The sequence below is a fragment of the Somniosus microcephalus genome, chromosome 16, assembly GCF_052327205.1.
Source record: "Somniosus microcephalus isolate GS21.2 chromosome 16, FLI_Smic_1.0, whole genome shotgun sequence".
NCBI classification, from domain to species: Eukaryota; Metazoa; Chordata; class Chondrichthyes; order Squaliformes; family Somniosidae; genus Somniosus; species Somniosus microcephalus.
Window position 1 is genome coordinate 83,222,305 of NC_141002.1, and position 72,089 is coordinate 83,294,393.

The 72,089-nt window shown below is 42.6% G+C and overlaps 1 protein-coding gene across 5 annotated transcripts; it reads right to left on the reverse strand.

Annotated features, from left to right (window-relative positions):
* Nucleotides 1-14,258: 14,258 nt before the first annotated feature.
* cpsf6 (cleavage and polyadenylation specific factor 6) lies at nucleotides 14,259-51,668 on the reverse strand. 5 transcript variants are annotated; one of them, XM_086009371.1, is made up of 10 exons: nucleotides 51,524-51,668; nucleotides 46,082-46,300; nucleotides 44,987-45,090; nucleotides 44,453-44,598; nucleotides 43,082-43,252; nucleotides 41,647-42,169; nucleotides 38,859-38,974; nucleotides 37,978-38,131; nucleotides 28,022-28,221; nucleotides 14,259-16,632 (listed from the first exon to the last, which is right to left on the reverse strand). In XM_086009371.1, the coding sequence occupies exons 1-9, from the start codon at nucleotides 51,581-51,583 to the stop codon at nucleotides 28,026-28,028; spliced, it is 1,689 nt and encodes a 562-aa protein (XP_085865497.1). In that variant the 5' UTR covers nucleotides 51,584-51,668; the 3' UTR covers nucleotides 14,259-16,632; nucleotides 28,022-28,025. The 5 variants fall into 5 exon arrangements, with proteins under 5 accessions (XP_085865497.1, XP_085865501.1, XP_085865500.1 ...); XM_086009375.1 differs by lacking the exon at nucleotides 51,524-51,668 and adding an exon at nucleotides 51,401-51,517; XM_086009372.1 differs by lacking the exon at nucleotides 14,259-16,632 and adding an exon at nucleotides 25,654-27,926.
* Nucleotides 51,669-72,089: the final 20,421 nt, after the last annotated feature.

Genomic DNA, 72,089 nt, shown 5'->3' on the forward strand with positions numbered 1-72,089 from the left:
AGGGGTGATGGGTGTGCAGGGCTTGGTTGGTGTTACGATGGGGGCAGCAGAGTTTTGGATGAAATATTTAAAGTGAAATATTTCAATATTCAATGGCCATAAAATTAATCCTGCATAAGCATCTGAATGCTTAATGCAGTCATGTGTGTTTCCTTTATTCATTATTTTAAGAGAGCACTTAACCTGTTTAAATGGTTTAACATTTGTTAAGTAGTGGGCAGTGGAATTTTATTCGATTCTTATGCACTTTTACGCTCATTATCATACAGTGCTGTTTCAAAGCCAGTATTTCTTAATTTAATTAACCATTTGAGCACTAGATGCATTGCAATCCACTTTATTTTTTATAAAAGTCACAAAATATTGAAACATAATTGTATTTTTATCAAATGACACTAGAATTGTGATTATATTGGACCAAATAATTCACAGGTTGCATTTTGTGGTAAATTTCCCTGCAGTACACACCCCTACCTTGGTATACCGATGAATTGTGATACAACCTAGGGCATTACTTTGGAGTGAACAAGAAATGTAAAAAAAGTGATTTGAAGGAACTTAACATTGGTGGTGGCCACTGCTGTGTACACCTTTCTGGGGTTCCCGAGATTGAATTCAATCACTGCCATTATTTGAAGGGAGCCCCATGTTTTCCTCCCCTAGGAAAATAGTATCTTTCAGAAATATACCTCCAGTGAGAAGTTGATGTGTGGAACAAGATAAATAACCAAAGACTTTTCAAGGCAGAGTATTTTTTTAAAAAGTAGTAAAGTAAAATGCCAGTGGATTAATTTTTTCCATTTGGTGTTGCTCCTTTTCCAGTACTCAAAGGAGTCCCTGTAACTTAAGTTGCATAAAATGTATTGAAGTTATTTACAAAATACACCTATTTGTTCTAATTCATCTGTTTCTTGCACAAAACATTTAGGAGAAATCATCAGTGACACTCTTGATATCCTGCAGCAACTTACATGGTTGGTGAACTATAAATCCAAAATTATCTACCCCATTGATGTGTAACAATAGTATCCTGATCTGCAGAGTACACAATTTCATTACTCACAGCAAACCAGTAATAGTCAAGTCATATTTATATACACACAAATACTTGATCAGAAACAGAAGGCATGAAACCCCTTTATTGATGCAAATCACTTCCAAGTTGATTATCCCATAGGCATGTCCCATCTGACCCAGTGATAACTCTCCTGATATTCCCACACTTCTGCTGGGAGCTGCTAAGGGGAAAACTACTCAGTGATGCAGGTCAAGATTCAGTTGAGTGGAATTTCAAGCCCATGCTCCATGGTTCACCACTATAATTCAATGGCTGATTATTTTGGGTCTCATTTACAGTTGCTACATGGATTGCATGATGTTACCTTTCTTTAAAATGTATAACAATTTTTTAATGCCGGTACAAGTCATATACTTTCTTGAGCAGCTTGTGATGCCCGTTGCTGAATGCATCTTCAGCACAACATATACAATTCAGTCAGCTGGAAACCCTCTGATAATCTTGTATTGAAGACCACGATGAACTTAGAACAGCAGCATGTTCAAAGTGGACTAGTTCCCAAACTAACAACCTGTAGTTTTAATGCACGAATGCTATGCCACTGTGGTTATTTGCTATTTTCTTGCAAAGTAATCTGAACAAAATGCCATATGACTGTCATAAATCTCATCATCGAGAAACTACCTATGAAATAACACTGGACGGCCAGCTGGTGGCGCCGTCCAAGGAGTATAAATACTCAGGCATTGGCCCCAAGCTTGCCAGGGACATTTTGTAAAGACAAGGAGTTAGTGGATACAACTAGACCTCCATGTTTTGAAATAAGTTGATTAAAGCCTTGCTTTATGCTCAAACCAAGTGCACAGTGAGTTTTATTACGTCAATGACGGTGCACCATGTACTAATGATGCACTAATACATTTTAAATGGAGTGGTCTTTATTGGAATAAGGAGTCTTCACCATCCTATTGGCTTCCCCAGAAATTTTCTGCAGAAAACCATGCACCACACTTCTGCATTTACCACCATTGCATTGAGTGGAGAAAGCATCACTACCTGTTACATGCAAAATTTATCTATATAGAAAAATCTGTAAAAAAAAGTTGGTTATAAACAGTATGTGAAGATACTTCATTTCAAAAAAACTACAGTACAGCACACTACTGTAATGGAATGTCAAGGCTTCTCATTTGCAAAGTACACCTGGAAGTGTGAATTTATCCGGTCCTCTAAAAAAGATTGCAAGGAAAGGGCAAAGGAAAAGGCAGGGCATGCCAAATGTTTAATTAGGTGCAAATGCTCACAGCAGTTTTACTGCAAAGTTTGCACTGCCACAAAACAACTTTGCAATGCATATGTACTACTTTCAGAAGTTATATAACTGCCATTTTGGTTTTGCACAAGTTACACTCTAATGATCCAATATTTATTTTCAAATAGAGCAGACTCCCTTCTGCTGCTTGATGTCCACTTGTACTACTCTAAAGGAGTAGTACCTGCAGTGAAAATGTGGTAAAGATGTTTTGGACTTGCTTCTGGCTCAGTGGTTGAATGCACCAGCCTTTGAGCCATAGAAAGCCCAGATACAATTCCTAGTTGGTGCTCAGGTCTGAACTGCAGATTTTAGGGACTCGGTTAAAATTACCATCTCAGGCATAAGAAAAGCAATGAACACACAGACTAACTTGGCATTTAAATAACTGGATGCATTAAGGTAGCTCTTCACTCACTTGTTAAGTAGAAGTGACAGCAACCAGAATGGCATGGGGTGTATGCAAAGTAGTTTCAGTTTATGTGCCTCTTCACCAGTCGTCTCGACTCAAATCTAATTGGGGGGGGGGGGGGGGGGGGGAGAAATTAGCAAGTCCATGTAAAGTCTTCAGTGCACACAGATCTTGTGCGTTGATTTAAAAAAAAAGCTACAAAAAATTTTTTCTTCGTCAACAGAATGTACATTAAGTTACATTTTGCAATACTGCAGCTTTATAGTTTGTTTTTGAGTTTGGATAACAGTGGTATGTGGTGTGTTATCATTCTATGCCTTAGACTGAGACTCTTCAGCCTAGGTATGTGGAAACCTGAAATAAAGAATCACCCCATCTGTTCTTTATGTATTGCTCTTTCTTCTGCATTTATACTATTATTCATTGCTTCAATCATCCTAATTTACACTAAATTTGAACTTAAAAGCATGAAACAATCTTCAATACTTACAGAAGCAGCAACTCTGAAGCTTGTGTACTACCCCTTTATACACAGCTGTGTTGTAGCAGTTAACTGCAATTAAATTTATATAACAAAAATTAACAGTGCCACAACTCATCACACTTTATCTTCTCCCATTCAGTGGTTAAAGCAAATGAACTCAGTTGAAACCTATAAACGGAGTTACAAAAGCAGATTCATATATAACCATGATAATATCCTACAAACCCATCAGCATTTTACAAAAGAAATAAAAATGGGTTGCAACTGTGCATCAAACCATTTTTGCAGGATAAATTAAAGCTATTTTAACTATACTGATGTATCTGCAGCAATTGCCAAAAATGAAATGACTTACACATCTATCAAGCACTGTACTTTTGCTTTAGCAAAAGACCAATGTGGCCAGGATTTTGACCCAGTGACTGTTGGGACGAAGATATATGTCGATGGCAGCTGGGGAATTTAAATTCAGTTAATTCAATAAATCAGGAATAAAAAAATAAATCAGTAATGGTTGCCATGTAACTACCCAATTGTTGTAAAAACCCCGTTTAACTAATGTCTTTAGGGAAGGAAATCTGCCGTCCTTATCTGGTCTGGCCTATGTGACTCCAGACCCACAGCAATGTGATTTACTTTTAACCGCCCTCTGAAATGGCCTAGCAAGCCACTCAGTTGTACCAAACTGTTACAACAAAGTACAAGAATAATAAAACTGGACCATCCGACGTTGCGTCAACCTAGGCATCGGATTCGGACATGACAAAGGCACACCCAGTCTAGTTGGCTTTGCCAAGTCCTCCTCCACAACATCTGGGGACTTGCCAAAATTGGGAGAGCTGTCCCACAGAGTAGTCAAGCAACAGCCTGACAGTCAAACTCTCAGAACCATACCTTTCAAGCCAACGTCCCAGACTCCTCCATCACCATCCTTGGGTATGTCCTGTCCCATCAACAGATCTGATATCTCAGAGGGTTGTAGGGCTGGAGGAGGTTAGAGAGATAGAGAGGGGCAAGGCATAGAGGGGTTTGAAAACAAGGATGAGAATTTTAAAATTGAGGCCTTAACTGAGAGCCAACGTAGGTCAGCGAGCACAGGGGTGATGGGTCAATAGGACTTGGTACGAGTTAGGATACAGGCAGCACAGTGGTATACAGTCAGGAAGGCATGGCCCTGGGAGTCCTCAACATTGACTGAGCACCATGCAGTCTCACAGATTCAGGTCAAACATGGGCAAGGAAACCTCCTGCTGATTACCACATAACACCCTCCTCAGCTGATGAATCAGTACTGCTGCTCTTGGAAGAACTACCGAGGGCAGCAAGGGCACAGAATTTACTTTGGTGGGGGGACTTCAATGACCATCATCTAGACTGGCTCAGTAGCACCACTATGGACAGAACTCTGAAGGGCATAGCTGCCAGAATGAGCTTGTGGCAGGTGGTGAAAGAACCATCAGCAGGGAAAAACCTACTTGACCTTGTCCTCACCAACCTGTCGCAGGTTGCATCTGTCCATGAAAGTATTGGTAGGAGTGACCACCGCATAGTCCTTGTAGATACCAAGTCCCGTCTTCAAACTGAGGACACTCCATCGTGTTGTGTGGCACTACCACCATGCTGAATGTGATAAGATTCAGAACAGATCTAGCAGCTCAAAACTGGGCACCCATGAGGCACTGTAGGCCATCAGCAGCAGCAGAATTAGAACATAAGATGTAGGAGCATGAGTAGGCCATTTGGCCCCTCAAGCCTGCTCAGCCATTCAATATCATAGCTGATCTGATCTTGGCCTCAATTCCACTTCCCTGCCCGCTCCCCATAACCCTCGACTCCCTTATCGTTCAATAATCTATCTCCTGACCCAGCCTCCACAGCTCTCTGGGGAAGAGAATTCCAAAGATTCACAACCCTCAGAAGAAATTCCTCATTCTGATTTAAAAGGGTGCACTCTTATTCTGAAATTATGCCCCCTAGTTTTAGTTTCCCCCACTAGGGGAAACATCCTCTCTGCATCTATCTTGTCAAGCCCCTTCAGAATCTTATGTTTCAATAAGATCAACACTCATTCTTCTAAACTCCAATGAGTATAGGCTCAACCTTTCTGCACAAGATAACCCCTTCATCTCCAGAATCAACCTCATGAACCTCCTCTGAACTGCCTCCAATGCAAGTATATCCTTCCTTAAATGAGACCAAAACTCACCAACGCCCTGTACAGTTGTAACAGGACTTCCCTACTTTTATACTCCATTCCCTTTGCAATAAAGGCCAACATTCCATTTGCCATCCTAATTACTTGCTGTACCTGCATGCTAACTTTGTGATTCAATGTACAAGGACCCCCAGGTCCCTCTAACTCAGCAAATTATTTAAATGGGAGATTACAAAATGCTTATTTTTCCTACCAAAGTGGGTAACCTCGCATTTTCCCCACATTAAACTCCCACCTGCCAGATTTCTGCCCACTCAGCCCATCTATATCTTTTGGAGATTCTTTGCATCCTCCACATAATTTGCTTTCCCATCTATCTTTGTATCAGCAAATTTGGCTACATTACACTCAGTCCCTTCACCCAAGTCCTTAATATAGATAGATTGTAAATAGTTGAAGCCCCAGCACAGATCCCTGCAGCACCCCACTAGTTAACAGCTTGCCAACCTGAAAATGACCCACTTATTCTGTTTTCTGTTAGTTAGCCAATCCTCTATCCATGTTATTACCCCTAACCCTGTGAACTCTTATCTTGTGTAGTAACCTTACTTATCGAATGCCTTCTGGAAATCCAAATACACATCTACTGGTTCCCCTTTATCCATCCTGCTCGTTACATTGTATACTGCCACAATCTGTAACCTCATGTCCTGGCATATATCCCTCACTACCATCAAGCCAAGGGACCAACCCCTGGTCCAATGAGGAGTGTAGAAGAGCATACCAGGAGCAGCACCAGGTGTACCTAAAAATGAGGTGCCAACCCAGTGAAGCTACAACAGAACTACATACATGCTAAACAGCAGAAGCAGCATGCTATAGCCAGAGACAAGTGATCCCACAAGCAACGGATCAGATCAAAGCTCTGCAGTCCTGCCATATCCAGTCATGAATGGTGGTGAACAATTAACTAACAGGAGGGGACGGCTCCATAAAGATCCCCATCCTCAATAATGGTAGAGCCCAGTATAAGAGTGCAAAAGATAAGGCTGAAGCGTGTGCAACCATCTTCAGCCTGAAGTGCAGTGGATGATGCATCTCAGCCTACTCCCGAGGTCACTCCCCACCATCACAGAAGCCAGTCTTCAGCCAATTTGATTCATTCTATGTGATAAAGAAACAGCTGAGCGCACTGGATATAGCAAAAGCTATGGATCCCGACAACATCCAGGCTGTAGTGCTGAAGACTCGTGTTGCAGAACGAGCCGCACTTCTAGCCAAGCTATTCCTGTACAGCTACATACACTGGCAATTTTCCACTTTGTTGAGTAGATGCCAGAGTATGTCCGGTCCACAAAAAACAGGACAAATCCAATCCAGCCAATTACCACCCCATCAGTCTACTCAATCATCAGCAAAAAGTCATGGAAGGTGTTATCGACAGTGCTAAGTGGCACTTACCAATAACCTGCTCACTGATGCTCAGTTTGAGTTCTGCCTGGACCACTCGGCTCCAGCCCGCATTACAGCCTTGGTCCAAACATGGACGAAGGAGCTGAATTCCAGAGATGAGGAGAGTGACTGCTCAAGGTCAAGGCAGCATTTGACCGAGTGTGGCATCAAGGAGCCCTAGTAAAATTGAAGTCAATGGGAATTGGGGGGGGGGGGGGGAAACTCTCAATTGGCTGGTGTCATACCTAGCACAAATGAAGAGGTTTGTGGTTGTTGGATGCCAATCATCTCAGCCCCAGGACATCACTGCAGGAGTTCCCCACGGCAGTGTCCTCCGCCCAACCATCTTCAGCAATGACCCGCCATCATAAGGTCAGAAGTGGGGATGTTTGCTGCTGATTGCAGTGTTCAGTTCCATTTGCAATTCCAGATAATAAAGCAGTCCATACCTGCATACACCAAGAACTGGACAGCATTCAGGCTTGGGCTGATAAGTGGCAAGTAACATTCATGCCACACAAGTGCCAAGCAATGACTATTTCCAACGAGAGAGTCTAACCACCACCCCATGACAATCAATCACATTACAATCACCAAATCCCCATTAACATCCTAGGGGGCACCATTTGACCATAAACTTAAACTGGACCAGCCACAAATACTGCGACTGCAAGTCAGAAGCTGGGTATTCTGCAGCAAGCGACTCACCTCCTGACTCCCCAAAGACTTTCCATCATCTACAAGGCACAAGTCGTGAATGTGATGGAATACTCTCCACTTGCCTGGATGAGTGCAGCGCCAACAACACTCGAAGCTCAACACCATCCAGGACAAAGCAGCCCGCTTAATTGGTACCCCATCCACCACCTTAAACATTTACTCCAACACCGGCGTACTGTGGCTGCAGTGTGTAGCATCTACAAGATGCACTGCTGCAACTTGCCAACGATTTTTTGACAGCACCTCCCAAACCCACGACTTCTACCAGCTAGAAGGATGAGCGCAGCAGGCACATGGGAACACCACCATCGCTAAGTTCCCCTCCAAGTCACACCATCCTGACTTTGAAATATATTGCTGTTCCTTCATTGTTGCTGGGTCAAAATCCTGGAACCCCTTTCCCAACAGCACAGAGTACCTTCATCACAGATTGCAGCGGTTCAAGAAGGCCATTACCTTTGCAAGGGCAATTAGGAATGGGCAATATATGCTGGCCTTGCTAGCGACGTCCAAAATCCCATGCAAGAATTAAAAAAATACTGCAGCCACAGTACGCTGGTGGTAGAAGTTTAAGCAGAGGGATTCGGTGCTGACCAAATGGGCTTTGTCCTGAGGTTCTTGAATGTTGCTGCTTCTGCATTCGTTCAGGCAAGTGGTGAATATTCCATCACACTCTGGCTAGTGCCTTGTAGGTGTTGGAAGAGTTTTTGAGGCAAGCCACTCACCACTGACTACCCAGCCTCTGACCTGCTCTAGTAGCAACAGCAATGCTGGTCAGTGGGGACACCGAGGATTGGCGGAGGTAACGCCCTTGAATGTCATGGGAAGGTGGTTAGACTCATTGTTGATGGAGATGGTCAGAATAGACTAATGAATAAGGTCAAAGAATGCAGTCATGGGACAAGTAGCAGAATAGATTGGTAGCTGGCTTCAAGACAGAAAGCATAGAGTGGGAGTAAAGGGTAGATATTCACAGTGGCAGGTGGGTAGTGGTGTTCCACAAGGATCAGTGCTGGGACCACTGCTGTTCACAATTTACATTGACAATTTAGACTTTGGAATCAAAAGCACAATTTCTAAATTTGCAGATGATACCAAATTGGGGAGGGGGAAATAGTCAATACAGAGGAGGACTGCAACAAATTACTGGAGGATATTAATAAACTTGTAGAATGGGCAAATGAAGTTCAACACAGATAAATGTGAGGTATTACATTTTGGTAGGAATAGGGAGGTCACATCACTTGGAGGGTGTAAGTCGAAGTGGGGTAGAGGAACAAAGGGATCTCAGAGTACAAATACACAAATCACTAAGTTGCGCCACAGGTTAACAAGACCATTAAAAAAGCAAACCAAGCACTAGGGTTTATTTCTAGAGGGATAGAATTGAAAAGTAGTGGTGAAGTTATGCTAAACCTGTATCAAACCTTGGTTCAACCACAGTTAAAGACTACTGCGTGCAGTTCTGGTCACCCTATTACAAAAAGGATATAGAGGCACTGGAGAAGGGGTAGAGAAGATTTACAAGGACGATACCAGAAATACAAGGGTATTCATATCAGGAAAGGATAAAACAGGCTGGATCTCTTCTCTTGAAAAAAGGCTGAGGGGTGATCCAATAGAGGTCTTTTAAAATTATGAAAGGTTTTGATAAGAGTGGATAGAGAATGTTTCCACTTGTGGGGAAGAGCATAACTGGAGGCCACCAATATAAGAGTCACCAAGAAATCCAATAGAGAATTCAGAAGAAACTGGTTTACCCAGAGTGGCGAGACTGTGGAACTTGCTACCACAGAGTGGTTGAAGCAAATAGTATAGATGCATTTAAGGGGAGGCTGGACAAGCATATGAGGGAGAAGGGAAGAGAGGGTTACGCTGATAAATTTAGATGAATAAAGATAAAAGGCTCAAGTGGAGTATAAACTCCAGCATGGACTGGTTGGGCCAAATGGCCTGTTTCTGTGCCATATATTGTATGTAATTGCCTGGGCCCTTGTGCAACGTAAATGTTACTTGCCACTGATGAGCCAAAGCCTGGATGTTGTCCAGGTCTTGCTGCATGTGGGAGGGACACCATCAAAAATTACACCCATCTTCTTGCACATTGCATAGCATCAGTTATAGCCACCAACTGAATTTCAGGATAGTGATGAGCCTATCATCACTGGCTGCTCCAAGGAAACAGCACTGACCACTCCCAGTTGCTGTGGTGCCAGAGATAGCAATTTTCAGAATATTGGCAGAGAGTCAGTAAAACAGGATTAGCCCTGATCTCATGTAGCACTTTAGAGAGTTACTTCGCATGCCTGTTGCCAAGGACTTTGAGGCAGATGACCAGGTACTAAACAGTGAGGTACTGACTTCCAGCTAGAGACTCCAGTCCTAATACAATGCATTGAGAGAATTGGGTAAGCTTGGCAATCAGGAAGTTGAGAGACAGGGCCTGAAAAGATCATTTTATTTGGCAGTTTAAATATTTGATATTTGTAGATTCAGTGTTCAGCATCGAGTGGATTGCTTTGTCATTTAATTACAATGGTTTGGGTTCCATATTTGGTGATGGCAAAATTCAATAGTCCTGTTGGCTGCTGCACCACAGAAAAATCAAAAACTGCTCTATACAGGGGGTGGGAATTCCTGACCTTACAAAACGAATCGCTTTTATGGCTACACCAGTCTGCTAAGTGCAGAACTGGTGGCGAGGTTCGGAGGGCTTGCAGCTTCAGCTTAGAGCACCACTATCCAATGTGCTAATAGTTTTGTCATTTTTACCAAGCTCACCGTTTGATTGACTTAAGTAGCTGAATCGGGTGACAGGGAAAAGCTCAGCTTTGATCTCCATGGACTGTAATGGGTTAGATCGAACTGGCAATATTAGCCTAAAACAGCAAATGCTGGAAATACTCCGGTCAGGCAACATCTGTGGGGAAACAAAAGGTAACGTTTCACGGCAATGACCTTTCGTTGGTCATCAACCTGAAACATTAACTCTCTTTCTCTCACCACAGATGCAGCCTGACCTGCCGAGTATTTCCAGCATTTGCTATTTTTTATTTCAAATTTCCAGCATCTGCAGTATTTTACTTTTGTTATTATAATTGTCCTCACTGGTCCTGTGTTATATGAGGGAGAAATTGTCCAATGTTCCCACACCTGATCACTTTCCAGTGACACCTACTGGTTGTATGCAGGCATTGGACAATAGGGGCTGTGATCACCCCAGTTATATATCCTGTTCATGTCTTGGTTCCTCAGGAAAAATAGCCAGTTGAGCAAGGCACTAGATGGAATCTAGTGGTGTGAAACCATATCACATCAGGACTCAACTCTGGGGGGGGGGGGGGGGGGGGGGGAAACGAAATGGCCCAGAAGTTCCTGAAAAGGTTTGGTATAGTAATCTATGGCAGAAGCCATTATTTTAGCGCAGAGTTGCGGCGTGACTTACATCACACAATAATGTCCCGAGGACTTTGCAATTTTCAGTCGTATTCCAACCAATTATTTCTTGCATGTTGAGCATATCTTGAGAACATAATAGGAATAGGACATACGGCCCTTCAAGCCTACACCATTCAATAAAATCATAGCTGATCTATCTCAACTCCACCTTCCCCATATCCCTGGATTACCTTATTATCCAAAAATCTATCGCTCTCAGTCTTGAATTCCAAGGATTCACAACCCAGAGTGAAGACATTTCTCATCTCATCTCCGTACTAAATGGCCGACCCCTTATTCAAAGACTGCAAACCCCTTAGTTCGAGACTTTCCAGGCAGGGGAAAGCGTCCTCCCAGCATCTACCCGGTCAAGCCCCTTGAGAATTTTATACATTTCAATGAGAGCACCTCATTTCACTAAACTCGAGAGAATATAGGCCTAGTCTACTCAAACGCCCCTCACCCCTGGAATCATTTTAGTAAACCTACGTTGCACTCCCTTTAAGACAAGTATATCCTTCCTTTAGGTAAAGAGACCAAAACTGAACACAGTACAGCCATATATAATTGCAGCAAGACTTCTTTACCCTTATACTCTAAATCCCTTTGTAATAAAAGCTAACATACCATTTGCTTTCCTAATTGCTCGCTGTACCTGCAGGTTAGCTTTGTGATGTGTGTACAAGGTCACCCAGGTCCTTCTGAATACCAACATTTACCAGTCTCGCTATTTAAAAATATTCTACTTTTCCCCTACCAAAGTGGGTAACTTCACATATCATATCTGCCATGTTCTTGCCCACTTACTGTCTACATCTTTTGCAGCCCCCTTGCGTCGTCCTCACAGCTTACTTTCCCACCTTTGTATCAACAACAAACTTGGATGAGGGGACTGAGTGCAATGTATCCAAGTCATTGATATTGATCATAAATAGCTGAGGCACAAGCACTGATCCTTGTGGTACCCCACTAGGTAGCCTGGCAACCCAAAAATGACCTCTTTATTCCTACTCTTTTGTCTGTTAACCAATCCTCAATCTATGCATCTATCCTCTAGACTTAGCCATTAATAAACATTGGCTATGCTGCTTCAGATTTGCTATGTTCGCTGTGATGTATTCAAATTATAAATGCAGCAAATTTGAGTAAGTTCTCAACAGTAGGATCGGCAGTGTCTGTCGCCAATACCACCACTTGCAGGAAATTCTGGGCCATGAAACCTGTGATTTGTGCTCCCAAAAGGAAAAACTGTCAAAATTCCATCCCTCCTTTCTACAAGTGGAATTCCTTTCAATTGAAGAAATGAGCAACATCTAATGGAAAAAGTACTGCTAAAGGGATTTGACAACTATCCTATTCAAATGGTGGGTCTAAACCAAACCCGAACAGTCTGCCAAACCTGCGATGAAGGCTTGTTAAAGAACTATCTTGAATGAAAGCAACTTGGGTGTACAGGAGCTGATGGGACCCAATTTTATAAAAATCAAAACGACAATTCAAAGAGCACACTTTCCAGGTGTTTTATATAAAAGCCAGGGTGGATTGTTTCCTGATTGCTTACTAGTTGTTGGACTCGCAAAAAGCTGAAAATACCAGATCCTGAAACATTTGACAATATGATAAATTATAGGGGGATTTCTTCTCTGGAATAAAGTGGAGTTTATACACCACTGGACAAAATTCTTCCATTTGCCACCATAAATCTTCACATTCAAGCTATTCCTTGAAGCTATCAGTGGCTCTATTAGGCCACCCCTCAAGAAGTTATCAGAAGGGAGCCCCGAGGGAGTTATTGCATTAAATCCAGCCAGTGTGATCAAAACGAACTCCACATTGGAACTCGATGGACTTGAGCCAGAAAACCAGAGAATTAAATCTTTCTTGGCAAATGTGATGGGGATCTTTAGAACAGTACTTTTCTCCTGCTTGAATCTTTATGGTGCAATGCAAAAAAAGCCACACTAAATCATCCACCTAATTGTCTGACATCAACCAAGCTGATTCCCCAACACTTTGAAATCTAGAGAACTTCAGTAGCTTATTCTTCTATATAGCCATGGTTAACCCCAAACAATGAAGATTAAATTGATTGCAAATGGAAGGTCCATGCATGCAGTGGGTATGTTCTGAGGGCATGAGAACTCGTATATGCTGAGATAACCCACTGAATTAAGTATAGATCAGTGCCATATCTACATCACTTCAAGGAGTCCTACCTGCTGCTGATTAAATCACAGTAGTATTGTTGGGCTATTATTGATGTGTACTCAAATTTTGAAATGGCTCAGATCTTGGCTCTGCATATGTTGCAGGGAGGATCTGCCACTTGGCATCTAGAGTTATGCAGTCACTAAAGTTAATGGAGCAGAGCAACTGCAGGCAGTGCTTTTTGCAATCACGAGTGAAAATGTACCATGGAGTCTAGTCTGAACCTTCAATTTGTGTATCTGTCCTTCAGGAATTAGTACGGTGACATGAAGGCACAGCTGTTTTGTTCCCCACACCTACACAACTCAGTCTTGAGGTCTTTAGCAGTGCAAATTTGTTGTCTGGGAAAACTCTACCAAATCACCTAAACTATCAATAAACAGGGTATAAAAATATTGATCCAGTATCTAAATGTAATTTTCCTCCGAGGACTGAGTTTTAACACTAGCAGAAAGGAAACTCCCAATGAGGAGTTATATCTTGGTCAAAGCCCAACTTAAATTATAGATCAGAGAAATGTTTCAGGTTTAGTCTAAACCAGAATATATATTTTCTTTATTTAAAAACTATTTAGCCTCAAAACTTACTCCATTTACATGATCCAACTCAATGTAACACCATACAAGATCCAATATTCAATTAAAACTAGAGTTCAACTTTGATACATTTATACATTATTCAATTGCATGATACCACTTAAATAAAAAAAACACTGAATTTTATATAAAACCCTTTATTTAAAAAAAAAACTGCAATTTAAAAATGTTTAACAAAAGTGCTTTAGTCAATAATTTAAAAGCAGTTAAGTAAAATATCCACATTTAAGTTTTAGAAAATGATTTTACTTACCTGAGTTTTGTTTTTAATACTTGTTTTAAGAATAATTTTTGGTAAATTTCCAACATTACTTAATTGTAAATCTCATACCTGTAGAACGGAAAACCTTATTTGTGCAGTCTGGCTTCTTGGTAAACATAGCTTGCAAGTGTTCGAAAAGTTAACATTCATACAACTATCTTATTGTAAGCAAAATTCATCCTTTAAAAAAAGACAATGTCCAACCTTATAAGCAAGTCATTTTACTCCTTTTGAAACGAATGAGGTAATTTCATGTTAAATATGATCTATTTCCAAAGGCTAGCAATATACTTCAAATATTTACTGGTTCAGATAAAAAGCAACCCAGCAAAACAAAAATATAAAAACAAAAAAATACACAGGTATGGTAGACACGATCATTTTTAAAGACACTACTGACTTGTAGAAAACAAAAGGTTTGCACATTATAATTACACAAGACAGTGAACCATCTGTTAAATTATACGGGCTCCAAAAGTACATCAACTGCCCCCCCAAACCCCTAAAAAGGGGAGAACATGTCTGGAACGTTTGTATTGTGAGAAAGTTAAGGGTAGGAATCACTACTTGCAAACAATGCTGATATGTTTAATGTAGGGAGGAACCAAAAATAACTTGGATACTCAAACATTCTCAAACTAAGCCAGCAAGAGAAAGTATGACCAGTCTATTTTTTTTAATTTTTTTTAAAAACACATCTACTGTCACTGTCAAACAGAAAGGGTAAATTTAAATGTCCCACTTCTGGTGCTGAATTTTGCCTGTTGGAGACAGTCTGAACAACAAACTTCTCCATAGATGCCATCAACACAGCTCCATATTAGCAAAAGGAGGCACACTATTGGATAGGATAAAAATCTCCCAGCTAATTTTTCATCTGAGTTAAAGCACTCTATCATAAAGACACTATCTAGTGCCCTAGGGAGAACGGAGGAAATCAACCCAAAGAAGGTAACTGAGTCTCAAGCTCAGTGAACACAAGAACTCAAAACCAGGGCCTCTAAATGGGAGTCAAATACTACCACTAGAGCAACCAGTCACCCATCGAATTGTCATTTTTATTGCATCACTGTAGAAACTCAGAACATACCATTTTGCAACCGACAGATGTGCTTTAGACTGATCACACCTCAGCTCCAAAGCACTTTCTTCAAACAGCTTAAACATTTTTGTATTTGGCCAGGTGTTGAGTTTCACACATGTAACATGACTTTTCTGTGCAAAAATAGTGCTAACATACAGAGTTGAAACTGTGCTATCCTTGTTTTGATCTGGATTTGTACAAAAACATTGAAACCATCAAAAGTTAATCTACACAAACTGCCCTTATGACCTTATATACTTTTAGACACACCTTTTCAGCTAATTTTCAGAAACAAGGGCTACAGAAAAATACTGCACATTAACTGCATCTTCTGCTGAAAGCTGGCAATCTATTCATGAAAAGTAAAAAGCAGTGTGTAGAGGTTTTGGTGGTTTTCAAATTCAAACTCTTAAGACAAAATGAACACAGATACAGAGCTTTCAGTTTCAAATACCACAAGAAAAAAAACTTAAGAACATGGGTTTCTACTTCTAACTATATTCAGATTGTCTTGTACGGTGTTCAATCAGTTTAAAAAGTCTAAGTATTTGGCAGTCCCAAATAAATAGCCTGCATTAAAATACAATGCAACTGCTTTAACATTTTTTGAAGTAAACCATTCCTCTCCTCAACTGAAGTAGCAGAGGCATATAAAATCAATTAAAATAGGACATTAAAAAATTCCTTTCACTAAAACCAGAGTTTCATGTCCAAGACACTATGTTTTGACATACAAAACAGGAAAAAAGTCTCTCTACAGAAGTAGTGTTTGTCACAGATTATATTGCTGAGATTTATGTCCAAGACGTGAAATGAACGTTAAAAATGTCCTCCACCAACCACATCTGGATTTCGTCATTAAGATGCGTCTGTATTAAAACTGGGAGGTTGACTAACACGAGTTCCAAACCAACTGGGGCAAATTATACAAGATGTTGGAATTTATCAAATTAATACACCACAACATACAGCCATCAAAAGGATTCAACATCAAGAAACTGAATCTGAGAACTTGCATAATCTACACAACCGTAGGCTCCATTTAACAGTTTATTACAACACTAATAGTACATCTATTTTGATAAACTGAAACTGAGCTGCTTACAGTCATTATTTGAACATTAACAATTTTGTAACAATTTTGGTAACAAGATGAAAGAACTATAAAAACAGTGAAGCTAACGACTTAATTGTTTACACGTCATGTACGTCTAACGCTTAGAATACGAAGAGTTGCCAAAGCTTTTAGTAACTTTTAAGTCACACAGGTTGTGTCCAAATAAAATGGTTAATCAAGCAACATAAAAAAAATATAGAGCAATCAGTTACCATTACAGTGGATTTGCTTTATTCGTTACTGTTGCTCCATTTAACCACGTAGCCTGAGAATTCCTGTTCAACCATGAAATTCCAACAGATGGATAAAGGGCAGTCTTTTCTGTGAAGAGCCTTTGTTGTTTCTTTTATCTGGAGACGTTTCTCTTCAGACAGCTGTAATGTGTCAAAATTCATGATGTAGATTTTGTTCTTCCCCGACTACGTTTGTACATACTTTACACCATCATACTGAATTTACTGAGGTACATATTGTAAATCATGCATTTGTGTATTAATATTGGTAACTTGAACAGCATTTTTTCATTAGTATTTAAACAAATACTACAGATCAAAGAAATCAGAGTTCAAATTTTCAATTTCAGTACAGTTGTAAACTTATCCAAATATTGTTCCACACATTCTAAAAAGCCCACAATATGCATTTTCAAGACCAATATTATGCTACACATCAGTAAATTAACTGATTAACACAAGTCAAAAGCATTTTTCAGTCATATTTAGAAGTAAACCATATTTTAAAAAAATGAAACGGCCAGTTTTAAAACTACCACTCTGACTCATTAGAAAACATTTCAAACATTTCAAACTGAGCCCGATTGTGACCTTGCATCAACTGACTCAGTAAAATGGTAACTACTTGCCCACTAGTTCAAAGATGCGTTGGGAGTTTTAAATGTTTTAGTTTATTTCAAAATTGTTAGTGAGGTAACAGCCACATTTTACTGAGTGCAAAGCTATAATGTATTACTTGACAAACTAAAGTATACGTTAAGACATTCTGTTGGTTATAGAGCCCTTACTGTGAAGGTTTGCACCCAACACTACAAAATAGAGGTAGTTAAGAAGAGGAAATCAGAAGTTATGCAACAGCAGATTTAAAAACTTAAAACCTAGGGGGATACCTGTTACAGGTCAAAGGTCACAAGTGGGCTCATTTATTTGGACATACTCCCTTTCAAACAGGAAACACATTTTCAATAAGGACACAAATTGATAAATGGCACTTGTTGGAAAATAAATCAATATATTGCACCTTACAAAAAAAAGACATGGATTGGGTTCTTGTATAATATCCAGACATGCAGATATACATTGCTCCAGGTTAAAGCTCTTAAACATTATCTTCTATTTAAGTTATGTCATCTAAATTATTTCAATCTGAATAAAACCATTAAAACAATTTAACAACATTTTGTAACAGCCACAAGTTTCCCCAGGTCATGGATTTCTCAAACATATTTACAGCAACTACCGTCAGCACCATTAGTTAAATTAGCCATTTCTACTGTGAAATCATTACTTAATAGCAGAAATAGAGTAAAGGAGATCTGATTGTGTTAACTACTCTTGGAACCCAGCAGCTGGCAGCATCCACGGTGTAAAACAGTTTACTGCACACCAGGTTTTCCCTCAAGTCATCCAGAAGCTACACATTAATGCATCAGGCTAGGTCCCTTAATAAAATCCCTTGGGTGGCCTTAAGGAAGCAGCAGCAGTTTTTCTACTATATTCAAACAGCATTCCGGGCCGTTTGTGTATTTTAATGCTTCATTGGCCTATGAATGATACAGTCCGTTCAATTTTCAAGGCCATACAAATTAGAATTTTATCAAGAGAACCAATCCAGTTTTGCAGGAATCTAGAACGTTGCAATGCCACATCTGTTAACACACTAGATTTTCAGTAATCATCTGAACCATATAACACTCAATAATGTTGAACCTATATTTCACGTCATCTCCATGAGACAGCATTTCCCCTAGGCCGCACCACAACCGCGCCCCCGCCAATAAAAGGTTGCTTAAATTGCACCAGCATGGATTAACTTTGAAAGGCATACCATTGTGTAACTTCAAATTTTATGCTCAAATCTAAATTAAAACATTGTTTAGCCATAAATCTAATAATTAACACTACAGTTGAAACTAGATACTGTATTATAATTCTGTAAAAAATTTTTTTTTTTTGGGGGGGTTTTGATGAAATCACACAATTACTTCAAAATCCAGTGCACAACAGTAATACCATTACAGGTTAAAAACTGAATTGTGGGACACTCGTGAGGTGCAAGCATTCATTAGCCACTTAGTCATCCAGTGTCACCAGTATTTAAAAAGGTATGAAGCAGTGGTAAAATACAACCAATCTAAAAATAAATTTAATACTGCAATGTTAATTCTCAATATAACTTTTCAAACAAAGTCGATTTATGATCAGTGATATGCTAATACTACTGAAGACAACAGCCACATCTAAAAAGTAAATACTGTACCTTCACTGTTGACAACAGTATGCAGATTACTATGATTGATCCTAAACTAAAGCATGATTGAAGTTGCCACTGCTGTTTGCAGATTCAAAGGATATTGAAACACCTGCCTCGGCAGTGAGCAATTGAAGTGAAGCACACATCTAAAATGGAGAACAGGTGACCATAATCCAATAGTCAGTCAGTCCAGTGCTGTGCCCTAGTTACCATCCCAATGTTGACAACAAATCTACCTTAAAAAGCATCACTTACAAAATTGGTCAGAAGTTAAGGAATAGCCACATTCAATAAATCCAATATGCTTTTGTCTTTCTACCCAGTCAACTTAGACAACACCATTCCCCATCTACAGGAACAAAAGGAAACCTGCTCTAGGACTCTACAAGTCCAAAGGACTCAAAGCAGCACAGGTGACTTGGCCCTCCAATGGTTAAGCAATTGGGAGTGAATCATCGTCTTGAGCGACCCCATAACTGATTCAGTGTTGGGTTAAAGGTTGTTAATTTAATAAATCACTGCTGTAATAAAACTTCAATATTTCTTGATTCTCCATACTAAAATTGAAACATTGTGGATGGTTAGTGGATCCAACACAGATGACTAATGTTTACCAAATTTGTGTTACAATGCATAATAATTAAGTGGGCCATAACATTAAATCATTACTTGAGGGATTTGTAATACACGATAATAAACATGATCAAAAGAAAATGTTGATACAGATAATGAATACATTGGTGATCTAAAGTACAGAGCTTTTGTAGAAATCAAAAATTACAATTAGACATCTCTAAATGCTAGGCCAAATTAATAAAAGGGATATTAATCATACTATTTTAGTATGTTCACAATTTTGCAAACAGTTATTTCACAAATAGTTTAGTGCAATACAAATATCAATTCAGTTCAATAGAAATGGCTAAAATTATACAGCTTTTAACATAAAACCGACAGCATATTCATTAATTGAGATATGCAAAGGAAATGGGCAGATAGTTAAATTTAGGTCATGCTCAACAGAAGTTAACTAGTGTTGCAGAACAGTAATTTAGAAATAGGTGAGGCGAGAAAATATAACTCATTTGGACATTGGATTTAGTCACCAGGTTGTCTTATCAGGACAATCCATTCACACCAGCAAAACCAAAATTATATTGAAACTATACCCGTAGAAATTGAGTCACAGAAGTGGCTCGCTCCTGCAAAGAAATTACATCTACTTTGGCTAAACAATGCTCAACTCTCTCTCAAAACAAACAGCTTATGATGTTTCACTAGGCAACTAAGAAAAATGCCTAAAATTACACCACTATGCACAGCAGTTGGGCTACAAGAAATCAAAGCTAAAGAGCCACAAACTCTCATTAATACTGGTGACACGAATGGGTAAGTTCTAGCACCTCCTACAGTAAAAGGTTTGAAACTTGTTTAATGATCGATTAAAAAGTCAATTACTGTAATATTTTTAGAACTGGTGCATCCAATGGGGCTACTACAATTCCCACTTATTTAGGAACTTAAGTTGGATCCTGGAGTACTAAATTTCAAATGGAAAAATTAATCAATTTTCAGCATAGACTGGCGAATATTTGATGTTTGCAAATACTTTAATGTGTTTGTAAATGCTCAATATTTCAAAGACAAAAGCATATTTAAATAATAACCCCCCCACCCCATTTGTGTTATCTTCTACTCAAGGTAATTGTGGTGAAAATACAGCTGAAGTCAATTTTTACTGTCACGTGTTGCACAAGTTAAATTTCGCAACACATTTTGGTCACAAAATAATGGTGGTGCAAAATCTTCCCCACCCCGCCCCCCCTATAAAACAAAAATTTTGGTCTCATTTCTACATTGTGAATTTTGGAAACTTAAATTTTGTACAAGATTTTTGTTCTGAGAATGAGGAGATATATGTTACACAAAGAATTTTCTGGCAGCAATACTTTCAATAGTATTTAGATATTAAATTGAAACTACTGGCCCACCAATGCAAAGGTGTTTATACTGAAAACAGAAATGGAAGAGTTTGCTATGCACCGCACTTGATCATGACCTCACCTTTCCCCACTACTAATTCATAAACCATGAAAGGTCAGTACACCAGATTTGGAATTAGTTTCCCCAACTCAAGGGTATTTTGCATAGAACAGTAATCATGAATTTAAAAAAGAGGGAAATATCTGCATACTTCTTGATGTCAAGAAAAATACTAAGAAAAGCCATTTGGACAATCTTAATTCATCAATCTAGAAACACATGGTCCTCTCTTCCCCCCCCACCCACACTCCTACCCGTTAACTCAAAGGCCTTTGCCCCCACTACTCTACCCCATCGGATTGTCCTTTCCAGGTGTTAATCACAATTGCATCAAGAACGCCACCATTGATTCAAAGTGTTGCAAGATGAATTGGAGACCACTTTCTTACCATACCTTGTAGTGGTGTTCAAGGCTTACTTTTTCTGAACTGTCTTAATATCTAGTATACAGTCTCTTCTCATTGGTCTTAGAATCTCTTATTCCTGTGTTTTAGGCTTTCACCTGCTAGCCAGCAGGCAATTGTGTAACACATCTCCATTGACATCAATATGCAATGGTGGGCAACAGTCAACTTAGTGGAGAAGTGGTCCTGTTAAAAAGGTCTGTGCTTGCAGTGCCTCTGACCAATTTTTAAAACACAGGTTGGTAAAGACAAATATGGGTTTATCTATATACCTTTTGCACAATATTTAAAATCATGGTCATTCAGAATAGCCTCCCCCTTGGATTGCAATGAAATTATGGCAGTAAAGTTTTAGCCAATTTATCCTGACTTCAAAAAAATAACTAGTGCCTAATGACTTGGCATGTGGCAAATGATATTCAACAGATTTAAAGCAATTCCATGCAAAGACAGAAGGTGGGCATAAACATGTGCAATAGGGCTAATGTTAATTATTAAAAGCTTATTCACATACTAAAGATTTTATTTTCTACTACCACACATTACAATTAAAAGACACGATTTTTAATTTTAATCCATGCTGGAGCAATAAATCCTTGGAGATGGTTTTGTGGTGCAATGTGTTGAAAGCAAACTTCCACTAAATGAATAAACCAACATGTAAAATCACTTCCAACAGCTTTATTAAATGCACATATGTAAATATGGCAAATCCATGTCCGAGGATCTCAAGAGGGGAAATAATGTCTCATGGTGATTATAAAGGCACTATCAAATTTTTTTTTAAAAACTATTAAAAAGAAATTCTTGATACCAACAATGGAAATAATCAGCTGTCCAGCTTTTACAATGCAAACTCTGCAAAGTGCAAACCTTTAAGGCACACTGGAATTGTAAAATACTTCATAAAAAGGGATCAGAGAACATTTATTCAGTCATTTAACATCTAGGATTACTTTCTATACTATTAAGTGTTTTGTAGTAGTAATATAAAACATCTGAAGCTTTGATGGGTCTTGTAAAGAAACAAGTAGAATGTATTAGCCAGTTTTAGCAAAATACAGCCAACAGGCAAAATGTTTCCCTCTTTCTAAGCAGTGTCCAAAGAAACAAGGTTGGGGAAATACAGATTTCAGTTGATTAAGCCATTTAAAAAAAGTTTGAAGCAGAATCCAAATATGGATCACAAAACAATGCACATAATTTCTATTCCACCAAAAAAATAAACAATCTAACCGTATGCAGCTTTAAGGATTATCAAAACATTCATAATTAGATGATCAACCAATAGAAAAACAATGAGAAATGGCACAGAACACAAGGGATTTGATATTTAGGGTTTTGAAATTACAAGAGGGACAATTAAAGAATTTAACTTGTAGTGACCACATATTCAAAATATAATTACAAAGCAATTCTTTCACACCCATATGACAGGTCATTTAAAAAATATATACAGGTAACAAAACCAGCATTTTACAGCATTTACAATATACAAAAATTATTTTACAGTGAGAATTTGTACAAGTCTCTCCTTTTAATCACTGTGGATAATTCCTAATGCAAATGTGGCCTAATTTTTGTATACAAAACAACCAATAACAGTATTATCTTATTCACCACTTTAAGGCATTATATCCCTAAATGGTTTCCTAAAGATGAAATAGAAATTTTCTGCAACTTTGTGGAAATGGCACAATAGACACTACATAACTACTAGTTTACAAAAAAAACACCAGACTAGACAGGTTTTCTAAATTTGAAAAAAAAAAGTTGATACAAGCAAATAGTGGAAGGTGCAACACAAGATTGAGTTTAAATTGGGACATCTCACTGGAGAATCAAATTTTTCAGCAGCTAAAACAATTCAAAGTATCAAAAGTTGTGAAGCATAGTTTATTTTGAAATTTGGAATAGTGACGATTAAATAATTAGATTTTTGCTAGCTACAAGAAAGCGCCATGTTTTCATTGTAGGGCAACAGCAATTGCACTAGTTTTCCCATTGGAGACCCAAGGGAAAAATGGAAGACAGGAAAGGCAATGCAACATAAATAAATAGAAACTGGCAACCTATAGCAAGATCCAATTTAGAAGCTTATAAAGTAACTGAAAATTAGGCAAGAACAAGATTTATACATTTTACATAGTGTATGTATATAGACTGTGGGGAAAAATGCACAGACCATCTGATTCAACCTTTCATACAAGGCAAACAATTAAAAAAAAAGTCTGAAATTACAGGTGCCAACCACCATTGAAATATGGTGTCAGAACACACAAGTACTTGACTTTAAGCACCACCTTTAAAGTTACAGATCTTTTTTGAAAGGAATAGTTTGATGCACATATAAAATCAAATGGTGAAATTTTAAAAGCCATTAGATTTACTGGAATTATTTAAATAGCTTTATTGAGTTGTGTGTTTCAGTAAAAGTTAAGGTTGCTGGCAAGTGACATGGGAAGGTTCTTGGAGAATATTGTATAGTTTCAAACATGTGTGTTCAATTAACTTGCCCCAAAACTTTGGAATCATTTTTCTATACAAGTACTCAACATCTAACCCCCCCCACCCAACAAAGAACCTTAAAAATTTGCTTTCTACCAAATAAGATGCAACTTTTATCAAATTGAAATAGGATTTAACAAATACTAGTATTGTATAGTAAACGGCCTTTAAATTACAGAGTGTGAAAGGAAAATAACTGAAGAAAATTGCCCCATCATACATGAATTCAAGTTACCAGGCCATTGTGGGCAAAATATTTATTATAGCTTCTGTTCTCACTGATTTAATTTGACACTTCACATGGATTTCACTATTTCTTACATTATAAAAATACTATACTAACACAACTGTTTGATTCAGTTCTAGAATATACTGTGCAGTTCAGTTGCATGACTTTGTGCTGTAGGTAGTTTACAGGATAAATGCCAAGTAGTGAAAGCATGTAGAAAATAGGGTGCAGCTAAGCCTATAACTTGCAGTACCTGAATTCTATGTCCTTATAGATTATGTACTAACAATTTTAATAACTACAATTAAAAATGAACAGAAACCCAATCTAGTGGCTTGTTTGTTTTCTGGTATCATGGCTTTAAGGTAGCAATACATCATTGGCATATATTTCATCTGTTCAATATTGTTCATCATCACTACAGGCATTCTTAGAGTGGCAACTTTTAAGAAATTGCACGAGGTCATGTAAAAATACATTCCTTCATAAGTCCACCAGGCCTAAAGTGTACACAAATCTATTAGATTGAAACAATTAATCTTTAGCATGCCACAGTAAACCTGAAACTTGTTCATAAACTGACAGTAATATATCCAGCAAGGGAGACATGTCTTCAATTAGGGTTGGGATTGAAGAGCGAGAGGGAGGATAACTGCCCAGTAGGTTTAAAGAATACGGGACAATATTTAACAGCCAAGTATGGTAGAATGAAAATGTGCACACAGATTTTTGATGCCATTGTTCTTATTTCCCTACAACCCACTACATATCCTCCCCTAACCGTGGGGTTTAGGACAGATTTTCCCACAACTATAATTAGTATAGTTCCACGTTCAAGTAATTGGGAACAATATAGAATGCACGTTTAACAAGAAATGCTTCTTTTGTGCAGCACAACTGAACTATTAACTTCATCCAACGAAGGCAAATAAGCTCAAGCGATCAAATTGACAACCCGAGCTCCTGAAATGCCCTGCAACTGAACCCTTAACCAAATTCTTCATATTAAATAGTGCCATTCAATTTGGATATAAAAAAGTGATTGAGGATTTGTGTTGATACTCAGCAGTGTATCTGAATAATTGGGTATTGTTAGTTTCATTACTTTTGTAAGTTGCAATACCTTAGTTTTAAAACAAATTGGTTTATTACCGGCATACTTTGAGTGAATCATGAATGCAGCCATAACACATGGGAAATGACCAAGTCAGTGTCTTTTTTTTGGTTTCACAAAATATAAATTGCAGTCTGCATACTACAAAGACATGCACAACTCCTTGAAAATATAGTACAACCACATCTCCCCATATTGTCAAAAAATCAAAGCCGGCCTTAAAACATCCATGGCATTATCTGTAATATTATACCCACCAACTTAAAAAAAAAAACTGCAGAGTAAAAAAATTTCATCGACACAAGAAACCATTAAGTTGTAGACAACAATCAGTAAAATCACATGATCCTTACAATTGCAGTTCTAGGTATCAAAAATGTAAGTTGAACATTTTGATTTTCCTTGATGAAATCTCTATAAAACAAGACTGTTTTATAAACACAGATCCTATTTAGAAGTTCAAATAACGTAAACAATTACAATACTTCTACAAACACTGGTGGCTGGATTTGCCAAACACATCTCAAAAATAAAGAAGTGTTACTCTGAACAATTTCTAACAACTGGACCATCAGAACCCAGTCACTGCTTTAAAAAAGTGCCAGTCAAGGAGGTAAGAATGTGTGTTTTTTTATTTCAAGTCTTTAAGCTAAATTTACAATAAGCTTCTCCAAAAACAAATTAAAGCATTCCACAATTACATTAACCCATTTACCTGTAGGAAATAAAAAGTAAACTGTCATCCAATTTGCCATTTCGCAGCTGTTCTGCACGTGATACTTGGAGAATGCAGACCATCACAAAAAAAATCACATACAGGAAACTTTCGATTTCACCTAAATAACCGGAAATCTCGGTTAACCGGCAAAATTCAGGAGTAGGTTCAGGTAACTTTTATTACTTGCCTTCCTCCATGTGTTATGTGCAAGGGTGTGGCTGCAGCTGTTGCTAAGCTACAGAGACGCTTGCAACTTGTGGCCATTGTTTTGAAGCACAGGGTTTGTTGCTTTATACGGAGCTCTCAGCTCCGTATCTTTTACTATAGCGCTCGGTGATCCGGAATTTTTGATGAACCGGCACCGCGTCGGTCCCGCCTGTGCCGGGTAAAAAAAAGTTTCCTGTACATCTTTTGTATGATCACAGCATTGTATGCTCCCTTTGCCTTTTCATTATGGACTAGCTCAAAATGCTGATATATGCCATCAATACAAATAAGTTATGGCATAATTTCTTTACCCATTCTGTCAAGATTTCAATAAGCTGCAGTTTGGTGATGAATAGATAAATCTGGCCAAACAAAAAGCCTGTGCAAACCTGCACACAAAATAAAATGCAAAATTGAACCATATTAGCAACTAGCACATGCTCCATTTTGAAAATTATTCCAAAGTAATTGCGCAGGAGTGTCCTCAGTTGGAAGAATCTATTTATACCAACTAGGTGTTACAGAATTAAAAGCTTTAAATGGAATGTTTATCTACCAAACAGCAACAATCTGAACAGTCACAGATAGACTACAAAACACCTTAAAAAATTAAGAGTTTTACCTGAAAGCTTCTTTGAGGTAAAATATATTCCTGTCAGCCAACACTCCTAGTGCAGGACACATCAAGTTGCTCTTTTCAGAAATGTGTAATAAAAAAACACCCAAATCCTTCAAATGGGTTTCTCCTTTTTCAGACACCATCCACTGCCACAAGGATCAACAGGTCATTTCTTACAAGGTCTCTGTAAATGCAGTTATTAACTGGTTGCTATGATACTTGTAACACTTGTTCAGGGTAACATGGCCTGTTTTCCTTCTTTCTCTGTGGGGAATTTCAACCCTTCTGCTCCACACCTCCACAATGGCCTGCCTAAGATTATTAAATCACTGTGGCCAATTATACACACTGTCTATAAATCTAGTCATCTAAATAAAATACCAGTTTATACTCTTGAATATTAGATTGCTGTAAAAACACTCAGATTTTGAAGATTTTATTCTGTGGTAGACTCTCATCTCCAAAGTATGAAGACTATCACCCAGTTACTGAAACAAAACTTAAAATTCAATGCATATTCAAATCCAAAACATTAATTAATGACAATAAAATTACCAGTGCATTAAAGAGCTTAGTACACCATTATCCTTTACTGTACTTCTGGTAAATTTGTCAAGTTTATATCACAATCACTTCTACTTGAAGCATTCCTGCAATACACTAATTGCCCAGGAATTACCCCCATTTATACACAGTTGGTAGAGGAGCAACTGAGCACAGAAGTCCTAATGGAACTGGATTTCCTGGCTGCAAACCTTCCCCACTAGGTTTGGGGAGGGAGGGGGGGGGGGGGAAAAAGAGAAGAGGGAGGTCTGTGAAAGCCAGCTGCCCTGCATGAATGGGCTTAGCACTTAAGCCATCCGCAACAAGAAAAAAAATGGTGGTCTGCAGCATCTTGTGCTGAAGGCAGCTATTTACGTTTGCTAGAAATGGCACAGGAGCAAGGATGATGGGGGGCAAAGAATGTAGACAGAAAAAATACTCTCTGAAGTGGAATCCCATGCCACAAGAGGCACCAGTGTTGCTTAATCGGAGACATCGATTATAATTCCTGCAAATAATTATTTCAGAACATACAATGTTTTGCACCAGCCAAAATTCTGAATTGCAACAGGTACGAATCAGTGTCCAAAAATAGATTGTTTTCTAACTACTTACATGAAAAGCAACGCTCTAATCTGTGAATTGAAGTGTCAAATAAAGTAACTCAATTGCCATTCATCACAAATTAGACACCAACTCATCTCAATGGCGATACTTACCAAAATTCTGAAGAATGTTATTTGACTAATGCGCTAGACAGCTTCTGTGTAACTTTGCACAAGGCCCCAGTCGAATGCTACTGTATAAAATTGAAGAATTCTCAAATCTGTTTGTAAAATAGGCAGAAAAATAAAATCACTTTACACAATTACAAATGAACAAGTAACCCACCTATTTAACGATGACGATACTCTCGTTCTCTGTCTCTCTCTCTGTCTCTATCTCGCTCACGATCACGATGCCTTTCCCGCTCTCTACTTCTTTCACGGTAATAGTCGTCATGCCGATCACGGCTTCGTGAGCGCTCTTTGTGGCGTCTGCTTTTCTCTCTTGATCTACTGTGGTCTCTCTCCCGTGAACGTTCACGTTTTCTAAAAGAAGATAATTCCTCTTTAGTGGAAAGATTTTAAGCAAATCTATCAATATAACATTTATATAAAAATATTACACATTTACTTTTGTTTTGCATGGTCGGACAGTTAGTTAACTCATTATGCCATTAACAGTTTTGTCACATCAGGAGGACTAGGTAATGGACACTGCATCACAGGACTTTATAATGAGAATTCCCGTATCCTTGAAATACTGAAGGTATATTTTGCTGCTTGTTGCTTACAGCCCACAAAAATCATCTTAATTTAGTCTGTATTGTAACAAACTGGTACCTACAAATTATACATTTATCCTGAGGCACTGTCATCCTCAGTTTCTGTGACTGAAGTTCGAACTTTATACAATAGGATACTGAAAATCATCTGGGGGTACTTTGTTTTTAAAAAAAAGTGTTTTTTTTGTTGTTTTTTTTTAAACAAAGAGCCAGGTGACCTGCATTCCCCATATATTTTGTGAACCTCTCTGCTGGTTTTAATCCCAATCAAAACAACATCAAGACCAAACATACAGTAGCAGAGAAACCCTAAAAAAGGATCAATATGAAAAGCTTCAATCCAGATGTAAAAGAACAGACTCGGAACATGAGTTTTGCATATGCTGAACATGAAAAGATAATATCTGAAAAATACAAAATCTATTTTTTCCTCATACAGGACTATACTAAAGCAATGCCAAAATTCATTCAGGTTTTCCAGAATATCTTGGAGATACCTGCTAGTACCCACTTTGCTAACTTTTATTTAGCAATGGGCTTCCATAAGTTTTCATTCTCAAATGAGACTAATTGCATAGACTGATGAAAACTATGACTCATCTACCAACTACTCAATGTAAATACAGTTACCTCCAGTTATAAATAGAACTTAAAAACAATCCTAAGCAAGAATGATAGGTGAAGCCAAATAATTGCCCTATCCATGTGCTTACAAGAAACTAACCCAACTCTCTGAAGTAACAAATGCCACAATGGCAAGTGTTGAAGTAAAAAAAATGTCTCTATGGTCAATCTGCCAAGGACTAAATTAACCACCATGAGATTTTAAAAAAATTAAAGATTTCCAATGAGACTGATGAATAGCGAGCTTTTCTAGCCTGAACCTTTCAAGAGTCATGTCAGCAAGTCAGAAATTCTGGGGTTTTCAGATTACAAGTGTCTTTAAACCACTTTAAATGCCAGATTGCAAAAAAAAGTAGTGATATGTACTGTAAATATTACAAGCAGTTAAGTAGGACTTGTTTTATGGCTCTTTGCCCCAATGCAACAGACATGGCATTAAGGTAATTGTCAAGTGAACCAACCATTAATCTGAGTGTTTTTCTTGGCTATCACAAGGATGATTTACCTCCTCAGCCTAGAAGGATCCTTGTATACAGGAACCGTCACTTCCAAAGAAACTACTGCCTGTCTTAAAAAACAGAAGCACTATCACTTGGGACTCAAACAAAGCCACAAATATCTTTTGTCCTGTAAAGTGAACTAGAGATTAATTTCTGGATAATTGTACATTGACCATCTGAAGCATGTAGGCATAGAGGGATCCACTGGTGAAAATCTACAATGTTCAATCTGCATTAGCACTACATCTCCACCGAGATCTTCCGACAAATATTTTTAGTTTTACTCCCGAGAGATTTCCTTCTCTGAGGGAACCTTTTGTAAGGCCTCAGTCATATTGATAGGATTACCCCCCCTCAACTTCCTAGAACTGCCTGAAGAAAATGTCGGCACCGTTAGAGGGGGATCCTGCAAAATAAATCATTTCTTTTACCAAGTGCCAGATCCCTACTAATTATAACTGTCACTTCATGTTTCCAACGACTTTAAATCTTTTTATGGAAAGGCTTGAGCTACCTCTGCATAGGAGACTTGTCTTCCTGGACTGGATCTGGGAATGCCATTGGCACAATGGTTCTCAACTGGAGGGGGGGGGGGGGGGGGGGGGGGAAGAAAGAGGGAGAACGAGGGGATGGCATGTTGAGGGGCAGAATGGAAAAGAATGCCCAGTTTCATTTGGCTCAGTCCACCAATCACTGCACAGCAGGATCATTTTCATACAGTTTAAATACTTTGTATTAAAAAGTAACAGAGCCTCCAATTTAAACTATCCAGATCTACATAAGCAGACAGGACTTTAAAATTGAAGCATATTACAATTGATGTAATTTTTAACAAATGGTCTGAAACTGATCACATTATATTTAAGCTTTTCCTCCATTTCCTAGACTTTCCTGCATATCCCTTGCCCTATGATGTCCTGGCTGGATTGATTCGATCATCAGGATCTGGAACTCAATTTGCCCATTGTAAAATATAAAAATTCAATTAATTATGTTCTTCTACAAAAATAGGATTTTCTAAAATTCAGAACATTAGACACACCACAATTTCTTTGACTTCCATAGTATTTACTGCACAGGAACAGGCAATTCTGATTAACAGGTCCATGCTGGTGCTCATGCTCCACATAAGTCTCCTCCCACCCCTCATCAAACCCCAACATATCCATCTATTCCTTTCTCCCTCATCTGTTTATCAAGCTTCTCCTTAAATACATCTATGCTAGTCACCGCAACTACTCATTGTGGTAGCAAGTCCCACATTCTAGCCACTTTGGCTAGGTTTCTCCTGAATTCCCTATTACATTTATTAGGGAGTATCTTGTATTTAGGGCCCCATGTTCTGGTCTCTCCCGCAAGTGGAAACATCTTCTCTACATCTACCCTATCAAACATTTCAGAATCTTAAAGATCTCGATCAGGTCACCCCTCAGTCTTTTCGTTTCTAGGGAAAAGAACCCCAGCCTGTTCAGTCTTTCTTGATAGGTATAACTCAGATCTGGCATCAGAAGAACGTAACATAAGAAATAAGAGCAGGAGTAGGGCATACGGCCCCTCGAGCCTGCTCCGCCATTCAATAAGATCACGACTGATCATCGACCTCAACTCCACTTTCCCGCCCGATCTCCATATCCCTTAACACTTTGGTGGCAAAAACAGGAAGGCAGATTATTATCTGAATGGCAATAGATTGGGAGAAGGGGAAGTGCAACGAGACCTGGGTGTCCTTGTGCACCAGTCACTGAAGGTAAGCATGCAGGTGCAGCAGGCGGTTAAGAAGGCAAATGGTATGTTGGCCTTCGTAGCGAGAGGGTTGGAGTACAGGAACAAGGATGTCTTGCTGCAGTTGTACAGGGCCTTGGTGAGACCACACCTTGAGTATTGTGTGCAGTTTTAGTTGCCTTATCTGAGGTAGGATGTTCTTTCCATGGAAGGAGTTCAGCGAAGATTCACCAGGCTGATACCTGGGATGGCAGGAATGACATACAAGGAGATTGGGTCGATTGGGCTTGTACTCGCTGGAGTTTAGAAGAATGAGAGGGGATCTCATTGAAACTTATAAAATTCTGACAGGACTGGACAGACTAGATGCAAGAAGGATGTTCCCGATGGTCGGGGAGTCCAGGACCAGGGGTCACAGTCTAAAAGGATAAGGGGTAGGCCATTTAGGACAGAAATGAGGAGGAATTTCTTCACCCAGAAAGTGGTGAACCTGTGGAATTCTCTACCACAGAAGGCAGTAGAGGCCAATATATTCAAGGAGTTGGATATATTTCTTAAGGCTAAAGGGATCAAGGGGTATGGGGAGAAAGCAGGGACCGGGCACTGAATTTGGATGATCAGCCATGATCGCATTGAATGGCGGAGCAGGCTCGAGGGGCCAAATGGCCTACTCCTGCTCCTATCCTATCTTCTTCTATGTAATTCTCCTAGAGTCTAAAAATCTATATCTCAACCTTGAATATACTCAGACTCAGCATGCACAGCTCTCTGGGGCAGAGAATTCCAAAGATTCACAACCCTGAGTGAAGAAATTCCTCCTCATCTCAGTCTTAAATGGCTTACCCCTTATCCTGAGACTATGCCCCCTAGTTCTAGACTCTCCAGCCAGGGGAAACAACCTCTCAACATCTACCCTGTCAATCCCCTTCAGAATCTTGTATGTTTCAATGAGATCACCTCTCATTCTTCTAAACTCCAGAGAGTATAGGCCCATTCTAAACAATCTCTCATCATAGGACAGCCCTCTCAGCCCAGGAATCAATCTAGTGAACCTCTGTTGCACCACCTCCAAGGCAAGTATATCCTTCCTTAGATAGGACCAAAACTGCACAGTACTCCAGGTCTCACCAAGGCCCTGTACAATTGTAGCAAGACTTTCTTACTCTTATACTCCAACCCCCTGGCAATAAAGGCCAACATGCCATTTCCCTTCCTTATTGCTTGCTGTACCTACATGCTAGCTTTCGGTGTTTCTTGCACAAGAACACCCAAATCTTTCTGAACACCAACATTTGAAAGTTTCTCACCATTTAAAAAAGTTTTTCTATTCTTCCTACCAAAGTGACTAACCTCACATTTCCCTACATTATACTCCATCTGCCACCTTACTGCCCACTCAGTCTATCTATATCCCTTTGCAGACACTGCTCTCCTCACAGCTTACTGTCCCACCTAGCTTTGTATCAGCAAACTTGGATACATTACACTCGGTCCCTTCATCTAGGTCATTCATATAGATTGTAAATAGCAGAGGCCCCAACACTGATCCTTGCGGCACCCCACTAGTTACAGCCTGCCAACCTGAAAAAGATCAGTTTATCCCTACTCTGTTTTCTGTCTGTTAACCAATCCTCTAACCATGCTACTATATTAGCCCCAACCCCATGAGCCCTAATCTGGTGTAATAATTTTTATTATGTGGCATCTTATGGCATGCCTTTTGGAAATCCAAATATACTACATCCACTGGTTCCCCTTCATCTATCCGGCTAGTTACACCCTCAAAAAAACTAAAATTTGTCAAACACTATTTCCTTCCATAAAACCATGTTGACTCTGCCTAATCATGTTATGATTTTCTAAGTAACTTGATACCACTTCCTTAACATAGAAACATAGAAGATAGGAGCGGGAGTAGGCCATTTGGCACCTCAAGCCTGCTCCGCCATTCAATGCGATCATGGCTGATCATCCAAATTCAGTACCGTCCCTGCTTTCTCCCCATATCCCTTTAGCCTCAAGAAATATATCCAACTCCTTCTTGAATATATTTAATGAATTGGCCTCTACTGCCTTCTGTGGCAGAGAATTCCACAGGTTCACCACTCACTGGGTGAAGAAATTCCTCATTTCTGTCCTAAATGGCCTACCCCTTATCCTTAGACTCCTTCCTTAGATAGGACCAAAACTGCACAGTACTTCAGGTGTGGTCTCACCAAGGGCCTGTACAATTGTAGCAAGACTTTCTTACTCTTATACTCCAACGCCCTGGCAATAAAGGTCAACATGCCATTTGCCTTCCAATGGATTCCAGCATTTTCACAATGAGTCAGGTCAGGCTAACTGGCCTGTAATTCCCTGTTTTTTCTCTCCCTCCTTTCTTGAATAGCGGTGTTACATTTGCGACCTTCCAATCCACTGGGGCCATTCCAGAATCTAGGGAATTTTGGAAGATCAAAACCAATGCAGCCACTATTTCTTCAACCATCTCTTTTAGAACCCCAAGATGTAGGCCGTCAGGTCCAGGGGATTTGTCGGCTTTTAGTCCCATTAGTTTCTCTACTTATATTAATTACGTTAAGTTCCTCACCCTCATTACACTCTTGGTTCCCCACCATTTTTGGTATGCTTTTTGTGTCTTCTGTGAAGACAGATACAAAATATTTGTTTAACATTTCCGCCATTTCCTTATTCCCCATAACAATTTCTCCTGTCTCCGCTTTTAAGGGACCAACGTTATTTTTGCTACTCTTCCTTTTTACATACTTGTAGAAACTCTTACAATCTGCTTTCATATTTCTTGCTAGTTATCTCATTCTATTTTCTTTCCCTTTTTAATCAATTTTTTGAACAATCTTTTCTGGTCTCAAACTCTCCCAATCCTCAGGCTTACTATTATTCTTTGCAACATTAAAAACTTATTTCAATTTAATGCTATCCTTAACTTCTTTAGTTAGCCACGGTTGGATCACTTCTCCCGTGGAGTTTTTGTTTCTCAATGGAATGTACTTTTGTTGAGAATTATGAAATATTTCTTTAAATGCTACCCACAGCTTATCTACCGCCATACCTTTTAATCTATTTTTCCAATATGCCTCAGCCAACTCGCCCCTCATACCTACGTAATTGGCTTTATTTAAGTTTAAGACTCTAGTTTTGGACTTAGAATTTCATATTAATTTTGAGTGACTTGCCTATCATATTATGATCACTCTGCCCCAGAGGATCCTTTACTATGAGATTGCTAATTAACCCTGTCTCATTACACAATACAAGATCTAAAATAGCCTGTTCCCATGACATATTGTTCTAGGAAACTGACCTGAATGCATTCCATGAACGTGTCCTCCAGTCTACCTTTTCCAATTTGATTTGTCCAGTCTATAAGATTAAAGTCCCCCAAGATTATTGCATTACTTTTGTTGCATGCTCCTACTATTTCTTGATTAATATTCTGTCCAACAGTATAGCTACTGTTAGGGGGCCTATATACTACTACTACCATTGTTTTCTGCCCCTTGTTATGCCTTATCTCCACCCATACTGATTCTACTTCCTGATCTTCCGAGCAGAGATCCTTTCTCGCTACTGTCCTTATGTCATCCTTTATCAGAGCTACTCCCCCTCCCTGTTCCATTCTGCCTGTCTTTTTGAAACGTTAAGTACCCGGGAACATTTAGTTCCCAACCTTGGCCACCTTGCAACCATGTCTCTGTAATGGCTATTAGATCAAACCCATTTATCTCTATTTGTGCCACTAGTTCGTCTATCTTTATCTAAATGCACGAAGCATTCGTAACAAGAGTCTTTAATTTACATTTTTTAACCATTATTCCCTGCTTTCACCTTATTCTCTGCTGCACTGCTACCATTAAACTCTGTCCCTTCCTGTCACACTGCTTATTTTTACCCAAATCGCTGCACTGCTCTATTGACTTGACCTTTCCCTTTAGATTTTTAATTTCCCCTCACATGACCCCCCCTTTTTTTTATTTTTTATAAAAGTTTAAAGCCCTAGTTATTCAATTTGCCAGGACGCTGGTCCCAGCCCGGTTTAAGTGGAGCCCTCTTTCCCCAGTACTGGTGCCAGTGCCCCATGAATTGAAACCCCATTTTCCCACACCATTCTTTGAGCCATGCATTAAACTCTCTAATCTGCTTGACCCTATGCCAATTTGCACATGGCTCAGGTAATAATCCACATATTACCCTCGAGGTTCTGCTTATTAATTTAGACCCTAGCTCCTCAAACTCCCTCATCAGAACCTCATTCGTAATTCTACCTATGTCGTTGGTTCCTACATGGACGATGACAACTGGATCCTCCTGTTCCCACTCCAAGTTCTTCTCCAGCTGCGAGGAGATATCCTTAACCCTGGCACCGGGGCAGGCAACAGAGCCTTCGGGACTCTCTTTCACGGCTGCAGAGAACAGTATCTATCTCCTTGACTATACTGTCCCCTACTACCATCACATTCCTTCCTTCTCCCCCCACTTGGATGGCCCCCTATACCACAGTGCCGTGGTCAGTTTGCCCATCCTACCTGCAGTCCTATTCCTCATCCATACAGGTAGAAAGTACCTCGTACCTGTTGGACAAGGTCCAGGGCTGAGGCTCCTCCATCACTACATCATGGGTCCCCATACCTTCCTGACTCGCAGTCACACCCTCCTGTCCCTGACCACGGACGAACTCTAAAGTATTACTTAACTTAAAAGGTGCGACTGCCTCATGGAACAAAGTGTCCAGGTAACTCTTCCCCCCCTCCCTGATGCATCGCAATGTCTGTAGCTCGTACTCCAGCTCAACAATTCTGAGCCAAAGTTCCTCGAGTTGCAGACACTTACTGCAGATGTGGTTGCTCGGGATCGCGATGCTCTCCAGACTCCCACATGCTGCAGTTATGACACCACCTGCCCTGCCATCTCTAACCTTGTTTTATTTATTAAGGATTTCATTCAATCTATATTTTAGGATTATTGTTTGATTATTTTATTTCGTTTAAGTTATTAATTTAATAAGTACTAGCAAGTTAGTCAGCTCTTAATTCTGCCTACCAAAATATATAATTCCATACTTATTATCTATATTGAAGTACAGTTCCCAATTACACACCCATTCTGCAAGTTTATTTATGTCTTCCTGTATTTTGTTGCAGTCCTCTTCTGTATTAACTACACCCCCCGCCAATTTGGTGTCGTTTGCAAATTATAAAATGGTACTTCCAGTTCCAGAGTCTAAATCGTTTATGTAAATGGTGAACAGCAGCAGTCCCAGCACTGATTCCTGTGGAACACCACTTCCCACCTTTTGCCAGTCTGAATAACTACCTTTAACACCTACTGTTTTGCCAGCCTGCTATCCATTCTGCTACTTGTCCCCTGACACCACATGTTCTGGCCTTAGTCATGAGTCTACAATGCAGTACCTTATTGAAGGCCTTTTGAAAATCCAAAACAACTTTCTTATGGTAAAACTATTAGCTTGGGGGATGCAAGACTGATAATTTGTGTGTTTCATCGCCATTGCATGATCACATTGGTGGACAGTGAACACATGAATAAGTAACACTACAGCCAACTGAGGCCACCTCTCCCATCTTTGTTATGGACCATTTGGAATGAAAGCCTGTGAAACAACTGAGTGACATATCTGGTCCATGACAGCATTTTGTTGTTGTTGCATGGACATGCTCAGAATTGAAGCTCCAGCTGTGAGGTTATCCTGGCACCATACTCAAATTAGTTTTGCTCCGGTCATGACCGCAGCCAGGATTCCAATAGGGAAATTTAACCACTGCTTTCCTTTTGCCTTCTTCCCAGTTTAATCTTCAAAAGCTGAGCTAACAGATTGCCCCTCAGTGGACAAATATTAATTTTCACAAGAGAATCTCTTGTCCTACACTCACCAGTGGGTAGGGATGGGAACTGGGCATCAGTAATGCCAAGTAAAGAGATTGCAAGTAAATATCATGGGGGAGGAAAACCGAGGGCAGAACAAAAATGCCTTTACTGGTTTCTACAAGTTCTAATGCACCTACACCAAATGGAAGAGACACTGAAATCATGGACAAAGCCAAATGAAACAGGCCTACGTGCAATAGTACTACCAGTCTATTTTAACAAGGCTGACCATAATCCCTAAATGGATCAAAAAATACTCTTGACTGACAATCTGATCTTTCGCTTATGGAAAAACTGTTGCTGAGCCCATGGGACACAGATGGAGTGTTAAATCTAGGAGAGCTAAGGCAACTGCTCCCACTGAAATCAACTATGTTAATAGAGTAAAACACTCAAAAGATCCGATAACACACAAGCATCACAGAACCAGAGACCAAATTTTTCAAGTTTATTCAATTTGTGTTTGATGCTGCAAAAAGGCCCATTCCCAGCCATAAGGCTGGACAGCCCTCAGTTGATAATTTAAAAAAAGTGATTGCTCTCTGCCTACAGTATTCTTGCAAAGATCTCTTCCAAGCAGAATTTGGCCATGGCAAGCTCTTCCACCTAGTATAAAGCAAGCTTTACAGTTCAAAACACTGTGCAAGTTAGTCACCAGAAAATGGCAATCAATGCAATTTTGACAACTGACTGTCACAAATTAAATGCAACCCAACTGCTGTACTGTATTAACATTACTAACTTTTAATTAAGGATGAAAATGACCATACCTTGACCCAGAACCATATGACTTTGATTCTATTCCATGAAGGCAATCCTGCAGAGAACTTATGAGAACTTTGCAACGGTCATCAGCAGATACTTTAGACTGCTTGATCAAAGAAATAGCAGTAACCAGGGTTTCAATAGCACTCCCATAATCACCTGCAATCCAAATGAAAAGATTTGACAATGAGTCTATTATAATTGTTCAGATATCTGCATTAATAAATGGAGAGAGAGTCAACTAATCCTTGCATTCACAGCCAAAATGCCTCCTTTACTATAGCCATCACATCTTTTCCAATCCCACTCCTAAAACTTGTACCTCCATCGTAACTTCTGACATTCTCGATCTTCAAAATTAGACTCATTTCTGGGTCTACTGATTAGGCCATGCATTCGCTGAATGGTCCATGTACTAAGCCACAGAGCAAAAGTGTCCTAGTTTGATCTCCAGGTGTGTTACATTAGTTTCATTAACTGATCTCAGCCAGCATAGAAGTTGGGATGCTACCACTGGCATCTGCAACTTGAGGTTCGAGATTGGGGGTTGTAGCTTTAGATTCCACTGAAGCTATCCAGAGACAAACACTAGAACATACACGTGGACATGATGTGTCAGCATTAATCACTCTAAAGTCAAATGAAGGGCCAATTTCCATTTATAATGTGCCCCACCTTCTGAAGATCTATTGCAATGTGCCCCAATTAAACAGGCTGCCAATACTCTCAGTTTAAGTTCAAAAGAGCATACAACCAAGTGAGGTTCTAGATGGTTACCAGAACCAGTACAGCCACACTCCTGCACAAGTTGCTGCTTTGAGAGTGGAGATGTATTTTGTGGGTGGTGGGGGAAGAGGGAGAGAAGCAGCAAGTTGCTTCAGTTTACCGGCACTCGCGTCCGACACGGCCCTTGAAATTGCACTACTGGAAATGGCTCTGTTCCGATTCATGATTTCCTCAAATTCTGCTTCACTCAGTGGAGTCCTCGATGGATCCATGTCTCTGGCAAGAAAAGAAATAGCAAAACTAGTATCCATTTATTTCCTGGTACAAAATTCTGGTCTCTTGACATTCTAAACTGATACAGGAGACATATGTTAGAAATTTTTCTTCTGCTTTTTAAAAAACACATTTCTGGTTAATTTCTTTGCATTCATCTAAACTAATGCGGATGATGGAATTTGCTTCCCCATTTCGGAATGATTTATGGTGACACTGCAAAAGTCAGATGAAGATTAAGATTCGATTCATACTGTGCCTGAACCTAACTTCTGAAGATCATCAACTCCACTTATGTGATAATACCATTTCCTACAAAAGTTATCCTTACTGCCTCTTGGGGCATAGTTGCACTACAAGCTTAACTCCAGTGCAAAGTGATTTCGGTCTCGCTTAACCCGACTCCAGGGCGAAGTGCAGTGACACTTTCTGAAGGAGCTAGTCTCATGCCACTTCTATGTCACTACATGGATTAAAAATCCAGTAGTGTCAAAGTTGGTCTATTAGTTCCACCAACCGGGTACTTTAAAAATGAAAAAAATCTAACGTACCTTAATTTACATGGTGTGGAGATGCCGGAGTTGGACTGGGGTGGACAAATGTAAGAAGTCACACAACACCAGGTTATAGTCCAACAGCTTTATTTGAAATCACAAGCTTTCGGAGCGCTGCTCCTTCTTCAGGTGAAGTGGAGAAATGCATAAAAACACGGCTTATATAGTCAGAGAATCATGTCAGATGTTTACAGGTAACCTTTCCAACTGCCATTTATCGCACCTCGGCAGAGAGATAATCACAGCAGTCAAAGGTGTGAATGGTGTCCAAACAGGTCAGTCAGGGAAACATTACATCAAAGAACAATGAGGTGGGGTCACAAGGGGTCAAATATTGCAGATGCTGGGGTCTGTATGAAAAACAAAAAAAGACAAAAAACATTTTTTTTGGCTGGAAATCACAGCAGGTCCGGCCGCATCTGTGTAAAGAGAACAAGCCAATGTCGACTCGAGTCTGGATGACACTGCATCAGGTGGGGTTACATGTAGCGTGACATGAACCCAAGATCTCGGTTGAGGCCGTCCTCATGGGTGCGGAACTTGGCTATCAGTTTCTGCTCGACGATTTTGCGTTGTCGTGTGTCTCGAAGGCCACCTTGGAGAATGCTTACCCGAAGATCGGAGGCTGAATGTCCTTGACTGCTGAAGTGTTCCCCGACTGGGAGGAAACACTCCTGCCTGGTGATTGTTGCGCGGTGTCCGTTCATCCGTTGTCGCAGTGTCTGCATGGTCTCGCCGATGTACCATGCTCCGGGGCATCCTCGGCCAACGTTGTCTACCTCATACGTTGCAGGAAAGGATGCCCCGGAGCATGGTACATCGGCGAGACCATGCAGACACTGCGACAACGGATGAACGGACACCGCGCAACAATCACCAGGCAGGAGTGTTCCCTCCCAGTCGGGGAACACTTCAGCAGTCAAGGACATTCAGCCTCCGATCTTCGGGTAAGCATTCTCCAAGGTGGCCTTCGAGACACACGACAACGCAAAATCGTCGAGCAGAAACTGATAGCCAAGTTCCGCACTCATGAGGACGGCCTCAACCGAGATCTTGGGTTCATGTCACGCTACATGTAACCCCACCTGATGCAGGGTCATCCAGACGCGAGTCGACATTGGCTTGTTCTCTCTACACAGATGCGGCCGGACCTGCTGTGATTTCCAGCCAAAAAAAAAAATGTTTTTTTGTCTTTTTTTGTTTTTCATACAGACCCCAGCATCTGCAATATTTGACCCCTTGTGACCCCACCTCATTGTTCTTTGATGTAATGTTTCCCTGACTGACCTGTTTGGACACCATTCACACCTTTGACTGCTGTGATTATCTCTCTGCCGAGGTGCGATTAATGGCAGTTGGAAAGGTTACCTGTAAACATCTGACATGATTCTCTGACTATATAAGCCGTGTCTTTATGCATTTCTCCACTTCACCTGAAGAAGGAGCAGCGCTCCGAAAGCTTGTGATTTCAAATAAAGCTGTTGGACTATAACCTGGTGTTGTGTGACTTCTTACTTAATTTACATGTTCAGGGAGCAGGGATTCTTCTCCTCTCTGCTCTCTTAAAGCTTTAAAATTTCTAATTGCTGGAAGATAGTTCTGCCCCTTCATGCGCCCACAAATGCAGTTCCCTCCAAAATATCCACGGTGAAATTCTCATCAGGCAGGAGCCAAGCAATATAAACAGGGTTCTGCCTGGCTGAAACCCAAACTGCATCTACCAGTCTCAGACCAATAGCTGCAATGTAAATGCATCTTTGATGATTTCTAATATAGAATTATAGGCAGTTTTGGGTCATGCATTTAGGCAGAGAATGGATTTGAAAGCAGAAACTCATGTAAAGAGTCACCCACCACTGCTGGATTTGAACTCAAGTCCTAGAGGTGAAAGGTCAGTATTTCACTCAAAATCCAATTGCCCAGCTCTGCTAATCCCAGTTAAACTTAACTTGAACATATTTAACATTTGCATGATTCGCAAAGGATTTTTCTTTTTTTTGGTCTTATATTCCTGTGATGCACTATGGGACGTTTTACTTCGTTTAAAGGCGCTATATAAATACAAGTTGTTTTTCTCTCAATAAAGGCATTTCTTCACAAAATTAAAGTATACATTTTTACCTGCCAGCAGGTCCATAGTCTCCTCGGTCATATGGTGGGGGGCGTCCATATGGATCCGATGGAGGAGGAGGAGGAGGAGGTCCACGACTGTCAGATGAAGGAATTACATTATTGGCCGGTGGTGGGAAGAAAGCAGGATTTACATGAGGGGCTGGAGGTGGTGCACCAGGAGGGGGTCCAGGAAGATGTGGAGGTGGAGCAAGATTAATAGGAGGGCCAAGTGGACCTGGAGGACGTGGTGGGAAAGGACCAGGTGGTGGGGGTGGTCCTTGCTGAGGAGGAGGGGGGCCAGGAGGAGGACCAAAGCCTGGAACAGGAGGGGGTGGACCAGGAGGGAGTGGTCCCATGGGAGGTTGCCCAAATGGTTGTCCTGGAAACAGAACTGGGGGTGGAGGACGATCACCCCGATTGGGTGGCCCACCTAATGGAGGAGGAAGACCTTGCCCAGGTGGAGGTGGACCCGGTGGACCTGGAGGGCCTGGTGGACCAGGAGGGCCTGGAGGAGGTCGTGGTGGACCTTGCCCTGACAAAAATAAAAATATGCGGTCACATTCAAAGAAATGTAATTCATAAGAATGATCTGTACAAAAGATTACATGGCATTGTTACATTTAGAATACTAAAATTCAACTTTTAACACTGAACATTTATAACTTCATTCCCATTACAATTTTCTTTAAATTCTTGACACGGTTGTTGAAAAAACAGTACTTCAACATATGTTAACTCACTGTACTAAAAACATTTTCAATGTTTGTTTTGCCATACCTGCCGCGGGCGCGTGTGCGGTGGGGCAGAGAAGGGGAGAAAGAAAAAAGTAGAAAAAAGAAAAAAGGAAAGATGCAATTTCCAGGATAGTGATCAGAACTCGGCAATTCCAAACTTATCTGGCAGTCACAGGGACACTTAAGTAGAGCAGCACTATGATCAGCTTAAGAATTAACCAGCAAAGACTAAGAATCAAACCACAAATCTTCCTGGGGCTTTCAGCTCAGTTTCACTGAGCAAATGTAAGTCCGAGTGATGCTTTTAAGCCAGATTACTTAATTACATCTCTAATTTCATCCAGAGTGCAAAGAATTACAGAAAATAGTCAGAATGTGGAATTTGTTGCCATACAGGAGTGGTTGAAGCAGATAGCATCGACATATTTATGGTGAGGCTTGATGCATACATGAGCGAGAAGACGGATAAGAAGCAGGGTAGAAAAAAGGTAATTAAAGCAGGAGAAGACTCACGTGGAATATGAACATCCAACATAGATCAGTTGGGCCAAATTGCCCTCTTATGTACTGCAAAATCTATGTAATTCTATTTAACATCCTACGGTAATTCAGAATCTAAAAAGATTTGGACGTTAAATAATGTGTGGCACATTTGTTACTGCCTTCCCCAGTGTTGTTCATTAAATATTGATAATCACTTTGATACTCACCAGGAAAAGGTGGAGGCCCTCCTGGTCCAGGAGGCCCTGGAAATCTGTCCCCACCAGGGCCAGGTGGTGGGAAACGACCACGTCCCCTTCCACCTTGAGAAAATGCCAAGCGACTGTTGGCTCCAGGAGGCCCAGCTTTGCCTTCCCCCGACATTTGGCCAGACTGAGTAGCTGAAAGAATAAACACCAATCACTTCCATTTAAACCCAGATTTAAAAAAACAATTGCATGTTGTAAACAAGTACCAAAAAGTAGTTACTTTTCCTAATATACATTGAGATCAGGCTCTCATAACCTTGCAACTGATGGGTAACCCTACATTTGCACTCTGCAAGGTTGCAGAGTGTCAGGGAGCATTCCATAGGCAGACGGTGTTAAAACCTGCATACATCACCAAACATAGATACAAATAAATAAGTAAATATTAAGTGCACTTATGTTTAAGTGCATGCCCTGCATTACAATTCATAAAAGTTTTACTTGAGGATTTAGTTGAACATTCAGTTTTGTATAAAGAAAGAAAAAAAAACTTGCATTTATATAGCAGTGTATGGCCCAAGCACTTCAGGTAGTCACTAACAGCCAGTTTGCACAAAGTAAGTTTCAACAAACAGCAAACACAAGAACGACCAGTTAATCTGGTTTTAGCTGGTTGAAAGAAAAACTGGCTTACCCACCAAGCAAACTCCCTGTTCTTAACAATGATGTGGGCTCTTTTATGTTCACCTGAACAGGCAGAGAGCCTCAACTTAACAACACAACCAAGAGATTGTACCTCTAATAATTCAGCAATCCTGTAGTAACTGCATAGAAGTATTAAATTAGACTAAGTGCTCAAATCCTGGAGTGGGCCTTGAATTCAAGAGTGTTACCAACTGATATACAGGAAACTTTGATATCCGGCACCGACGGGACCGAGCTGTTGCCGTTAGATCAAAACTGCCGGACAAACCAGCGCTAATGTTGAAACATACGGAGATTTTCAGCTCCGTGAGAATCAACAAACCCCGTTGCTTAGCAACAGCTTCAAAACAGTTGGCTGCAGCTTAAAAGCGTCTCTAGCTGACGCTGTTGCTTAACTACAGACCTTACAGAGCCTGGCTGGGGGGAAAAAAGCAACAAGTTAAAAAACTTATAGGAAACGGCTCCTGAATTTTGCCGGTAGATAGAGCTTTCCGGACTTTTAACCTCCGGATAAACCAAAGTTTCCTGTAAATTGAATATGCTGCATCAATTAGTATTAGTGACGACATAATTATAACGAATCGTACAAAAAATTATTAAACAAGCTTACACAACTTTTCATACTGACAGATCAGTATGCCAAATAATAATTTACATTTTTCAGTACATGTATTTCTATATGCTTACATTTCCTAGACTGCATTTCAAACTGGCTGAGTGACTGCTTATTGCATGGTGTGACGATAGGATTCTGCCCATGCATGTCTCGTTTAGGAAGCATATCCATCAGTTTTTTTGACGAACTTTCAGAGCCCACACAAATGAGCGCAAACCTGGTAAAAAAAAATAAAGTAACCACACTTAACAATCACATCTCTGTTGGCATTATTGATGTTTTATAGCATTAAGCGGCAAATCCCGTCTTATATAGAACTACTTTTATACAAATCTGTAGAACTAGTTAACTTCCAACATGATTGCTTCCAAGTTTCCTCTGCAAAAGCTGCTCCGAACTTTTGCAGCTTATACCACTTGCCATTACTACACATTTCTGATGAACAGCCCTTGTACTATAAAGCTCAAGTTTCATGCATAACAATGTATTAAAATGCTAGTTTACTGCACATCCAATTCTTTGAACTCATAAATTACCAATTTAACACTTCTATAAAGCAGCTGCCAACACAACACCTAAACAGCACCAATCCATCACGTTCTCACCCTTTTGACTGTCCGTTAGCCCGGTTCTCAAAGAACTTGATCTCTAAAACATCAGTAATGCCCATTGAATGAAGAGCTTCAGTCAAATCCTCATCTGTGGTCCACTGCAAGGCAAAGTGGAAAAAAAATGTTGAATAGAACTTTCAAAGAAGCAACAGGCTTTGAAACATACGTCTCGACTGTGCTCAGCAGTTAATAAAAAGCTAGTTTTTGCAGTTAGAGGAGATGCTTGACAACTAAACATGGAGGAGTGGCGAATATAGTTACATTGTCAAGTGTGAAGTCAGTACCAGGATTTTCAGAATACTCAAAATTCCTTCAATGTCACGGGATTGAACTGCAGTTTTACAAATAAATTCATTAAATTTTGCTTCCGAACAATCTTTTGAGAACCCTGGGCAGCACCAGTCACAGGTTTCTAACTTAATCTCCGAAACTCTCGAGTGACGGGCCTGAAACACGTTCGTCACGTCACTGGGGTTGAATGTGTGCATATCCATGTTAAAGTGATAACTTAATCCATGCAGATTCCACTTCTTAAATCAAGTCAATCATTAAATATTGATAATCAACCTGTACTCACCAGAAAAAGGTGAAGGCCCCCCTGGTCCAGAAGGCCCTGGGACCTGTCCCCACCAGAGCCAGATGGTAGGAAACGATTGGCTTTTAAAAAAACTACCTTTAGCTCACTGATGAGTATGAATCCATGTAACTTCTATTACAAAGAAGCATACAACTCACTATTCCATCCAAAATACTTCATCTATCCATTATTGAGCTAAACCTAGAATCTTTGTAATTTGAACTAATTGTATTTGCAGCTGCCTGGAGAGAGGATGTTGGAAAACTCAGATTGCATTGTACAACTAAATAAATTTAAAACGGAGATAGTTTCCTAGCTGATAAGGGAATTAGGGGTTACGGGGAGCGGGCAGGGAAGTGGACACGAGTCTAGGTTCGGATCAGCCATGATCCTATTGAATGGCGGAGCAGGCCCGATGGGCCATATGGCCTACTCCTGCTCCTACTTCTTATGTTCTTATGTTCATGTTATGTAAATTCTTAGCCAAGGTAGAGACAAATCTAAACACTTACCCAAGTCAGATTGCCAATATACAAAGCTATTCTTTTGCCAGTGTAGGTATAAACAATATTTGGACCCAACGAGTTAGGAGTTTTGCCACCATCATCCGAAACAGACTGCGGCATGCTGTCCATGTAATCACGATCTTCTGGTGCGTCTCCATTATTGGCAGATGGTGATATGACATCATCATACAAATCTATTGGCTCATGACCACTGTACTCAGACTCCTAAATAAGAATATAATTGAGGGTTTTTACAAAAATCCCCATGTCACATCTATCAACATTTAACTACAATTCTCATGATCATAAAAGTGTTGCATGAACATAAATACAACTTGTTCCTCTAGAATAAAGCAGCCCAAAGTGTAAGTCAGCCAATAGAAGATATCATACCAAAAGAAATTTAAATTCAAAAACCAGTGATTCTCTCGTGTACAATGATAACCAAGGATCAAAGCTTGAGATATTAAAACTTGTCATTATGGGGCCACGTAGTCCTAGAATTTCCTGGATCACATTTACACAGAAATTACATCTAAAGTTACACCAGTTTCTGCACAGAAATTGCCAACGGGAACTGACACTGAAGTTTCCTGCAGAGTTAATTTGCCTAGAGCAGCATGTACAATCCAACATCAAACAAGCGCAAATTCAGAGTCACCAATAGCAACAGTAATGCCCGCTATCGTCTGCCATAGCACCTCGCTCTCCAAGCCTCTTACCCCTACTGCTCCTCTTTCCTTCCCATCATTATGCGGAACAGGGATATGCTCTGTGGGAAGGCCAGTCCAGCTGCTTAGTCCTTCTGAACGCATGGAGGAGGTGGGGCTCTGAAAATTTTTGGGACCACCAGGACAGATAGTACTTTGGTTAAATACAGTGCAGGATCCAGCAAGAATTGTTTTCACCATCAAACTTGAGAAATCACAGTTACGCTGATAATGTGACTTCCAGCCTTGCTGCGTCTAAATTTTGGGCATAAATTTATCGGTGTAAATCTAGGAAACTTGCAAGCTGGCCTTTTGCATGGAGGCAGATTTATGCAAGTGAGTGGCAGAGGATTTCGATGGGCGCATCTTAGAAGCAGCACAAATGATCGAGGAAATTCACACACAATGATTTAGTGTAAAACTAGCATAAATCCATAATGTGCGAATTTCCATAAGAACAAAATGGAACAACTTGTGCCAAAACCTTTCACAAACTGAAGTTTAAAATCTATGTTCCCTCAATTGGCATACTTGGCTCAAAACACTGATACTAACAGATTTAAGTGTTCTGAATTAGGATTTATTTACCAATGAGGCAACATTACAAAAAAAAAGCTTTTTTAAAAAAAAATCTCAGGGCCATAAAACTCAAGCAAGACAAACCAGCAAAGATAAGTGCAATATTCAGTTGTCTGGCATTCAAGGACCAGATTGCATGGGCTTGAGGACCACATACGCTGCGAGGGTTACCGGCTTAAGCTCCGACATAAGGTCCATTTACAAGCATTGTACTTGTTAAACTACAGGAACATACAGCTTGTACGATGAATCCCCTCTGCAATTCATAAGGGACGTCAAGAAGTGAAAATATTCATATCTAGAAAATTACATTTATAAAAACACCTGCCCCCTTGTGAGAGAAATTATGTCTTCTTCAAGTACCAGAAATCATACTCTCAAAGTAGTTCAAGGTCTCAAAGTAGTTCAAGGTCTCATGAAGAACAGCAGGGACCAGTAGTTTTGCCAGATATTGTATATACAGTAGATACAATTTTAAAGTTGGCTCTCATTGTTGCTACTGCTCTTGCTGTCTAGCTTAACTTTCTCAGAAGAAACTGGCAACAGCATTGAATACCATCCAATTATTCTGCTTCAGTATCAGTTGACCCAACTTTACCCTCTTCCTCCATATAAAACAAAGAGCTTGCAAAAGCCCCTTGTAATCTTAGTTATCATAGAATCATACAGCACAGGAGGCCATTCGGCCCATCGAGTCTGTGCCGGCTCTATCAAAGAGCAATCCAATTAGTCCCACTCCCCTTTCCCCATATCCCTGCAACTTTTTCCTCCAGGTATTTATCCAATTCCCTTTTGAAGGCTATTATTGAATCTGTACCCACCACCCCATCAGGCATTGCATTCCAAATCCTAACCACTCGTTGCATAAAAAAAAGTTTTTCCTCAGGTTGCCTCTGGTTCTTTTGCCAATCACCTCAAATCTGTGCCCTCTGGTTACCGACCCTTCAGCCATTGGAAACAGTTTCTTTCTTTATTCTATCTAAACCCGTCATGATTTTAAACACCTCGATCAAATCTCCTCTTAGCCTTCTCAACTCCAAGAGCAACCCCAGCTTCTTCAGTCTATCCACAATACTGTAATCCCTCATCCCTGGAACCATTCAAGTAAATCTCTTCTGTACCCTCTCAAAAGCCTCCACATGCTTCCTAAAGTGTGGCACTCAGAACTGGACAATACTCCAGCTAGGGCTGAACTAGTGTTTTATATAGGTTAATAAAGCATAACTTCCTGGCTTTTGTACTCTACACCTCTATTTATAAAGCCCAGGATCCCATATGATTTATTAACCTGTCCAGCCACCTTCAAAAGATTTGTGCACAGGCGCCTCCAGGTCTCTCGTCTTGCACCCTCTTTAAAATTGGACCATTTAGCATGCAGTTATGCCTACAGTAGCAAGGAATTTTGCTCACAACAGAATTTATATTTTATATCTGAGCCAATAAGCTAGAAATAATGATAGTTACTTCATGTAACAAATCAAATTTGGAAGCCACATTCCATTTGGAATTTTCTAAAGACTACCAGAAGCAACAGTTGCATTTTGGGATACAGGGCACGGGTCATTAAGGTGCATATGGAAAGCCTTCCACAACTTGTCAAAAATATGGCCACAAGTTGATTTTCCATTTTCAATTTGGCTCATTAAGTATCATTGAGCCAAACACACCATGGTCAACATCAGAAACATAACCCTTGACCAGAGCACAGTCAGATTCATACCAAGAGGCGAAGTTTACCCATGTAGTTCAGCGAGAGAAACTGCACTGTAATTAAGCTTTTCACTAAGTTCAGCCTAGAAAAATACTAAAATGATCAAGAGCTTTACACTTATTGGAGGCCAGCAGTATAGGTGCAACTGATTCTAATTATGGGGAAAATAACCGCAAAGCATTAATTGGCAGTGTTATATATGGAGCACAAACGCAACACTGCATTTCAGCATAAACTTTTCAGATAGCACCTGGTGTGGTCTGAAATATTTCCCTCCATTTTCTCTGCAGTAAACCACCAAAAAGTGCAAGTACAATATATTTGCATGTTTCTGCCACTCATGCGATAGCCAGTCACCATGATTTCCTGTTCCCCTTCTAGAATTGTAAATTGCTCATTATTTTCTCTTCACAGTCTCTCCTTATCCCCACCCATTTTTTGGGGGCTCTCACACCATTGTACGTCAAAAATATCCACTCTTTGCTGCACCCAGGCAGCACTTGGTTGATCTAATTCAAAACGGATATGCCCCGGTCATGTACTGTAGTTTCAAATTGTCGACTTCTACTGTTTAGAAAGAAAATTTAGGTCACAATGTTTGTTATGTAATGAACAAGCATTGAACTGTAGATCCAGTATCACAACTTTTTAAATATTACACTTTTATTCCATTTTTCCACACAAACAAAAAATAGTTTTCCCTCACATTTTCACTGGAATTTTAATTGTAACTCAATTTGCACTAAAAACCTATGCTTCCTTCAAGTGACATTCTACACCCAAGAATTACTCAAACTTACAGAACAAAATACTAAACAACTTTAATTTAAAAATTTTTTAAGATAAGTATGGAAAAGTTTATTTCATGTTAACTGTTTCTGAAAATATATTTCTTTATTTAAAAAAAACAAACGCATCACGAGTGTAATCAAAGCCCGTGGCAATTAGTGAAATTCATTGAAACTTATAACATTCTAACAGGACGAGACAGACTAGATGCAGGAAGGATGTTCCCGGTGGCCGGGGAGCCCAGAACCAGGGGTCACCCATTTAGGACAGAGACGAGGAGGAATTTCTTCACCCAGAGAGTGGTGAACCTGTGGAATTCTCTACCACAGAAGGCAGTGGAGGTCAATTCATTAAATATATTCAAGGAGGAGTTAGATATATTTCTTAAGGCTAAAGGGATCAAGGGATATGGAGAGAAAGCAGGGACAGGGTACTGAATTTAGATGATCAGCCATGATCTCATTGAATGGCGGAGCAGGCTCGAGGGGCCGAATGGCCTACTCCTGCTCCTATCTTCCATGTTTCTGTGGAACAACCTCAGGTCATACAAAAAATTTCATAATGAAATGCTTTTCCCAAAGCATGAAGGAATTGCTTTCACTAAATTGCAGTCACTTATGTAAACAAACACACACACTAAGGACCCACAAACAAATGAGACCAATGACCACCGGTTGATAGTATAACTAAGGCACAAGGGTGGGATTAAAAAAAAGTGAACTTTAATATTCAATTCATACTATCTGCAAGTAGAATCGTGGAAATATTCAAAATTCTTGAATTGTTAAACATTAAGCCTTTTGAAAGCAATCATTTGACAATTTGAAAGTCCATTCCAATCACTTAGTTTGCAGATTGTGAAAAATATAAAATTGCACTAAATTTGAGTTTGGTATATACGATATATTACTCGATTAAAAAAAAACGAACCGAAGGAGACTGCAGTCGAAGCAGCAAAAATGTTGCACTGCCAGGTCAATTAATTTTTCCATTCTCAATTTCATTTCTACCCCAATAATAATTTGAAACGTTTCCATCTTATTTGCCCAATTTTTTTTTTTTTTAACTACAAGTGTAAAAAAAATGAAAGTTATTGGTTGGAGGCGGCTGAAGGAATGTGTTTTGAGTGTGGGAGATACGCAATCACTCGCTGCTGTTTACTCGGCCATCTCCCGCTCGCTCTCGGGCGCCATGTTGTCGTGTTTTGTTCTCACAAAAGATGCGTCTCGGGCAAGCGCGGGATCCGCCACCGGAGACAAAGTGAATCCGGGGGGACGGGAAGAAAAATAAAATCCACCGTTACATCTAAAAAAAAAACACACAACCCAGCCAGAGCAGCGGGAAAATCCTCTCCCGAGATAACAGCCTCTACTCGGGAGAGAACAGGGGGTAGGGAGGGGGAGCCAGCGGCCTACCGAGGGAAAGAGGCGGCGGCCCATGTGGGCCGGGTCTCCCGTTTCGAAAAAATAAAATGGTAGCCTGCCGGACCGGGCTCTGGCTGCAGGCCTAGCGCCGAGAGTCGCGGCCGGGACTCACTCTCACTCTCCAGCGGCCTCAACTGCGACTCATCGAAAACACGCCGAGGTCGGTTCGGTCACTCCTCCCAAGGCGCACCGATCCGGTCCGCTCCGATCCTGGCCCTCAGCGACCGGCCGTTACCTGGTTAAACTCCTCGCCGACATCCGCGTAGATGTCGATATGATCCACCCCGTCGGCCATTTCACTGCGTCTCTGCGCTCGAGCGGCCGTTTGAAGGCTCGCTGCATCACTTCCGGAAACAGCGCCCGCCCCTCGGCCGCCAGCGGAACTGCAGCTTCCAACAACTTGCATCTTTATAGCTAGTAAAACACCCCGAGGCCGTTATGGGACAACAAAAATTGACACACCGGAGCCACAGGATGTAACTGGTAGAGTAGATAAGGGAGAACCAGTGGATGTGGTGTATTTGGACTTTCAGAAGGCTTTCGATAAGGTCCCGCATAAGAGATTAGCGTGTAAAGTTAAGGCACATGGGATTGGGGGCAAGGTACTGACTTGGATAAAGAACTGGTTGGCAGACAGGAAGCAAACAGTTGGAATAAATGGGTCTTTTTCCGAGTGGCAGGCAGTGACTAGTGGGGTGTCTTGTTTTGCACACTTTGTACAAAAATAATAAATTGCAGGACAACGGAGTATTACAGTTTAAACTATTTCAATGAAGCATCAGGTCTGTAAGCTTTCTCAATCAATACAGCACCGTGTGGACAAGATGGAGTCAGGACCCCTGGGTCTTCTAAATAATAGCAGTCCTTACAGGTGCCTGCAGGCCAATGAAAACTCAGCATGTGATCACATGTGAATATAATAGGTATTCCTTACAGATGCCTGCGGGCCAATGATAAATCCATATGCAAATGTTACATCCCCTTTTAAAAGTAAAATGTTATGCATTACTTTTGAACCTTTCTTCTACATAATGTTCTCAGTAGCATCAACATATAAGTAAACTCAACATTTAACTAGCACTGAAAACATCTCAATGTTTCAATAACGATGTACAGTTTTTTTAGGGCAGCGATCCGCCTACACCCTTTGGCAGTTCACAAGTCAAGGATAACTCTAGGCTTGACCTCTCGTCCCAATGACGGTGTTGTTCCTTGGTGTTCAGGAGGTGCCTGCGATTGCGGCGGTACACCTGTCCTTCTGGAGCACGGACGTGATACGATCGCTCAGTGTCAGCTGGCTGGATGACAACTGCTGGCTTCCAGTAGTCATGCTACTGGATTCTGACGGATTCTCCATTGTGCAGCGGCGGCAGTAGTCTAGCTGACCTGTCATAGTATCTCTTTTGGTGTTGCTGTCTCTGTACACGTTTTGCATGCACTTGCTTGCAGCTGACGACCTGCCAGGGCCTGTCTGGGATACGGTGAGGTATCATGGGCTATTTGACATTTGATGGGCGGCGTTCTAGACAAATGGAACATTTTCCGACAATGTCCTCAATGTGTTTGCACATTCTGGGCCAAAACATAATATCACGTGCTCTTTGTTTGCATTTTTCCATGCCCATATGTCCAGCATGAATTTTTGTCAACATCTCTTCTCTGAGACTGGTAGGAATGATGATGTCCTCCCCATTGAAGACGATTCCATTGATTTGTGGCAGTTCGTCTCTGTGGTTCCAGAATTTAGATATGCTCTGAGGGCATTTCCTCCTTTCCTCAGGCCATCCTTCATGTATGACTTTGCTCAGCAGTGTGAGTTGTGCATCTTTCTCTGTTTCTGCTCGGATCTCCTTCAGTTTTGAGTCACTCACAGGTAAGCTGTTGTACACCATGTGCACCTGCACATCCATGCCTTCACTGAGGCTGCTGTCCTGGTAGCTAAGAGGCTTTCTGGAGAGTGTGTCTGCGACAGGAATGTCTTTGCCTGGACGGTGAATGATTGTGAAGTCATACTTCTGTAGCTGAAGGATCAATCTCTGTAGCCTTGGTGGGGCTGCGGCTAGTGGTTTCCTCATGATTGACTCGAGGGGCTTGTGGTCGGATTCCACAATGACTTGTCAGCCATAGACGTACTGGTGGAAACGCTTACATCCAAACAGGATTGCATATAGTTCTTTCTCGATTTGAGCATAGTTGATTTCACTGTCTGTGAGAGATCTGGAAGTGTAGCCGATGGGCTTTCCTTCTTGCAGTAATACTGTGCCTAGTCCGTACTTTGATGCATCCACTTGTAGTCTGAGCTCTTTGTTGGGGTCGAAGTAGGCATGAACTGGTCCTGGTTCTCTGGTGATTAGGTCTTTCATTTTCTGAAATGCTGTGTCATGTTGTTTGTCCCATAGGAACTCATTGGATTGTTTGAGCAACTGACGCATGGGTGCGTTGATTTCAGAGAGGCTCGGGGCAAACTTGGCTAAGTAGTTAACCATGCCTAGTACTGTCACTAGCTCTGCGCGGTTCCTCGGCAGCTCCATCTTCTTGATGGCGGAGATTTTCTCTGGATCTGACTTAATGCCATCAGTTGAGAGGCGATGCCCGAAATAACTGATCTCGGTGGATCCGATTATGCTTTTCTCGGGGTTGAGCCGGATGCCTTTCTCTCGTGATCTTTGTAGCATCGCACGGAGGTTCCTGTCATGTTCCTCTCTATTCCTGCCATAGATGAGGATGTCGTCTACGATTGCGACTACTCCGTCGAGGCCTTCATAGGTTTCGTCAATCTTCCGCTGGAACTCATCCTGAGCTGAGATAAGGCCAAATGGTAAACGCAGAAATCGGTAGCGTCCAAATGGTGTGTTGAACGTTGTTAGCTTAGATGACTCTTCCGTGAGCTTCATAGTCCAGTATCCTGATCGTGCATCCATTACACTGAAGTAACGTGCTCCCACTAGCTTGGATGTGATGTCATCTAGCATTGGTAGAGGGTAGTGAGGGCGTTTGATAGCCTTGTTCAAATCTCTGGGGTTGAGACAGACTCTGAGCTTGCCTGTACGTGGTTTCTCAACCACTACTAACGCGTTGACCCACTCTGTCGGTTCTGTTTCCCGGACGATGATTTCTGTATTCTCCATGCTCTGCAGCTCCTCCTTCAGGCGACTACATAGAGCAAGGGGTATCCTTCTCAGTGGGCAAACCACAGGGGTTGCTGCTGGGTCAAGGTGAATAGTGCATTCACCTGGGAATAGTCCGATTCCTTTGAAAACGTCAGCAAACTCCTCCATGACTGTCTGCTTCTCAACTGGTGCTGTCAATGATAGCACTAGCTTGACGAGGTCCATGTCTAAACATGCCTTTAGACCTAGCACTGGAGGTGCTTGAGTGTCAATAATGTAAAAGTCCAGCATCGTGTTGCTTCCTTTGTACTTGCATTTCATCACGCATGTGCCTTTTACAATGAGCTGCTCACCTCCATAGTCGGTCAGTCTGCGTGAGGTGGGCTGTAGCTCACACTCATCCTTCAAGCTGTGATACTCACTCAGAGGAATTATGTTAACCTGAGATCCAGTGTCTAGTTTAAACTTAAGCTCTTTGCCCTGTTTTCCTATCTCAATATCGGCATAGGCTTGCTCAGTCCCTCAAATCTGTTTTTTCTGTGACACAGAATCAATAAACAGTTCCTCTGCATTTGGCTCTCTATCTGGCATTTGGCTGTCACTCACTGTGTGTACTGCTTTTCCGAAAACAGTCTTGCAAACTTTAGCAAAGTGGTTTCGTTTACCACATTTAGTACATTGCCTTCCTTTGGCAGGGCAGTACTCCTTTTCTCCATGCCAGTTGTTTCCACAATATCCACAGTTTTTGAAGCATTTTATGTCTGTGTCGCCCATTTTTAGAACTCTCGCTGTTCTTTCTGTTCTGAAACACACTCTCTGGGCAGTGTTCTTTGGTGTGTGTCTATTAACTGCGTGCACTGTCTGTTCACTTGAGCTGCTCGTGGCGCCGGTTATGGTTTTCAACTGTGCTTGGGCTATCTCGTGCGATCTAGCTATGTCTATAGCTTTGTCCAGCGTTAGCCCGGACCCAACAGTCAAAAGTTTCCCTCTCACTTTAGCTGAATGTATTCCAAACACGATGCGGTCTCTGACCATCTCATCTTTATCTGCATATACACAGTCTTTTACCAATAGTTTTAACTCAGTCATGAACTGTTCAAACGACTCACTAGCTCCTTGTACTTTCTCCTGAAACTTGTACCTAGCGAATATTGTATTTGTCTTGGGCATCACATATGCTTCAAAACGGTCAAAATAAGTTTTCAGTACCTTTGCTTCAACCGCGGTGAGAGACCATGTGTTAAAAATGTCTCTCCCTTTTTCTCCGATCCACAAGAGTAGGTAGCTGCATCTTTCTTCCTCCCCTTTGCTTTTCAGTGGACCCGAGAATATCAATTCCACATGTTGCTTGAACTTGCACCATTCTCTATGTAAGTTCAAAGATCCCCAATTCATTCGAGGTAAGGGAGCTCCAACGATGTCCATTTCAAATCCCACTTCTGACACCATGTCTTGTTTTGCACACTTTGTACAAAAATAATAAATTGCAAGACAATGGAGTATTACAGTTTAAACTATTTTAATGACGCATCAGGTCTGTAAGCTTTCTCAATCAATACAGCACCGTGTGGACAAGATGGAGTCAGGACCCCTGGGTCTTCTAAACAATAGCAGTCCTTACAGGTGCCTGCAGGCCAATGACAACTCAGCATGTGATCACATGTGAATATAATAGGTATTCCTTACAGATGTCTGCGGGCCAATGATAAATCCATATGCAAATGTTACATGGGGTACCGCAGGGATCGGTCCTAGGACACCAGCTATTCACAATATATATAAATGATCTAGATGAGGGAACTAGATGTAATATCTCCAAGTTTGCAGATGACACAAAGCTGGGTGGGCGTGTGTGCTGTGAAGAGGATGCCGAGAAACTCCAGTATGATTTGGACAGGTTGGGTGATTGGGCAGAAGCATGGCAGATGCAGTATAATGTGGATAAATGCGAGGTTATCCACTTTGGTGGCAAAAACAAGAAGGCAGATTATTATCTGAACGGCAATAGATTGGGAGAAGGAGAAGTGTTACGAGACTTGGGTGTCCTTATGCACCAGTCGCTGAAGGTAAGCATGCAGGTGCAGCAGGCGGTTAAGAAGGCAAATGGTATGTTGGCCTTCGTAGCGAGAGGGTTCGAGTACAAGAAGAAGGATGTCTTGCTGCAGTTGTACAGGGCCTTGGTGAGACCACACCTTGAGTATTGTGTGCAGTTTTGGTCACCTTATCTGAGGAAGGATGTCCTTGCCATGGAGGGAGTGCAGCAAAGATTCACCAGACTGATACCTGGGATGGCAGGAATGACGTGTGAGGAGAGATTGGGTCGTTTGGGCTTGTACTCGCTGGAGTTTAGAAGAATGAGAGGGGATCTCATTGAAACTTATAAAATTCTAACAGGACTGGACAGACTAGATGCAGGAAGGATGTTCCCGATGGCCGGGGTGTCCAGAACCAGGGGTCACAGTCTAAGGATAAGGGGTAAGCCATTTAGGAAAGAGATGAGGAGGAATTTCTTCACCCAGAGAGTGGTGAACCTGTGGAATTCTCTACCACAGAAGGCAGTGGAGGCCAATTCATTAAATATATTCAAGAAGGAGTTGGATATATTTCTTAAGGCTAAAGGGATCAAGGGATATGGGGAGAAGGCAGGGACAGGGCACTGAATTTGGATGATCAGCCATGATCTCATTGAATGGCGGAGCAGGCTTGAGGGGCTGAATGGCCTACTCCTGCTCCTATCTTCTATGTTTCTATGTTTCTATAAGGAGAAATTAAGGTAGATGACCGTTCAGTCCGTAAGCGTGACTCGGTCGCCTGTCACTTTAATTCTCCGCTCCACTCCCACTCTGACCTCCCCGTCCTCAGCTTCTTACACTGTTCCAACGAAGCTCAACCTAAGCTCAAGGAACAGCACCTCCTTTCTCGATTAGGCACTTTACAGCCTTCTGGACTCAACATCGAGTTCAACAATTTCAGACCATAACCTTGGCCCCTACATTTTTTTTCTCTCACACGGCAGCTGATGATGATTCTGCCATTGCCATTTACACCTCATCTAGAGTCATCTTTTGTTTCTTAACTTGTCCCGCTACCATCTCCTTTTGCCTCGCACCATCATGCCTTTTGTCTTTTAATCTCTCCTGCCTTCCACCCTATCACAGACCTTCCCTTTTGTTCTTTCCTCCCTCCTCCTTTTCTCTGCCCCTACACGTGCTTAAAAATCTGTTACATCTCTAACTTTTTCCAGTTCTGATGAAGCGTCATTGACCTGAAACGTTAGCTCTGTTTTTCTCTCTCCACGGAGGCTGCCTGACCTGCTGAGTGTTTCCAGCATTTTCTGTTGTTATTTCAGATTTCCCGCATCCGCAGTATTTTGCTATTGTGTAGATGACCGAAAGCTTGGTCAAAGAGGTAGGTTTTAAGGAGCCTCTTAAAGGAGGAAAGAGAGGTAGAGAGGCGGAGAGATTTAGGGCAGGAATTCCAGAGCTTAGGGCCTAGGCAACAGAATGCACAGGTACCAATGGTTGAGCGATTATAATCAGGGATGCTCAGGAGGGCAGAATTGGAGAAGCTGCAGCAACTTCCACTGTCCTACTTCTGGATACACTTGAGAGCACTTCGGAGATACGATTGGGAAGTCCAGTAATACTCTTCTGTAAAATAAAAAAATCCCACCATGTTGTTTGAAATATAATTTTGTCTGTTTTCGGATGTCTTTCGGATCAGACGTTAGAAACATAGAAACATAGAAGATAGGAGCAGGAGTAGGCCATTCGGCCCCTCGTGCCTGTTGCACCATTTAATGAGATCATGGCTGATCATCCAAATTCAGTACCCTGTCCCTGCTTTCTCCCCATATCGCTTGATCCCTTTAGCCTTAAGAAATATATCCAACTCCTTCTTGAATATATTTAATGAACTGGCCTCAACTGCCTTCTGTGGTAGAGAATTCCACAGGTTCACCACTCTCTGGGTGAAGAAATTCCTCCTCATCTCTTTCCTAAATGGCTTACCCCTTATCCTTAGACTGTGACCCCTGGTTCTGGACACCCCGTCCATCGGGAACATCCTTCCTGCATCTAGTCTGTCTAGTCCTGTTAGAATTTTATAAGTTTCAATGAGATCCCCTCTCATTCTTCTGAACTCCAGCAAGTATAAGCCCAATCGACCCAATCTCTCCTCATACGTCATTCCTGCCTTCCATCAGCCTGGTGAGTCTTCACTGCACTCCCTCCATGGCAAGAACATCCTTCCTCAGATAAGGTGACCAAAACTGCACACAATACTCAAGGTGTGGTCTCACCAAGGCCCTGTACAACTGCAGCAAGACATCCTTGTTCCTGTACTCGAACCCTCTCGCTACGAAGGCCAACATACCATTTGCCTTCTTAACCGCCTGCTGCACCTGCATGGTTACCTTCAGCGACTGGTGCACAAGGACCCCCAGGTCTTGTTGCACTTCCCCTTCTCCCAATCTATTGCCGTTCAGATAATAATCTGCCTTCCTGTTTTTGCCACCAAAGTGGATAACCTTGCATTTATCCACATTATACTGCATCTGCCATGCTTCTGCCCAATCACCCAACCTGTCCAAATCATACTGGAGTTTCTCGGCATCTTCCTCAGAGCACACACGCCCACCCAGCTTTGTGTCATCTGCAAACTTGGAGATATTACATCTAGTTCCCTCGTCTAGATCATTAATATATATTGTGAATAGCTGGGGTCCTAGGACTGATCCCTGCGGTACCCCACTAGTCACTGCCTGCCACTCGGAAAAAGACCCAACTCTTTGCTTCCTGTCTGCCAACCAGTTTTCTATCCAATGTAAGAAGTCACACAACACCTGGTTATAGTCAAACAGTTTTATTTCAAATCACCCTATGAAGGCCAACATACCATTTGCCTTCTTAACCGCCTGCTGCACTGATTTCAAATAAAACCGTTGGACTATAACCTGGTGTGTGACTTCTTACATTTGTCCACCCCAGTCCAACACCGGCATCTCTACACCTTCTCTATCCAAGTCAGTATGTTGCCCCCAATCCCATGTGCTTTAACTTTACATGCTAATCTCTTATGTGGGACCTTATCGAAAGCCTTCTGAAAGTCCAAATACACCACATCCACTGGTTCTCCCTTATCTATTTTACTAGTTACATCCTCAAAAAATTCCAGTAGATTAGTCAAGCACGATTTACCTTTAGTAAATCCATGTTGACTTTGTCCGATCCTGTCACTGTTTTCCAAGTGCTCTGCTATTACACCTTTTATAATGGACTCTAGCATTTTCCCCACTACCGATGTCAGGCTTACCGGTCTATAATTCCCCGTTTTCTCTCTACCACCTTTTTTAAATAGTGGGGTAACATTAGCTACCCTCCAATCCATGGGCACTGTTCCAGAGTCTATCGAATTTTGGAAGATGACCAGCAATGCATCTACTATTTCTAGGGCCACTTCCTTCAGTACCCTAGGATGTAGATTATCAGGCCCTGGGGATTTATCGGCCTTCAATCCCGTCAGTTTCCCAACACCATTTCCCTACAAATACTGATTTCTTTCAGTTCCTCCCTTTCATTAGACCCTATGTTCCCCGACATCTCTGGGAGGTTATTTGTGTCCTCCTTTGTGAAGCCAGAACCAAAGTATGTATTTAATTGGTCAGCCATTTCTTTGTTCCCCATTATAAATTCCCCTAATTCTGACTGCAAGGGACCTACGCTTGACTTCACCAATCTTTTTCTCTTCACATATCTATAAAAGCTTTTACAGTCAGTTTTTATGTTCCCTGAAAGCTTACTCTCATACTCTATTTCCCCCCTCTTAATTAATCCCTTTGTCCTCCTTTGCTGAATCCTAAACTGCTCCCAATCCTCAGGTTTACTGCTTTTCCTGGCCAATTTATATGTCTTCTCCTTGGATCTTATGCTATCCCTAATTTCCCTTGTTAGTCACGGTTGAGTCACCATTTTTGTTTTATTTTTATGCCAAACAGGGATGAACAATGTTGATGATTCTGCCATTGCCATTTGCACCTTATCTAGAGTCATCTTTTGTTTCTTAACTTGTCCCGCTAGCATCTCCTTTTGCCTTGCTCCATCATCCCTTTTGTCTTTTAATCGCTCCTGCTTTTCACCCTATCACAGACCTTCCCTTTTGTTCTTTCCTCCCTCCTCCTTTTCCCTGCCCCTACACATGCTTAAAAATCTGTTACATCTCTAACTATAGTAATCTGGGATGTTATGATTAAGGTTATCCACCAGGTGGTGCTGTAGCTAGTGCTGCTGCTATTTAAGGTCAGCGGAGGTGGAATGGGAGGATGCAGGCCTGTATGTTCATTACGCAGTTGTTTAATAAAGTACACAGACTAATTCTAATATCTCGCCTCTTCGAGTTCCTTGTTTCACTATATGGATTTATCACATTTGGCGACGAGGTAAAAGGACACTGAATAAAGAAGAGAAGTCTGCCGGGACTTTTAAAAAAACAATCTCACGAGATAAAGTTAGCTACCAATTGGACGAGAGCATGGCTGCCATGGTAGGAACGGTCTCCGCTTTTGATATTCAAGCACAAACTTGGGAGGAATACTGTGAAGTGTGGGGTTATTTCTTCGAAGCAAATGAAATAAATGATGCCGGAAAAAGGAAAGCCATTCTGCTTAGTTCAGTGGGAAGCCAAACCTACAGTTTGATGAAGAATCTGCTCAGTCTTGAAAAGCCTGGAGACAAATCAATTGTTGAATTAGTGGCCTTGCTAAAAGAACATTTCAACCCTAAGCCTAGTGAGATTGTACAGTGGTTCAAGTTTAATTCAAGGAACAGAAAAGAGGAAGAGAGTGTAATGGACTATGTAGCGGTGTTGCGTAAATTAGCACAAGATTGCAATTTTGGGAACAACCTGAAGGAAATGCTGAGAGATAGGCTAGTTTGCGGAATAATGGACAACCGAATGCAGCGTAGATTATTATCCGAGACTGGGCTTACTTATGAAAAAGCATTGGAACTTGCTCAAGCCATAGAGACAGCGAACCGAGATGTAAAAGAAATACTGTGTTCAGACAGGGCTAATGCTAAGCAAGTTGCAGGTCAGGTTATTGTGCACAAGTTAAACATGCATTAGAAACCACAACATGAGCATGTGAAGGCATGTTATAGATGCAAGGGTGATCACCTGGCGAGTGAATGCTGGTTTCTGGAGGAAAAGTGCCACAAGTGTGGGAAACAAGGACACATAAAACGAGCATGCAGGGCAAAATCACCTGTGGAGGAAAATTGTGGAACCGTGCAAAAGTTCCAGAGTTAAAGTCTTGCTCTCTGCATCTTAAAACATATACAGGTGAACGAGTAGTGACATTAGGTGCAGCTAATGTAACTGTGTAACACAGGGACACAGTGGAACAGCTACCTGTAGTTATAGTATCGGGTACCGGACCAAACCTGTTAGGTCGGGGCTGGATAAAGAACTTAAATTAGACTGGGGAGCAGTAAATCAAATAGATGAGGGCAAACAGTTGACTTTGCAAGAAGTGTTGAGTGAACATGAGAATGTGTTCAAGGAGGAACTGGGCACATTTAATGGCCCCCCAGCTAAGATTTATGTAGACAAGGAGGCACCGCCAAGGTTTTTTAAACAACGACCTGTGCCTTATGCCATGAAACCAAAGGTAGAGGGTGAGCTTGACCGTCTATTGAGAGAGAACATACTGGAGCCAGTGAAATGTTCAGAATGGGCAGCTCCCAAATTACCTGTTTTAAAACTGGACAATTTGGTAAGACTCTGTGGAGATTATAAATTGACAGTCAATCGGGTGTCCAAACTAGAGCAGTATCCTATTCCCAAAACAGAGGATCTCTTTGCAAACCTGGCTGGAGGAAAGAAATTCACAAAGTTGGATATGAGTCATGCATACTTGCAGATTACACTGGATGACGAATCAAAGAAGTATGTTACCATAAATACACACAAGGGCTTGTTTACATATAACCGCTTACCGTTTTGGTGTCTCATCTAGTCCAGCTATCTTCCAGAGGACAATCGAAGGTGTACTGCAAGGAATTCCACATGTTTCCATCTATCTGGATGACATTCTGGTGACAGGAAGAACCGACCAGGAGCATCTGAGCACTCTGAGAGAGGTACTACAGAGATTGGAGAGGGCAGGGTTACGGCTCAAGAGGAGTAAGTGCACTTTCCTGGGGAATGAGGCAGTGTTCCTGGGACACAGAGTGGACGCCACCGGGCTCCATCCAATCAAGGAGAAGGTACAAGCACTGCAGGACGCCCCTGCTCCTACCAATGTGGCTGAGTTAAAAGCTTACCTGGGACCCGGGTTCGAATCCGGCCTCGGGCGACTGTCTGTGTGGAGTTTGCACATTCTCCCCGTGTTTGCGTGGGTTTCCTCCGGGTGCTCCGGTTTCCTCCCACAGTCCAAAGATGTGCGGGTTAGGTTGATTGGCTATGATAAATTGACCCTTCGTGTTAGGGGGATTAAATATGTGGGGTTACGGGGATAGGGTGGGATATGTGTTGGTGTAGGGATTATGGGGATCGGGTGGGATATGTGTCGGTGCAGGCTCGATGGGCCGAAATGGCCTCTATCTGCACTGTGGGGTTTCTGTGATTCTGTGATTTCTGTGACTGCTGAACTATTATAACAGGTTTTTACCAAACTTGTCAACAGTGTTAGCACCTCTTCACAAATTACTGCACAAGGAGACACAGTGGCAGTGGGGAGAGGAGCAGGGGGTTTCATTTGAACAGTCCAAGAAACTGATGCTGTCGTCGGATGTGCTGGCTCACTACAATGAAGAGAAAGACATCATTCTCTCTTGTGACGCTTCACCTTATGGGGTGGGGGCAGTTCTTTCACATTGCATGAAAGATGGAACTGAAAGACCAATAGGGTTTATGTCCCAAACTCTAATACCAGCAGAAAAAAACTATTCCCAGTTAGAAAAAGAGGGGTTAGCAGTAATGTTTGGGTTACAGAGGTTCCACAAGTACATATATGGCAGGAAGTTCACCATATACACCGATCATTAACCTCTTCTCTCTCTTTTCAATGAAATAAAAGCAGTTCCACAGATGGTGTCACCCTGGATCCAGAGGTGGGCAGTGACGTTGAGGGCATATGAGTATGTCATCGTCTACAAGGCGGGCAAGTACCATGGAAACGCAGATGCCTTGAGCTGTCTTCCACTGCCAGGCACACCTATCCTTGCAGCTCCAGAGGACAGAGTTTTGATGTTGGAGGACACTGACACAGCACTTGTGACTGCAGAACAAGTAAGAACATGGACAGGTAAAGATCCAGTACTGTCTAGAGTTTGAGAATATGTGGTGAGGGGATGGCCACAGCATCCGGAAGGGACTGACTTCACACCCTACAGTGTCAGGAAAACAGAGCTGAGTGTGCAGGATGGTTGCGTGTTGTGGGGAGCACGAGTGATTATTCCACAGCCAGCATGACAGCCCATCCTAGAGCAACTACATCAGTGTCATCCTGGGGTCTCGCGTATGAAAGCCTTGGCTAGGAGTTACTTGTGGTGGCCAAAGCTAGATGAGGAGATAGAAAATCTAGTCAAGACATGCAGCACTTGTCAGGTACACAGGAAGGCACCAGCAGCGGCTCCTCTCCACCCCTGGGAGTGGCTGGATAAACCATGGAGAAGATTGCACTTAGATTATGCGGGTCCATTCATGGAGAAGATGTTCCTCATAATCATTGATGCATATTCCAAATGGATGGATGTTTATCCTGTTAATTCTGCTTTCTCCACTACTACTATAGACTGCCTGCATCAGAGCTTCAGTAATCAAGGGCTACCGGAGATCGTGGTAAGTGACAATGCCACTTGTTTTGTGAGTACAGAGGCAAAAGAGTTCATGAGAAACAATGGCATAGTGCAGATGAGCTCGACTCCATATCATCCGTCCTCAAATGGACTTGCGGAGAGAGCCGTACAAACATTTAAAGAGATGATAAAAAAAAGTGCAGAAGGGAGTTTAGCAGCCAAAGTGTCACGGGTTTTGTTCAGCTACAGAATAACGCCTCAATCCACCACGGGACTCTCTCCTGCTGAGATGTTATTAGGTCATAGACTACGCTCCACTCTTGACCTTGTTCACCCAGACCTAAAAAGGAAAATGGAAAACAAACAAAACAAACAAAAAGAGAACCATGACAAAAGAACAAAGAGCCGAAGTTTTGGAGAAGGAGATGCGGTCCTTACCAGGAATTTCAGTTATGGACCAAAGTGGATTCCTGGCTTCATAGACTCAATGACAGGTCCAGTATCATACAAGGTCATGTTGGGAGATGGTAGGGTAGTATGCAGACATGTAGATCAGATACTTACCAGACAAGGGGAAATTGAAATTGAGGTTCCAGATGCAATGGCTGAGGACAGGTTTTCCCCCAGTTATCCAAGTGCATCTGTGGTGCCACCACCATGGATGGAGACAATTCCACAGGAACCCATTCGTCAAGAGGAAACCATCGTTGCAGAGTCAGATACTCTGAGCACTGCTCAGAAGCAGCTGGTGGCTTCACCACAAACAATCAGGGACTTTACTGTTAGATGTTCACAAAGGACTCGCAAGCCACCAGAGAGATTGGCGCTGACCTGTTAGATTCATCAAGTATTGAACATAGTGAATGGAGACTTCTTATGTGACCCTTAGGAATGGTTGTTTGTTAAGAAATTCATACTGAAATCTTAAGGGGGGAGGAATATAGTAATCTGGGATGTTATGATTAAGGTTATCCACCAGGTGGTGCTGTACTAGTGCTGCTGCTAGTTAAGGTCAACGGAGGTGGAATGGAAGGATGCAGGCCTGTATGTTCGTTACGCAGTTGTTTAATAAAGTACACAGACTAATTCTAATATCTCGCCCCTTCGAGTTCCTTGTTTCACTACATGGATTTATCACACTAACTTTTTCCAGTTCTGATGAAGGGTCATTGACCTGAAACGTTAGCTCTGTTTTTCTCTCTCCACGGAGGCTGCCTGACCTGCTGAGTGTTTCCAGCATTTTCTGTTGTTATTTTAGATTTCCCGCATCTGCAGTATTTTGCTATTGTGTAGATGACCGAAAGCTTGGTCAAAGGGTTTTAAGGAGCCTCTTAAAGGAGGAAAGAGAGGTAGAGAGGCAGAGCTTAGGGCCTAGGCAACAGAATGCACAATGGTTGAGCGATTATAATCAGGGATGCTCAGGAAGGCAGAATTGGAGAAACCGCAGCAACTTCCACTGTCCTACTTCTGGATACACTTGAGAGCACTTCGGAGATATGATTGGGAAGTCCAATAATACTCTTCTGTAAAATAAAAAAATCCCACAATGTTTTTTGACGTATAATTTAGTCTGTTTTCGGATGTCTTTCGGATCAGACATTAAACCGAGGCCCCGTCTGCTCGCTCAGGTGGACATAAAAGATCCCTTGGCACTATTTTGAAGAAGAACAGGGGAGTTCCCCCCGGCGTCCTAACCAATATTTATCCCTCAATCTACATAACTAAAACAGATTATCTGGTCATTATCACATTGCTGTTTTTGGGAGCTTGCTATGCGCAAATTGGTTGCCGCATTTCCTACATTTCAACAGTGACTAGACTTCAAAAAGTACTTCATTGGCTGTAAAGTGCTTTGGGACATCCAGTGGTCGTGAAAGGCGCTATATAAATGCAGATCTTTCTTTTTGTTTTTCTGACATCCCAACTTACATCTACAGAAACAGGCCATTGGCCCAACTGATCTATGCAGGCATTTACGCTCCATAGGAGCCTCCTCCCACCCCTCTTCATCTAACCCTATCAACATATCCTTCTATTCCTTTCTCTCTCATGTGCTTATCTAGCTTCCCCTTAAAAGCATCTATGCTATTTGCCTCAATTACTCCTTGTGGTAGCAAGTTCCATATTCTTACCACTCTCTGGGTAAAGAAGATTCTCTTGCATTTATTGGTGGCTATCTTATATTTATGGCCTCCAGTTTTGGTCTCCCACACAAGTGGAAACACCTGCTCTACATCTACCCGATCAAACCCTTTCATAATCTTAAAGACCTCTATCAGGTCACCCCCTCAGCCTTTTTTCTAGAGAATAGTGCCTCAGCCTTTCCTGAAACGTAGATCCTCTCAGTTCTGGTATCATCCATGTGAATCTTTTTTGCACCTTCTCCAGTGCCTGTATATATCTTATATCTTATCTTATCTTCTTATCTATCTATCTTCTATCTATCTATATAATAAAGCGGTACTTCTGTCTGTCTGTCCTTCTGTCTGTCTGTCTGTCTGTCCGGCTATACACTCTACAGTTATAGAGCCTACCTACATGTGCGTTACATCAAAAGAAAGCTTACGATTCCGGAACGGTCATAAGCATACTTACCTTTTGGCGAGACAAAAATTGCGCCCGCGGTATCCAAAAAACATTCAAAATTCCGCTCATTATCCGCTCATTAGCATCGAGTGACGCGAAGGTCGACCAATCGTCCGGTCGAGCGACCCGACGGTCGACCAATCGCTGCGTCACGGGGGCGGGTTCGTCGCGCGTGCGGGCGGGCCCTCCAAGTGTCGAGTGACAGGATGATTGACCAATCGGTGCGTGTGTGGGTGGGCCTTATCGTTCTGAACCGAGGTGAGTGGCCACCATCTTGATTCCATTCTTTTTCCCGCTTTCTGCGTGTTTCTTTTCAAATCTACATTTCCAGCAAAAAAAATTGCTTTTATTAAATTGTTTTAAAAAAAAGTTCATTCATTTGTAAATATTTTCTCTAACCTGATGATTCTTTTTCCTACCTTTCCCCGTTTTTGTAAGGCCTTAAAGCCTAGGCCTCAAAGCCTGGGCCTCTCCTGCCCAGCCACGCCCGAGCTAGGTAATTGTCCCACGGCTTCTGGTAAGCTCCTCCACCCCCCCCCCAGTCCCGCCCCCCGTCACATTACCCGGGGCAACAGCGTCGGCCGCGAGGGTCATGGGACATGCACAGGGTGCACGCGCAGCAGGCGACGCACAGAGTGCGGGATGCCAGCAGCTGAGATGCGGCGTCTCTCTCTCTTCCCCGCTCGGCGGTCTTGAAGCCGGCTCAGGCGGGGGGTCGGGGCTCGGAGAGCGGGGCTCTCGGGAGTGCGGGGCAGGGCAGCCGGGGCTCGGAGAGCGGGGCTATCGGGAGTGCGGGGCGGGGCGGCCGGGGCTCGGAGAGCGGGGTTCTTGGGAGTGCGGGGCGGGGTGACTGGGGCTCGGAGAGCGGGGCTCTCGGGAGTGCGGGGCGGGGCAGTGCGGCCGTTGCTCGGAAGGACGGGGGCTCGGAAGGGGGGTAGGGTTACCCCGGCAACCGGGCGTGGCCGTCTCGCACAGCCTCACACTCCCGAGAGCCCCGCTGTCCGAGCCCCCCGCTCTCCGAGCCCCAGCCGCCACGCCCCGCACTCCCGAGAGCCCCGCTCTCCGAGCCCCGCCCCCCCCGCCCGAGCCGGCTCCAAGACCGCTGAGCAGGGAAGAGAGAGAGACGCTGCATTTCAGCTGCTGGCTTCCCGCGCTCTGCTGCGCGCACACCCTGTGCATGCCCCATGACCCTCACGGCCGACGCCGTTGCCCCGGTTAACGTGATGGGGGTGGACTGCGGGGGGGGCGAGGAGCTTACCAGAAGCCGTGGGACAATTACCTAGCTCGGGCATGGCTGGGCAGGAGAGTCCCAGGCTTTGAGGACTAGGCTTTGAGGCTTTACAAAAACGGGGAAAGGTAGGAAAAAGAATCATCAGGTTAGAGAAAATATTTACAAATGAATGAACTTTTTTTAAAAACAATTTAATAAAAGCATTTTTTTTTTGCTGGAAATGTAGATTTGAAAAGAAATACGCAGAAAGCGGGAAAAAGAATGGAATCAAGATGGCGGCCACTCACCTCGGTTCAGAACGATAAAGCCCGCCCACACACGCACCGATTGGTCAATCATCCTGTCACTCGACTCTAGGAGGGCCCGCCCGTACGTGAAACGAACCCGCCCCCGCGACGCAGCGATTGGTCGACCATCGGGTCGCTCGACCAAACGATTGGTCGGCCTTCGCGTCACTCGATGCTAATGAGCGGATAATGAGCGGAATTCTGAATGTTTTTTGGATACCGCGAGCGCAATTTTTGTCTCGCCAAAACGTAAATACGCTTATGACCGTTCCGGAATCGTAAGCTTTCTTTTGATGTAATGCACGTGTAGGTACGCTCTATAACTTTAGAGTGTATAGCTGGACAGACAGACAGACGGAAGGCCAGACAGACAGACAGACAGATCGATCCTTTTATATATATAGACTAGCTGGAGTGCCCGGCGGTGCCAAGGCTTTTTCGAGGGCATGTTGTTGTTGGAAGAGAGAGAGAGAGCGACTGGGGGGAAGAGAGAGAGCGACTGGGAGGAAGAGAGAGAACAACTGGGGGGAAGAGAGAGAGCGACTGGGGGGAAGGGAGAGAGCGACTGGGGGAAGAGAGAGAGCGACTGGGGGGAAGAGAGAGAGTGACGGGGAAGAGAGAGAGCGACTGGGGGGAAGAGAGAGAGCGACTGGGGGGAAGAGAGAGAGTGACTGGGGGGGAAGAGAGAGAGCGACTGGGGGCAAGAGAGAGAGCGACTGGGGGGAGGAGGGAGGTGGGAGGGAAAGTGGGGGAGGGACAGCAGGGGAGAGAAGGGGGGCCGGGGGGGAGAGAAGGGGGGGAAGTGGGAGAGAAGGGGGGGAGGGGGGAAGGAGAGAGAGACAGAGGGAAGGAGAGAGAGTGGGCGAGTGGCCCGCGACCGCAAATGGAGCCAAGCCCCGGGAACAGGCGTGAGCCGGCTTGAGGCTGTGAGAGACGGCCACGCCCGGTTGCCGGGGTAACCCTTCCCCCCCTTCCGAGCCCCCGTCCTCCCGAGCACCGGCCGCGCCGCCCCGCCCCGCACTCCCGAGAGCCCCGCTCTCCCAGCCCCGGCCGTCCCACCCTGCACTCCTGAGAGCTCCACTCTCCGAGCCCCGGCCGCCCCACCCCGCATTCCCGAGAGCCCCGCTCTCCGAGCCCCGGCCGCCCCGCCCCGCACTCCCGAGAGCCCCGATCTCTGAGCCCCGGCCGCCCCGCCCGAGACGGCTTCAAGACCACTGAGTGGGGAAGAGCGAGAGACGCCGCATCTCAGCTGCTGGCTTCCCGCGCTCTGTGCGTCGTCTGCTGCACGCGCACCCTGTGCATGTCCCGTGACCCTCGGGGCCGACGCCGTTGCCCCGGGTAACGTGACGCTAGGGACTGGGGGTGGGGAGGGGCTTACCAGAAGCTGTGGGACAATTACCTAGCTCGGGCGTGGCTGGGCAGGAGAGGCCCAGGCTTTGAGGCCAAGGCTTTGAGGTCTTACAAAAACAGGGAACGGTAGGAAAAAGAATCATCAGGTTAGAGAAAATATTTACAAATGAATGAACTATTTTTAAAAACAATTTAATAAAAGCAATTTTTTTTTGCTGGAAATGTAGATTTGAAAAGAAGCACGCAGAAAGTGGGAAAAAGAATGCAATCAAGATGGCGGCCACTCACCTCGGTTCAGAACGAAAAGGCCCACCCACACACGCACCGATTGGTCAATCATCCTGTCACTCGACTCTAGGAGGGCCCGCCCGCGCGAAACGAACCCGCCCCCGTGACGCAGCGATTGGTCGACCATCGGGTCGCTCGACCGAACGATTGGTCGGCCTTCGCGTCACTCGATGCTAATGAGCGGATAATGAGCGGAATTCTGAACATTTTTTGGATACTGCGAGCGCAATTTTTGTCTCGCCAAAACGTAAATACGCTTATGACCGTTCCGGAATCGTAAGCTTTCTTTTGATGTAATGCACGTGTAGGTAGGCTCTATAACTTTAGAGTGTATAGCCGGACAGACAGACAGACGGAAGGCCAGACAGACAGACAGACAGACAGAAGTACCGCTTTATATATATAGATAAGCTGGAGTGCCCGGCAGTGCCGAGGCTTTTCGAGGGCATGTTGTTGTTGGAAGAGAGAGAGCGAGCGACTGGGGGGTAGAGAGAGAGCGACTGGGGGGAAGAGAGAGAGCAACTGGGGGGAAGAGAGAGAGCAACTGGGGGGAAGAGAGAGAGTGACTGGAGGGAAGGGAGAAAGCGACTGGGGGGAAGAGAGAGAGCGACTGGGGGGAAGAGAGAGAGCGACTGGGGGGGAAGAGAAAGAGCGACTGGGGGGAAGAGAGAGAGCGACTGGGGGAAGAGAGAGAACGACTGGGGGGGAGGGAGGGGGGAATTGGGGGGGAGGGAGTGTGGGAGGAAAGGGGGAAAGGGGGGAGGGGGAGGGGGGAGGGGAGGGGGGGAGAGAAGGGGGGCAGGGGGGATAGCAGGGGGGAGGGGGGAGAGAAGGGGGGGAGAGAAGTGGGGGAGGGGCGAGAGAAGGGGGAGAGAAGTGGGGGAGAGAAGGGGGGGAGAGAAGGGGGAGAAGGAGAGAGAGACAGAGGGAAGGAGAGAGAGAGGGCGAGTGGCCCGCGGCCGCAAATGGAGCCAAGCCCCGGGAACAGGCGTGAGCCGGCTTGAGGCTGTGAGAGACGGCCACGCCCGGTTTCCAGGGTAACCCTTCCCCCCCTTCTGAGCCCCCGTCCTCCCGAGCACCGGCCGCGCTTCCTCGCCCCGCACTCCCGAGAGCCCCGCTCTCCAAGCCCCGGCCGCCCCGCCCCCGCACTCCCGAGAGCCCCATTCTCCGAGCCCCGGCCTCCCCGCCCCGCACTCCCGAGGGCCCCGCTCTCTGAGCCCTGGCCACCCAGCCCCGCACTCCCAAGATCCCCGCTCTCCGAGCCCCGGCCACCCCGCCCCGCACTTCCGAGAGACCCGCTCTCCGAGCCCCAGCCGCCCGGCCCCGCACCCCCGAGAGACCCGCTCTCCGAGCCCCACCCCGCCGCCCGAGACGGCTTCAAGACCGCCGAGCGGGGAAGAGAGAGAGACGCTGCATCTCAGCTGCTCCTGCTGCGCGCGCACCCTGTGCATGTCCCATGACCCTCGCGGCCGACCCCGTTGCCCCGGGTAACATGACGTGGGGGACTGGGGGGGGGAGGAGCTTACCAGAAGCCGTGGGACAATTACCTAGCTCGGGCGTGGCTGGGCAGGAGAGGCCCAGGCTTTGAGGCCTAGGCTTTGAGGCCTTACAAAAAATGGGGAAAGGTAGGAAAAAGAATCACCAGGTTAGAGAAAATATTTACAAATGAATGAACTTTTTATTAAAACAATTTAATAATCGCAATTTTTTTTTGCTGGAAATGTAGATTTGAAAAGAAACACGCAGAAAGCGGGAAAAAGAATGGAATCAAGATGGCTGACACTCACCTTGGTTCAAAACGATTAGGCCCGCCCACACACGCACCGATTGGTCGACCGTCAATTCACCGAAGCGTAGGATTGGTCAATTGTCCTGTCACTCGACTCTAGGAGGGCCCGCCCGCACACGCGACAAACCCGACCCGCCACGCAGCGATTGGTCAACCGTCGGGTCGCTCGACCGTACGATTGTTTGACCTTAATGTCACTCTATGCTAATGAGCGGATAATGAGCGGAATTTTGAACGTTTTTTGGATACCGCGGGTGCAATTTTTGTCTCGCCGAAACGTAAATACGCTTGTGACCGCTCCGGAATCGTAAGCTTTCTTTTGATGTGACGCACGTGTAGGTACGCTCTATAACTTTAGAGTGT

What these genes read in the sequence shown, in the direction of transcription:
- cpsf6 (XM_086009371.1), bottom strand. Translation starts at nt 51,583, where the DNA reads ATGGCCGACGGGGTGGATCATATCGACATCTACGCGGATGTCGGCGAG. An exon ending in GACTATGGACCTGCTGGCAG is followed by an intron (nt 38,975 to 41,646) that starts GTAAAAATGTAT and finishes TTTTCTTGCCAG; the next exon opens with AGACATGGATCCATCGAGGA. An exon ending in CGTGTCGGACGCGAGTGCCG is followed by an intron (nt 38,132 to 38,858) that starts GTAAACTGAAGC and finishes TTTGGATTGCAG; the next exon opens with GTGATTATGGGAGTGCTATT.